The following is a 72,089-nucleotide window of genomic DNA, read 5'->3' on the forward strand; positions in this document are numbered from 1 at the left end:
ACAGTGTCTCTGCCACATTGCATGTGGAAATGTTACACAGTGGGACTGCTTCAGGGTATCACATTCCATAGTCCAATAGGACTAAAATAAAGCGATACCCTCATGCAGACCAATCTAATGGCCCAATAAGATCCATACCAATTCTTTCAAAGGGGGTCTCAATCAGTGAAGAGAGCACAATTGTGCTTTTGGAGTGGCTGCTGGATTCACCAGCTGGCATTCGTAGCATGCTGCACACCACCTACAGACATCTCCTTGATTCCCTGACCATTATTCAAGCTAGTGTCTTATCCTGACCTAGGTGTCTGGCCATACAGTTAAAATGAGCCACATAGTATATGAGTTCCCTATGGCTCTTTGGGATTACCATTTGGGTCACTTTCTCACAGGTTTGTGTGTCATGCATCACTCAGAATATCCTATCTTTAATGATTATGAAGTACGGGTAGGAGAGTGTTGCTTTTGGCAGGAGAGTCTGACCATTGACTACTTGGTCAAAAGCATGATGCAGAGTCTCAGATTGTGTTTGTTCTAAAGGGAAATCCTCAAGGGAATTCCCATGCATACACAATACCTTCACCAATCATGCTCCTTCCAATGTTTTACCTTAAACCAGGCTTTGGTGGATGAAGGTCTGATTACAGCCTGAATCCACCAGTGTATGTATCCCCTTGAATACTCACTGGTATACGATATGCTCCCACTCAGTTGAGAGCAGTCTCTGGCACATCAGGATCTGCACGATGGTCCCCACCTCGATCACATGGCACTGGTCCTGGAAATGCCCAGGCTCCCCACAGTGCCAGCATACTGGCCCAGGCTTCACCTCTGCACTGGTGATTTGGGGATCACTCATCTGAGTGGGAGAAGATACAGACACATAAGGGGAGGGAGGGGGACACCATGGGCTCAGTGAGCAGGCTGCAGGGGGGATTGGCTCCCACTTCCATGGTGCATGGATGGGGCAGGAACAGGAAAAGGGGGCAGTGAGGGAGGGAGGGAGGGAGGGAGAGAGAGAAAAGGCAGGATGTCCACCTGTTATTGGAACTGCCACCAGATGATCCTCCACCAACTTGATCGCATTCTCAAAAGAGAATGGCTGGCCAGCCTCCTCCACAGTCAGCGTGAGGAAGTGCTGATGATGTTATGTTGGCCACACCCTAGAATACTGCATGATGGTTCACTTCAGGTCAGCATAGTTGACTCGGCTGTTGATGGGGAGCTATTGGGTGGTGAGCTGGGCCTCTCTGATCAGGAGTGACAGTAGATGAGTTGCTTGTTGCTTCACCGGCCACCCCCATGCTTGAGAAGTGTGAGGAAGGCCTCTGGGTCATCATGAGGTCCCATCTTCATGAAGGCAATGTGGGGGAGGTCCACAGACACAGCAGTTCAACCCCCCCCCCCCCCCCCCCCCCAGTGTGAGCAGGTGCTGGAACGCCTGTCGAGCTTCCTGCTGAGCCTGCAGCAAGGTCTTGAAGCACAGCTCCTGTTCCTTGCACTGTGTGGAGGAAACCCACACAGACACAGGGAGAACATGCAAATGCCACACAGAAAGGCCCCCCATCGGCCATGAGGTTCAAACCTGGGACCTTCTTGCTGTGAGGTGGCAGTGCTAATCACTGCATCACCATGCTGCCAGAAAAAAGAATTTTTGCTGAAATAAAACCTGGCAATGGCATTACTATGCCTTTATTACTTACAAATTTAATGGAGTTGCACCAGGAGAAAAGTCAAGCAATTTTGAGATCGTGGTGGTCAGGACAAATCATAGACATATCTGAGGGCAAAAAAATAGAATCGGGGCAAAGTGTAGTTTTTAAATAACCACTGCAGTGCATGAAATGTTAGTACATGCCTGTTTCAACCCTGATCAAGATAAAAGTTGAGCAATGTACATTTGGCATCAGCCATATCTTCTGAAGGTCATTGTGGCGGTGGGGTCATGGTTGGGTGTAGGATTTGGACAGAAAGGAAGCAGGAAAAACCAGCAGGTAACATATGATGAGTCTCCCCTCTGTCAGATTACCCAGAATTTATTTAGATATGTATCTTGTGTTCTTGCAGAGAGAAGGTGGTAACCAGAGACAGAGAGAGCTGAACAGCCAGTGCCATGTGTGTCAGCTCATGTGTGCTACAAAGTTGCTAATATATAGAATTAGGCACTGCCTAAAAGTGGAGCTCCCAGCTGTTTCTGGGTTGGATAAGTTTCTTATATCATGGCCAGCCTCTTTTGTTTTATTTCTTTACCAGCTAACACTGGCCACTAGGTGGTGTATATGACTGGTAATTACTAACACTGGCCACTAGGCAGTGTGTATGAATGGAAATTACAAACTCTAGCCACTAGGCGGTGTGTATGACTGGTAATTACTAACATTAGCCACTAGGCAGTGTGTATGACTGGTAATTACTAACACTGGCCACTAGGTGGTGTGTATGACTAGTAATTACAATCACTGGCCACTAGGCAGTGTGTATGACAGGTAATTACAAACACTGGCCACTAGGCAGTGTGTCTCATCTCATCTCATCTCATCTCATCTCATCTCATCTCATCTCATCTCATTATCTCTAGCCGCTTTATCCTGTTCTACAGGGTCGCAGGCAAGCTGGAGCCTATCCCAGCTGACTACGGGCGAAAGGCAGGGTATACCCTGGACAAGTCGCCAGGTCATCACAGTAGGTGGTGTTTTAGGACTAGTAATTATTAACACTGGTACGGTGGCAGGCATGCACAGGACCGAAACCATCAGAAAACAACTCGATGGATTTCTTTCTATATCCACACTCTAAACCTATGGGGCTCCACTCGCGCAGGCTGGAGCTCCGCTAAAAAGTGAAAGTTAGGAAAATAAAATACATCTTGATTTGTCATGAATGTAAGTTCTCCAGCAGCAGCTCTTGCAGATGTTGTAGTCCTTCCTCATGTCACGCTTACCAAGATTGGTCTGCAGGATGACCCCGAAGTGTTTCTGGAGCTGTTTGAGTGCAGTGCCATAGTGTGCTCATGGCAACCTCTCAGTCGGTGTTTCATCTATTGCCACTCCTGTTTCTCACCCCCTACTGTACCGGTATGTCTCACCACCTATCCCCTATCACTGCACGACAGAAATGGGAGCCAATTCCCCCAAAGCCAGCTCTCTGTCCGTAGAACCATGCATGCTCACCAGAACTAGGACAAAGCCCAAGCAGGTCTGCAAGTGCAGTGGGAAAGCCAAACATTTCCAGGATCAGTGTCTTAAGAAGACAGGGTTTCTGATCTGCATTCATGATGCACCTAAGGCCTCCCCTGATTGAGCAGGAATATACAAAGTGGCAAGACAAGGGAGTACACATCAAGCCTTGGTGGACTGGTGGATTTAATATACAGTGGTGCTTGGAAGTTTGGGAACCCTTTAGAATTTTCTATATTTCTGCATAAATATGACCTAAAACATCATCAGATTTTCACATAAGTCTTAAAAGTAGATAAAGAGAACCCAGTTAAACAAATGAGAGAAAAAATATTATACTTGGTCATTTATTTATTGAGGAAAATGATCCAATATTACATATCTGTGAGTGGCAAAAGTATGTGAACCTCTAGGACTAGCAGTTAATTTGAAGGTGAAATTAGAGTCAGGTGTTTTCAATCAATGGGATGACAATCAGGTGGGAGTGGGTACCCAGTTTTATTTAAAGAAGAGGGATCTATCAAAGTCTGATCTTCACAGATCTTTGCGGAAGTGTATCATAGGATGAACAAAAGAGATTTCTGAGGACCTCAGAAGAAGCGTTGTTGATGCTCATCAGGCAGGAAAAGGTTACAAAACCATCTCTAAAGAGTTTGGATTCCACCAATCCACAGTCAGACAGATTGTGTACAAATGGAGGAAATTCAAGACCATTGTTACCCTCCCCAGGAGTGGTTGACCAACAAAGATCACTTCAAAAGCAAGGTGTGGAATAGTTGGCAAGGTTACAAAGGACCCCAGGGTAACTTCTAAGCAACTGAAGGCCTCTCTCATATTGGCTAATGTTAATGTTCATGAGTCCACCATCAGGAGAAAACTGAACAACAATGATGTGCATGGCAGGGTTGCAAGGAGAAAGCTACTGCTCTCCAAAAAGAACATTGTTACTTGTCTGCAGTTTGCTAAAGATCATGTGGACAAGCCAGAAGGCTACTGGGAAAAAAAAATTGTGGATGGATGAGACCACAATAGAACTTTTTGGTTAAAATGAGACGCATTATGTTTGGAGAAAGTAAAACACTGCATTCCAGCATAAGAACCTTATCCCATCTGTGAAACAAGGTGGTGGTAGTATCATGGTTTGGGCCTGTTTTGCTGCATCTAGGCCAGGACAGCTTGCCATCATTGATAGAACAATGAATTCTGAATTATACCAGCAAATTCTAAAGGAAAATGTTAGGACATCTGTCCATGAACTGAATCTCAAGAGAAGGTGGGTCATGCAGCAAGACAACCACCCTAAGCACACAAGTCGTTGTACCAAAGAATGGTTAAAGGATATGGGACATGAAACATAAAAGCACGCTATATCAGTTTCTTTCCATTAAAAATATGAATTAATTGCATCAACAAATACAAAATCGTCTGTTAAATTCAGCAAAATCGTTATATTCGTGATGATTATATGGCATTTCTGCTTGACTTCCGATATGCATTTTTTGCAACCAGAAGAGCCGCTGTCACGTGATCATACGTAACAAAAACTTTTGGGCACAGCACAAGCGGGTAGATGAATGGAGAAGTGGATGACAAGAAAATTGTTTTTATAGTCTTTAAAGTACATTGGACATCATACATTGGACATCATGATGTATTGTGCTGCTTATGGTTGCAATAATTCCAATGGGAAATGCCCTGGAGTAAGTTTTTTTGCTTTCCCCAAGGACCCGAAGCTGAGGAAAGTGTGGGCTCACCTGCGCATGCGCAGTAGGCTTGGCGCATGCGCAGTAGGCTTGGTAGGACAAATCCAAGAGGTAGGATAACTTTACAGAACACCTGTTGAAAAAACTTTGCACCTACTGTTTCCCACAAACTGTGTTCGGACCATTTCACTGAGGATTCTTTCAACATTAATACTCAGGTACTGAGCGATATTAATTCATGAAACATGAAACAGGAAGTATAAGGATGAGAAAAAAAAAACAGTTTAAATCGGGAAGCTGCGCACATTTGCGCCAGGCTGCACAAATGTGCGCAGCTTCCCGATATAAACTGTTTTTTTTCTCATCCTTATACTTCATGTTTCATTAATTAATATCGCTATTTTTTTTTTAAATCGGATCTGCGAGATTCAGCCGTGAAAAAGGCGGCATCCGCCGAAAGGCGCACTGTTTGCATCCCTGCATGGAGGCCAGGGGACAGGGCAGGAATATTTTTGTTGATATGAGTGATTCGGTGTGATTTCGCGACCCCCCTGTTGAAGACCTCTGCGCTAAGCGACTGAAAGCCAAGGTAAGGATTAGTATTATAATTTTGGGTGTATCAATTATTGATTATCATAATTCTGACTCGTTTCGCCATTTTGAATGTTTTCATCTCGGACTCTGGAAGCATTGTATCTCAATCAATCTCGAAAAATATCAGCAAAAAAAACCTAGCTTGCAACGGACTTTAGCTAGATCTATGATGAACTTTCAATGTATGATACAAAAATAATACTTCTTTCAACATATCATTAGCCTTTGAGCAGAATTGTTTTTAACTTACCAGGAAGTGTTATCGAGCCGACCGCTTTCAGTTTCATGAGGGCTGAATGAACTCTCACTCTCAGAATCATCTGACCCGTCAGAGTAAAGACAAGATCTATGTTCATGTGAATTTCCAGCTATCGGTTAGAATTGATAGGGTCTAACTTCACATCTCTGTGAAACATCGGGAATATCACTGTTGATGGTGTCCATTTCGGTAACCTGTTTACATTAGATTCCCAAGCGCTGGCTCCTTGGAAAGTTTTTGTTGCGTCACGGGTCACGTGACCACCTAGCTCATTAACGAATCCTTGTTTTACGCTGATGTATAAAAAAACTTGAATAATGTGATGATTTTCACATTTTTGATGCCCTGCAGTGATTTAGATGGCATTTCTTATGTCCTTTATACATAATTATACCCAGGTAAAAATCCATGTCCCATATCCTTTAAAGAAGAATAAAGTTGATGTTTTGGAATGGTCAAGTCAAAGTCCTGAACTTAATCCAATTGACATGTTGTGGAAGGACCTGAAGCAAGCAGTTCATGTGAGGAAACCCACCAACATCACAGAGTTGAAGGCAAGGCAAGGCAAGTTTATTTATATAGCACATTTCATACACAATGGCAGTTCAATGTGCTTTACAGAAGTAAAAACAAAAACAGTAAACAATAGAGAAATAAAATTACATAAAATAATTATTTTTATTCTAAAACAATTAATTAAAAGAATTAAAAGAAATTAAAAGAAAATAATAAGAAGTATTAACAAAAAAGGTATTTTTACGTAAAATGCAATGATGCCAAAAATGAAATGAAGCTTTCTAAGGGACATAAACAAGTCAATTGAGGAATTAATGGAGTATTGAGCAAAAAAAATGTATTATGATAAAGATATAGAAAATTTTAAACTCTGCCGGGTCTATTTAGACCCATCTTATGCACTAAAGGGTTAAACAATAGTAAAAATAAAATAATAAAATGAAGTAGTAGTTCAAATAAGATGAGAAAGAAAGAAGAAAAAAACCCCAGCAGAATAGAATAAAGAATAAAATAGGATAAAATTAAAGTAAATTTAAAACATGCAGAGAAGTAAAGATTATAAAGAATGTAAAGAAGACAATATTAATTATTTAACAGAAAGCATCTGAAAACAGCTTGGTCTTTAACCTAGTTTTGAAGCTGCCAACAGCAGGAGCATTTTTAATGTTCTCTTGCAGTTGGTTCCATAGCTGTACTGCATAGTAGCTAAAAGCTGCTTCACCACACTTTGTTTTAACAACTGGTTTTAATAGTAAATTTTTCTGTTGCGATCTGGTAGATCTGATTGGGTTAGGCCGCTGCAACATATCAGAGAGGTGATTGGGCCCTGTACCATTTAGAGATTTGTATACCAGCAGCAATACTTTAAAATCAATTCTGTAGCTTACTGGAAGCCAGTGAAGGGACCTTAGAATTGGAGTAATGTGCTCTGTTCTTTTTGTTCATGTGAGAACCCTCGCCGCTGCATTTTGAACCAGCTGAAGTCGTTTGATGGTCTTTTTTAGCAAGCCTGTGAAAAGGCCATTGCAGTAATCAACCCTACTAGAGATGAAGGCATGTATTAGTTTTTCCAGATCATTTTTTGACATAAGTCCTCTTAGTTTGGAAATGTTTTTTAGGTGATAAAATGCCGTTTTAGTGATTGCTTTCATGTGACTGTCAAAGTTTAGCTCGCTGTCAATGAAAACACCAAGATTTTTAACCATTTCTTTAGTTTTAATCCCTTTTGTGTCAAGAATAGTGGTAATTCTGAGTCTTTCATCTTTTTTTTCCAAATAGAATTACTTCTGTTTTATCTGTGTTCAGCTGAAGAAAATTTTGTGACATCCAGCTATTGATTTGATCGATACACTGGTAGAGACATTCAAGGGGGGCATAATCATTAGGTGATAGAGCAAAATAAATTTGGGTATCATCTGCATAGCAGTGATACAAAATTGAATTTTATTGATAATTTGCCCAAGTGGGAGCATATAAAGGTTGAAAAGTAATGGTCCAAGAATCGACCCCTGGGGGACACCACAGGTCAAGGACATTGACGTTGAGGAGCAATTTCCCAGGGTAACAAAGAAGCTTCTATCTTTTAAGTATGATTTTAACCAATTGATAACTTTACCAGTCAATCCAACCCAGTGTTCAAGTCGATATAGCAGTATGTTGTGATCAACAGTATCAAAAGCTGCACTGAGGTCCAGTAATACCAGGACCGATGTTTTGCCTGCATCAGTATTAAGACGTATGTCATTTATAACTTTAATCAGCGCTGTTTCAGTGCTATGATTGGCACAAAATCCTGACTGAAAATTATCAAAATGGCTGTTTGATATCAAAAAGGCAGTTAATTGATTGAAGACAATTTTTTCCAGGATTTTCCCGATGAATGGTAGATTTGATATTGGCCTGTAGTTATTTAACACTGAAGGATCCAGATTATTTTTTTTAAGAAGGGGCTTTACAACAGCTTTTTTTAGGGACACAGGAACAACGCCAGTCTCCAAGTATGTATTTATAATTTGAAGCACATCTGTAATTAAATTATTGAAGCTGTTCTGTGTGGAGGAAATTCCTCCAAGCCGGTGTGCAGGACTGATCAACAGTTACCAGAAACGTTTAGTTGCAGTTATTGCTGCACAAGGGGGTCACACCAGATACTGAAAGCAAAGGTTGACATACTTTTGACACTCACAGATATGTAATATTGGATCATTTTCCTCAATAAATAAATGACCAAATATAATATTTTTGTCTCATTTGTTGAATTGGGTTCTCTGTATCTACTTTTAGGACTTACTTGTGTGAAAATCTGATGATGTTTTAGGTCATATTTATGCAGAAATATAGAAAATTCTAAAGGGTTCACAAACTTTCAAGCCCCACTGTATTGCATTAAATGACGCTCATCCTCCTGGACATAATTATATAGACCAGCCTCGTCTAACTGGTAGAGGAGGAGTCGTCGCGGTTATTTATAATGATTATCTAGGTGTAACACAAAAACCTGGCTATAAATTTAATACATTTGAAGTTCTTCCTACTAATATAATGTATGTAGCCTCGAAAAATAAGTCTACCCAGTTAATTCCATTACTTATTATTTACAGGCTCCTGGGGCCATATTCTGAGTTTCTTTCTGAATTTGCAGATTTCATCTCAGACCTGGGGCGGCACGGTGGTGTAGTGGTTAGCGCTGTTGCCTCACAGCAAGAAGGTCCGGGTTCGAGCCCCGTGGCCAGCGAGGGCCTTTCTGTGTGGAGTTTGCATGTTCTCCCCGTGTCCGCGTGGGTTTCCTCTGGGTGCTCCGGTTTCCCCCACAGTCCAAAGACATGCAGGTTAGGTTAACTGGTGACTCTAAATTGACCGTAGGTGTGAATGTGAGTGTGAATGGTTGTCTGTGTCTATGTGTCAGCCCTGTGATGATCCGGCGACTTGTCCAGGGTGTACCCCGCCTTTTGCCTGTAGTCAGCTGGGATAGGCTCCAGCTTGCCTGTGACCCTGTAGAACAGGATAAAGCGGCTAGAGATAATGAGATGAGATGAGATCTCAGACCTGTTTATTTCCTTAGACAAAGCTTTAGTTGTTGGAGATTTTAATATTCACTTCGATAACCCAGAAGATCCTCTGAAAACAGCATTTGTGTCCAGTTTAGATTCAGTAGGGGTTAATCAGAATGTCATAGGACCTACCAATAATGGTGGTCATACTCTTGATCTGATACTAACATTCAGGTTAAATATAGAACATATTGTCACAATTCCACAGTCTGAAGTTATCGCAGATCATTATCTCACCTTATTCAAAATACGTCTGAGCAATAATATATGTACCTCACCACACTACTGTTTTAAACCTACATTCACATCAACTACTGCACAGAGTTTTATAAATAATCTCCCAGAGTTATCAACTTTGATTGGATCACTGTCAGCCCCCAAAGAACTTGATCAGGCAACAGAATGCTTAGAGTTAACGTTCTGCTATACTTTAGATAATATAGCTCCACTTAAAAAGAAAATGATTAGAGAGAAAAAAATAGCACCCTGGTATAACAATGACACAAGCACTTTAAAACAGACCACTTGAAAATTGGAATGTAAATGGCATCAAACAAAATCAGTAGTGTTCAAATTAGCTTGGAAGGAGAGCTTCCAGAAGTATAGAAAAGCTCTTAGTGCTGCAAGATCAAGATATCTCTCCACCCTAATAGAAGATAACAAAATAATCCTAGATTCCTGTTTAATACTGTAGCAAAATTAACCAGGAATGAGTCCACTATAGACACAGCCACACCTGCAGTATGTAGTAGCAATGACTTCATGAATTTTTTCACTGACAAAATTGAAAATATCCGACAAAAAATTCAAACTACCAATTTAAGGCCAGGGCAGCATGGTGGTGTAGTGGTTAGCGCTGTCGCCTCACAGCAAGAAGGTCTGGGTTCGAGCCCCATGGCCAGCGAGGGCCTTTCTGTGTGGAGTTTGCATGTTCTCCCCGTGTCTGCGTGGGTTTCCTCTGGGTGCTCCGGTTTCCCTCACAGTCCAAAGACATGCAGGTTAGGTTAACTGGTGACTCTAAATTGACCGTAGGTGTGAGTGTGAATGGTTGTCTGTGTCTATGTGTCAGCCCTGTGATGACCTGGCGACTTGTCCAGGGTGTACCCCGCCTTTCACCCGTAGTCAGCTGGGATAGGCTCCAGCTTGCCTGCGACCCTGTAGAACAGGATAAAGCAGCTACAGATAATGAGATGAGATGAGAATTTAAGGCCAGACAATTTAAGTAACCCTCTACTTAACAATATAACTCTGTCAGATCAGCAATTAGAATGTTTTACTCCCCTTAGAGAATTCGAACTAATTTCATTCATCTCCGCATCAAAATCTTCAAATTGTGTACTAGATCCCTTACCTACATGACTATTCAAACAGATAATACCTGTCATAATTGAACCCCTTCTAAAAATAATAAATTCTTCTCTTAGGATTGGCTATGTACCCAAATCCTTTATACTAGCAGTTATCAAACCCCTGATTAAAAAAAACCTGACCTTGATCCCTGTCAGCTGTCTAATGATCAGCCAATATCAAACCTCCCCTTTATCTCCAAGATCCGAGAAAAACCTGTGGCATAGCAGTTATGCTCATATTTACATAGGAATAACATCCACAAAATGTATCAGTCAGGATTTAGACCTCATCATCGCACAGAGACAGCACTGTTTAAAGTAGTAAATGACCTACTGTTGGCATCTGATCAAGGCTGTGTCTGCCTGCTTGTGTTGCTTGACCTTAGTGTAGCATTTGATACCATTGATCATTCCATTCTCCTGGATAGACTAGAAAATGTTGTGAGAGTTAAGGGAATGGCCCTCTTCTGGCTCAGCTCTTATTTAACTGATCGCTATCAGTATGTTGATGTAAATGGTGATTTTTCTAAACATACTGATGTAAAGTTTGGTGTTCTACAAGGTTCTGTATTCGGCCCGCTGCTTTTTTGTTCATATTTGTTACCTCTGGATATTATTTGTAAGCATGGTATTAGTTTCTGCTGTTATGCTGATGACACACAGTTGCATGATTCTGCAAAACCAGATGAGACACACCAGCTTAATAGAATTGAGGAATGTGAAAGGACACTGGATGCTTATTAACTTCCTTCTGCTTAACTCTGACAAGACTGAAGAACTTGTTATAGGACCATATGCAGCTAGAAGTAGGTTTTCTGATTACATTGTAACTCTGGATGGCCTTTCTGTTTCTTCACTTGCGGCAGTAAAAGATCTCGGGGTTATCAAATCAAATCAAGTTTATTTGTACAGCGCTTTTAACAATAAACATTGTCGCAAAGCAGCTTTACAGAATTTGAGCGACTTAAAACATGAGCTAATTTTATCCCTAATCTATCCCCAATGAGCAAGCCTGTGGCGACGGTGGCAAGGAAAAACTCCCTCAGACGACATGAGGAAGAAACCTCGAGAGGAACCAGACTCAAAAGGGAACCCATCCTCATTTGGGCAACAACAGACAGCCTGACTATAATATTAACAGTTTTAACAGGTATAACCCTCAACTGTCCTCATGGGGCCATCCTTCACAGGAGTGGGGCGATAAAACTCCGACCAGACACAGGGCACCAGGATGGATCAAGCAGGTCCGAGGGGCAGAAGAGGCCAGCATCTCAATCCCAGGATCAACATGTAACTCAGAGGGACAGATGGGGGGGGAGAGAGAGAGAGAGAGAGAGAGAGAGAGAGAGAGAAAGAAAACACGTTGTTAGGTATGCCCTAAAAATGACAAGTATTAAATCTGTGTGGTAGGCTCGCAGAGACGAGAGTCTTTACATCAGGCATGACGCACAATGGCATGTTAATATGGTAAAAAATATATCATGACCTGCTCTGGCTGGATGCTTGATTGGGTGATGGGAGCACACTCCTCAGCAATGATGAGATGCAGATGGGACCCTTAGGCCTGGCCAAGACAATTCAGTTACATTTCACCGGGTCTGGGACATGCGACAGAATGTCTGACGGCCGATTCCCTGCAGGCTACGATAGCCAGTCGAGGTCCCCACCGTCTCCACCAAAAGATTTCCTGTTGACTCCATGTAACTCAGAGGGACAGATTTGGGGGGGGGGGGAGAGAAAGAAAACACAGGTGGTTAGGTATGCCCAATGTCACCTGAATAAGTAGGAACAGTATACATATTGCACCGAGTACAAGCAGGGACTCCGGCAACTAACTATGACAGCATAACTAAAAGGAGAGAGCCAGAAGGTAACACAGGCATGAGGGAGCCCCGGGACATAAAGCAGCCAGCCACTGCACCGTCAACAAACTCGAGTGAGCAAGCGAGTGGGGACTGACAGCATCCATACATCCCAGTTTACCAAAACACTCTATGTCTGAGGACCCTCCAGATCTACTCCTTTACCTCATAAACACCATTAACAAAAGGCTTGACTAAACAGATATGTTTTCAGCCTAGACTTAAATGCTGAGACTGTGTCTGATTCCCGAACATTACTTGGAAGGCTGTTCCATAACAGTGGGGCTTTGTAAGAAAAGGCTCTGCCCCCTGATGTAGCCTTCACTATACGAGGTACCAGCAGATAGCCTGCACCTTTTGATCTAAGTAGGCGTGGCGGGTCATAGAGGAGCAGAAGTTCACTCAGGTACTGTGGTGCGAGACCATTTAGTGCTTTAAAGGTCAATAGTAGTATTTTATAATCAATACGAAATTTGATTGGGAGCCAATGCAGTGTGGATAAGACAGGCGTGATGTGGTCATATTTTCTAGTTCTAGTAAGAACTCTTGCTGCAGCATTTTGAACTAACTGGAGCTTGTTTATGCACTTATTGGAACATCCAGACAGTAAGGCATTACAATAATCCAACCTGGAGGTAACGAAAGCATGGACTAGTTTTTCTGCATCATGCAATGACATTAAATTTCTTATCTTTGCAATATTTCTGAGATGAAAGAAAGCTATCCGGGTGATGTTATCAATGTGAGTTTCGAATGAAAGACTGGGGTCAATAATCACTCCGAGGTCTTTTACTGCTGCACGTGAAGAAACAGAAAGGCCATCCAGAGTTACTGTGTAATCAGAAAACTTACTTCTAGCTGTATGTGGTCCTAGCACAAGTACTTCAGTCTTGTCAGAGTTAAGCAGAAGGAAATTTATAAGCATCCAGTGTCTAATGTCCTTAACACATTCCTCAATTTTATTAAGCTGGTGTCTCTCATCAGGTTTTGCAGAGACATACAACTGTGTGTCATCAGCATAACAGTGGAAACTAATACAATGTTTACGAATAATATCGCCCAGAGGTAACATATATAGAGAAAAAAGCAGTGGACCCAAGACAGAACCTTGTGGAACACCAAACTTTACCTCGGTACGTCTAGAAATATCACCATTTATATCGACATACTGATAACGATCAGTTAGATAAGACCTGAGCCAGGAGAGGGCCATTCCCTTAACTCCCACAACATTTTCTAGTCTATCCAGAAGAATGGAATGATCAATGGTATCAAATGCTGCACTAAGGTCAAGCAACACAAGTAGCGAGACACAGCCCTGATCAGACGCCAACAGTAGGTCGTTCACTACTTTAACCAGTGCTGTCTCTGTGCTATGATGAGGTCTAAATCCTGACTGATACATTTCATGGATGTTATTCCTATGTAAATATGAGCATAACTGCTGTGCCACAGCTTTTTCAAGGATCTTGGAGATAAAGGGGAGGTTTGATATTGGCCGATAATTGGACAGCTGACAGGGATCAAGGTCAGGTTTTTTAATCAGGGGTTTGATAACTGCTAGTTTAAAGGATTTGGGTACATAGCCAATCATAAGAGAAGAATTTATTATTTTTAGAAGCGGTTCAATTACTCCAGGCATCATCTGTTTGAATAGATGTGTCGGTAAGGGATCTAGTACGCAAGTTGAGGCTTTTGATGTAGAGATTAATGAGAGTAATTCAGTTTCTTTTAGGGGAGTAAAACATTCTAACTGATGATCTGATACAGTTATATTGTTAACTACAAGGTCACTTTCATTGTCTAACCTTAAATTAGTAGTTTGAATTTTTTGTCGGATATTCTCAATTTTGTCATTAAAAAAATTCATGAAGTCGTTGCTACTACATACTGCAGGTGTGCATGTGTTGATAGTGGACTTATTCCTGGTTAATTTTGCTACAGTATTAAATAGGAATCTAGGATTATTTTTGTTATCTTCTATTAGGGAGGAGAGATATGTTGATCTCGCAGCACTAAGAGCTTTTTTATACTTCAGGAAGCTCTCCTTCCACGCCAATTTGAACACTACCAATTTTGTTTGACGCCATTTACGTTCCAATTTTCGAGTGGTCTGTTTTAATGTGCGAGTGTCATCATTATACCAGGGTGCTAATTTTTTGTCTCTGACCATTTTCCTTTTTAGAGGAGCTACATTATCTAAAGTATGGCGGAATGTTGACTCTAAGCATTCAGTTGCCTGATCGAGTTCTGCAGGGGCTGACAGTGACCCAATCAAAGTTGACAGCTCTGGGAGATCATTTATAAAGCTCTGTGCAGTAGTTGACATGAAAGTACGTTTAATACAGTAGCGTGGTGAGGTGCATATATTATTACTCAGACATATTTTGAATGAGATGAGACAATGATCTGAGATAACTTCAGACTGTGGAAGTATGACTATATTGTCTACGTTTAATCTGAATGTTAGTATTAGATCAAGGGTGTGACCACCATTATGGGTCGGTCCTATGACATTCTGCTTAATCCCGACTGAATCTAAGATGGACACAAACGCTGTTTTTAAAGGGTCTTCTGGGTTATCGAAGTGAATATTAAAATCTCCGACAACTAAAGCTTTGTCTAAGGAAATAACCAAATCTGAGATAAAATCTGCAAATTCAGAAAGAAACTCAGAATATGGCCCCGGGGGCCTGTAAATAATAAGCAATGGAATTAACTGGGTAGACTTATTTTTCGAGGCTACATACATTATATGAGTATGAAGAACTTCAAATGTATTAGATTTATAACCAGGTTTGTGTGTTACACCTAGATAATCGTTATAAATAACCGCGACGCCTCCTCCTCTGCCAGTTAGACGAGGCTGGTGTATATAACTGTATCCAGGAGGACTCGCTTCATTTAATGCTATATATTCATTTGGCTTAATCCATGTTTCTGTTAAACACAGTACATTAAACTCCTGATCAGTAATGAGTTCATTAACCATTAGCGCTTTAGATGTAAGAGATCTAATATTTAATAGCCCCACCTTTAGATCAAAGGTGCTGGCAGCAGCTGTACAGTCAGTCTGATCTAATTTTATATTGATTAGGTTACTGGAACAAACTCTCTGAAAATTTCTACCTTTTTGTTAAGCTCGGGGAACAGACACAGTCTCGATGTAGTGGGCCCTGAGTGACGACTCTGTGCAGCTAGCAGACAGTCGGTTTAGCCTGTTCGTCTGCTCCCTGGCCTTGGCTCTGGATTGTCAGAAATTAACTAGGCCTGTTCTGAGACTATGACCTATGCTGCAGGAAATGAGAGCAGCACCTTCCCGAGTGGGATGGATACCGTCCCGCCCTAACAGGCCAGCAGTGCCCTCAAAATTAGCCCAATTATCTATAAAGCCCACACTGTTTTCAGAGCACCACCTGGACAGCCAGCAGTTCAGCGACCATAACCTGCTGTAAGCTACATCGCCACGCCGCATTGGGATGGGGCCAGAGCATACTACAGCATCGGACATCGCCTTCGCCAATTTAAACACCTCTACAAAGTTACTCTTAGTAACCTCAGACTGACGAAGGCGTATATCATTAGCTCCTGCATGGATAACTATCTTTGAGAACCTGTGCTTGCCTAGGACCCTAAGATTACCTGCTATGTCCGGCGCCCTGGCTCCCGGTATACACCTGACTAAAGCTGCTGGTTATCATTGACTCTCGTCTTTCATATGAAACTCATATTGATAACATTACTTGGATAACTTTCTTTCATCTTAGAACTATTGCTAAGATAAGAAATTAAATCTCATTACACAACACAGTTCATGAGTTCATGCTTTTCTTACCTCTAGGTTGGATTATTGTAATGTCTTACTGTCTGGATGTTCCATTAAGTGCATAAACAAGCCCCAGTTAGTTCAAAATTCAGCAGCAAGAGTCCTTACTAGAACTAGAAAATATGGCCACATCACCCCTGTCTTATCCACACTGCACTGGCTCCCAGTCAAATTTTGTATTGATTATAAAATACTACTGTGGGTGCAATCAGTTAATTATTGAAATTAAGTGATCAATCTCATTAAATCAGTCTCATTAAATTTGAAGGTTAATAATTAAAATGAATCAATCCCATTGAATCGTTTACTTTGACTTGTTTGAATTGAATCATACCATAGAATCACTCATTTGAAGTGAATCATTCAGTGAATCATTTAGTGAATCGTTTGATGAATCATTTAGTGAATCATACAATGAATCATTTAGTGAATCATTTAGTGAATCGTTCAATGAATCATTTAGTGAATCATACCATTAATCCTGGATAAATTACCAAACAGCTAGATTATGGTATATTTCCAAATTATTACAATCACTTACCATATTACATAACTTTTATATGCACCCTTTTGAATTCTTTGAGAAGATTGGGGACTTCAGATATTGCTCACCAACAAGATGAATACACACAGCTTTGATAATAAATGGATTTATTATAACGAAGACAAAAATGGATAATCAATATATACAAATATGAGGTGTGTATACATGTGTGTGTTTATGTGTGGTGTGTATGGCCTAGCTTGTTGCTAGCTAAAACAAAGGAATGTTATCTAAATAGAACAAAGGGTTAGCTCTATTGCTAATGTGTGCTTGTGTGTGTGTGTGTGTGGGAAGGACTTGACCATGTGTTTAGCCTCGTGTAGCTAACTACACGTGGTGGAGGCCTAGATTAGCCTTGTGTTTCTAGTGTGTTTGTGAAAGGCCCTATGGCCTAGCTAAAGTGTGTGTTTGTTAGGCCTGGTGAGGCCTACTGAGCATGTGTTGCTAAAGACAAAGGGAAGCTGTCTAAAGTGTATCAGGCCTGGTCAGGCCTGTTGAGCACGTGTTTTCTCAATAACAAAGATTCCACACTCATAACATTACCAAACTCACTGAAGCCTTGATAAGGTCAAAATGTATGATAAGGAAATTAAAATGTTAGTAAGCAAAGAAAAGCATGCGCAGCCTATCTATTAAACAATTGAGAGAACATAGAACCAAAATAAATCAACACGCTGCGTGTCTAACAGTGTAACAGATAAACCTGGGTTTAAATTCACACTATTTCAAATAAAAGCAAATTCCTAAGACTATCCTAATTATGCCCAAATGCCAAAATCTTACTTAATCCTGCCTTTAGCAAGATATGAAGAACTATTCGCCGGTGTAGTTTCGGGCCTCGCCGTGGGAGCACGTGAGCCGCTCGTGATGGAGGCGTAGAAAACTTTCGGGTCCAGCGGAGCACTTGGGTGGTTCCCGTGGAAAGCAGAGGATTCTTGGTCCGAACCTCAGCGTTCGTGAGGAAAAGTCTCTGATCAGAATAAGATGCACAGCGCTTGTGAGTTAAAAAGGATTCAATCGCTTCTTAACTTTTAACTGCCTGGGCTGCAGTCGTGACATCACTTCTAATACAAGTAAACCGGTTGTAACTCAGGTTGAGTTTAAAGATCGCGCTATTCTGGACTTTTACCTTGGCCAGTGGTTAGGCACAGAACACGCTGGATGGTGAATCTTGCAAGAAAGAAGTGTTTTCAGGTTGGAGAGCATCTCTTTATGCGTCTAGACTCATCGGAATCCGGACGCGAGAGACAAAGAGCGGAGCTTCCGCTTGGACTTATGTGCGCATGGCGGACTGACGTAGATGATCCCGCCCATGCGTGACGTAGGTCACGTGGAAGCGGACTGGGACTTGTAGTCCTTAGACACAGAATGGCGGCATGATACCTACACTACTACTGACCTTTAAAGCACTGAATGGTCTCGCACCACAGTACCTGAGCGAACTTCTGGTCCTTTATGACCCGCCATGCCTACTTAGATCAAAAGGTGCAGGTTATCTGCTGGTACCTTATATAGTGAAGGCTACATTAGGGGGCAGATTCTTTCCTTCAAAGCCCCACAGTTATGGAACAGCCTTCCAAGTAGCTTTCAGGACTCAGACACAGTCTCAGCGTTTAAGTCTAGGCTGAAAACATATCTGTTTAGTCAAGCCTTTTGTTAATTTTATTAGGTAAAGGAGTAGATCTGGAGGGTTCTCAGGCATAGAGTGTTTTGGTAAACTGGGATGTATGGATGCTGTCGGCCCCCCACTCACTTGCTCACCTGAGTTTGTTGATGATGTAGTGGCTGGCTGCTTTATGTCCCAGGGCTCCCTCATATCTGTGTTACCATCTGGTGCTCCCATTTTAGTTATGCTGTCATAGTTAGTTTTGCCGGAGTCCCTGCTTGCACTCAGCACAAAATATATACTGTTTTTACTCGTCAGGTAACATTGGGCATACCTAACAACCTGTGTTTTCTCTCCCTCTCTCTCTTTCTCCCCCCCCCCCCACTTTGTCTGTCTCTCTATGTTACATGTCAATCCTGAGATTGAGTTGCTGACCTCTTCTGCTCCTCGGAACTGCCTGATCCATCCTGATGCCCTATGTCTGGTTGGAGTTTTATCACATTGCTCCTTTGGAGGACAGCCCAATATGGACAGTCAAAAGTTGCACTTGGAAGACGCTCTGGACACTTACAGTAATGCTTTTATGGCTGAGGACTACAGTTGACTTGCTAACTTTAGGACTGCAGTTGTCATGAACAGTTTTGCATTCAAGCTTCCATAAATCAACAGTTTATAACATCAACAAAACAGACTTCATGTTAAAACTGTTAAAAATGTTATAATCACGCTATCTGTTATCGCCCAAATGAGGATGGGTTCCCTTTTGAGTCTGGTTCCTCTCAAGGTTTCTTCCTCATGTCATCTGAGGGAGTTTTTCCTTGCCATCATCACTATAGGCTTACTCATTGGGGACAGACTAGGGATAAAATTAGCTCATGTTTAAAGTCACTAAAATTCTGTAAAGCTGCTTTGCAACAATATCTATTGTTAAAAGCACTAGACAAATAAACTTGAGTTGACGACTTGACTCAGGGTGTAATTAGAGCATAGTTCATCAAAGCCTGATTCAATGTGGAACATTGGGAAATGCACAATTTGTGAAGGGAAGGTGTGTACATGAGGATGTTCACAAGTATCTTCTAGTGGCCATCACTATTCAATTTAGGGGTGAAAAGCATAGAGCAGAGGTGGTGGTTAGTCTACACCTTGCCCATCCACTAATTTTGGGAACCAACTGGCCAGGGCTTCAAGCATTAGTAAAGCAATTATTTGTGGATTGGTCCTGCCACAGTGAAACTCAGGGGAATTCCAGTGCAGCTTTGTACTGGGAAGGTGGTCAGCATCAGCTCCACATTAGGGATACATGAAGGGTGGGGAAGGCTCTGCCCCTCCATCCTCCCCAGTGATTTCCCTTTGGGATCTCCTGTTAAAGCAGTCATGAGACAAAACCCTGACGCACACTTTTGACCAAGTGAGAGTAACTGATGGTCATAACCTTTAGCTTAATGTTGCACTCTCCTGTAGGACATTTAAGACAGGATAAAACACTAAACCAATTCATGGCCCATTTCTATTGGCTGGGCATTCATGGTGATGTTCACAGGTGGTGTACTGCATTTTGCAAATGTCAACTGGGGAATTTGCCAGCAACCCCAAAAGCACCACTGTACCCTTTCATGTGTCAAAAAAGAATTGGCATGGATCTTGTTGGGCTATTAGATTGGAGTGCATGAGGGCATCACTTTGTGTTAGTCGTAGTGCAGGGGTTCTCAAGCTTTATTACTTTCAGGCTCACCTATTCATACTTGTCATGAGTTGGGGCCTAATTACAAAAGATATCCATTTGTTTTTGGCTCAACTATTCTATTAGAATCTAATATTCTATTGTAAAGTGCATTAATGGAATGCAACATCACTCCCTGTTACAGATGGGAGCCCAGGAATTAAATAAATGCAATATAAACAAACTTTTTTTAATTGTAGGTATTGTATTTAAAACTGTATGGATGAGCCAGAAGCCAATATAAAACCATGCATGCAGGGCATTCTCAGTCCAAAGGGATTAATGATCCAAAAGTGGAGTCTGGTCGATTAACACAAGAACTTATTGCCATGTTTGTGTACAGCAAACAAGCAAGTTATTAAAACCAAGAAGTTCACTCAAAAGAAGTGGATATAAAAACCACTCAATGAGACAGATCCTTACATGTTAACAAAGAAGGATTTTTCCTATGATTTGGAAAATTATCCATCTGTTGAGTTCCCTGAAATCTCAAATTACCTTGTGCCGCATACATCATTCTACATGGACAAACAGATGAATACCTGGAAGAGCATGGAGGTGTACATCTTTTTATATGTGGCTGGGTTAAAGATCTGGGGATCAAGACACTACAACATAAATTCTCTATTGTTTATGCTGAGGTAACTAGGCATTTTGGGGCTTTTTGTACGGGTATGTGTCTTTGCTACGATTGCTAGGACACTACAAGTTTTAGTATTGGGTGTAAAAAAACCACAGCCACTCAATTCTCTACCCTCCCTATTCTTCTCTTCCAGGTAAATCATTCACAAAGATCCACAGAAACACCTTTACAGACCTACCGTAGGTATTTACACATATTATATGCATTAGTTTACAATATGGCAACCATGATCAAACAGTAAACAAGAACACATCTGAGGACTTAAGCATCTCCTGAACTTCAAAACATCACGAACTATTGGAAAATGGTGAGAAAAGTGACTCAAAAAATGTGGTTCAATTCACCCTGGTCCCCTGTAGAGACCTCTTTCAATGTCCCAGAGAACACAGATTGCCAGGTTGCAGGAGAAATTTCCTGTATTTTTGCCTCTCCCCAGTCACATTAATCTCATAGAGCACCACATCAAGATGCCTTTAGTGGTGGATGTTTGCAGCTACCCATACTGCTTACCTGAACACAAACATAGTTCAGGATGAACTCGGAGCTATGGTATACTCAACATGGGGATAATCGAGGAGTCACACAGCAATTGGATCAGCCCAGTGGTTTTTGTCCCCAAAACCGATGGGTAGGTCTGGTTCTGTGTGGATATTAGAAAAGCCCACGTGGTGTCTCAATTTGAGATAAGTATTACACAAGGAGGAATGTCTAAAAATGCTGTACATCAAACATAATCTCGGTGTGGGAGAGTAAGTACAGCACAATAGAGAAGGAATGTCTGGCTATCAAGTCAGTGGCCTTCACACTCTGATACTGCCTGCTGGGACAGCCTTTCCCTCTGTGTTCAGATCACATCCTGCTTCAGTGGCTCCACCACATGAAAGATTTCAGCATGTGGTTCACTCATTAGTCTCTGGTGTTTCAGCCATTTAACAATGAGGTGGTCCACAGGCCGGGGTAGCAAGGAGGGAGTCAGCTGCAGGCCAGATGGCTCCCTGCCTGAGTTAGGCAGTGGGGTTATGTTCAGTTCAGTTCAGTTCAGTTCTGTTCAGTTCAGTTCAGTTTTATTTGTCATATGTATGTTAAAACAGGGTTAACATTACAATGAAATGTTTTGGAGGAGAGAAGAAACAGAAACAAGTCTCTCAGCACTGGAGTCCTACAAAACTTTAAACTACAGCAATATAAAAATTAAAGTAACAAATATGAAATAGAAGTAAATGTAAAGTAGAAATGTAAATAAAAGCCATAAATAAGGGAAGTATGTGCATGCATTACCTCAAGGGGTGTGGGCATGGGGGTGTAGCACAAGCGCCATAATTGCACAAGTGGCAGTGGATATCTGTGGATGGAGAGGAGGCAGGTAGAACCAGTAGGTATCATGTGACGAGTTTCACCTGTGTCAGATTACTGACTGTTTATTTCTGTGTGCCTCTTGTGTTCTTGCAGAGAGAAGCCAGTAACCAGAGAGAGAGAGAGAGAGAGTTGAACAGCCAGCACTGTGGTGGGGGGCACACTTGTGCTTAGAGTAAAATTCAGTTGCGGAAAAGTGAAAACAAGTGAAATAAAACACACTGAGTTGTCACAAGCGTGTCTTCCATTCCTTCAATTCCCCAAAACTGTGAAAGTGTCACAGTCATGTTCTCAGTAAGCATATTCCACTGCAAAATTTTATGATTTCTTTGATAGGTCATGTATGTTGTAGCTGTTCTGAGGGAAGTCTGTGAGGTATGGGATGAAAAAGGGAGGGAACTATTTCTCTGAAGTTGGAAGTCCCTCCATCCCACTCTTAACCCCTGCCCAGTCAGTTCAAATTTAAAATCAAATTTCATTTGTCACGCATGAATTATCAGTCAAAAGTTTGGACATGTGTTCTAATGCAATGTTGTTTTTGTTTCTTTATTATTATTATTATTATTATTATTATTATTAATAATAATAATAATAATATGCATCACCTTCATCTAACTTTCAGAGGAGGAGGAGAAGGAGAAGACATTGCAGCTATTTCTAATGATAATCTCAGCGCCACACAAAACTTATCATTAGAAATATATGTACACCAATATATGTACAAAAAGTACAACCTGCATTGAAATGCTTATTATGGCTGACTGTGACATACAGTTGTCGTCAGAAGTTTACATACAGTGATATGAATGTCATCTTGGACATGAATGACATAGCAGTATTTGGGCTTTCAGTAATTTCTTTGAACTGTTCTTTTTCTGTGACAGAATGTACAGCATACAGTACATCTTTAATTAAAAGAAAAACACTAGAAATTGGTGCACAAGTTTTAATTTTCCTTGGGTTTTCTGAAATCAACACAGGATCAAAATTATACATACAGTATCAAAAATATACATAGAGCACACCGAATATTTGGATAAAATGTCTCTTTGCAAGATTCACCTTGAGCAAACATTTTTGTTTACCATGAACAAGCTTCTGACAGAATTCTGGTTGGATATTTCATGACTCTTCATTGTAGAATTGGTAGAGTTCAATTAATTTTTTTTTTTTCTTGGCATGGACTTGACTTATAAGCATGGTCCATATATATTCAAGAGGGTTGAAGTCAGGACGTGTTTTAAGCTTAATGTTAGCATGCTTTATCCTCCACAACCAGCTCTGAGGCATGTTTGGGTTAATTGTCATGTTGTAACTCCCAAGTCGTGTTTAAGTTTCTGATGGTTTATGCTGAAGAATTCTGAGGTAGTCCTCCTTCTTCATTATTCCATCCACTTTGTGCAATGAACCAGTTCCACTGGCAGCAACACAGCCCCAGAGCATGATGATCCTACCACCACCACCAGCTGGTACAGTGTCCCTCTGTACATGGTGGTCATTGTAGCCAAACAAGTCAGTCTTTGTCTCATCTGACCATACAGCTATCCTCCAGAAGGCTTTTTTTTTGTGCACATGGTCAGCTTCAAACTTTAGTTAAGCTTGATGGTGTTGATTTTTGAAGCAGGAGATTATATCTTGGATAGCAGCCTCTTAGTCCATGGTGATGTAAAACTCAGTGAACTGTAGACAGTGATCCATCAGCTTCCAGTTCATAGCAGGGCTGTGCCATGGTGGTTCCCAGGTTGTTCCTAACCATCCAAACCAATTTCCTTTCAGCTGAGGGTGACAGTTTGGGATTTCTTGAAGCAAAGTAGCTTGACAAAGTGACTACACCTCACAATAGCTTGCATACAATTGTTTGAACTCATCTTGGAATTTGCAGTTTAGAAATGGTTCCAAGCGACATTCCGGAGTTGTGTACATCTGTGATCCTCTTTTTCAGATCTGCAATGAGCTCCTTGGACTTTCCCGTTGTATTTTGTGTTGGTCAGTCCAATGAGTGTTGTAAACAAACCCTTTTTATGATGGCACAGAGAAGTTACCAGCTGTAGTCAATCAAGATCACTAAAAGGAAGTTAAGAGACCTCGGCCTTGGCAAGATAAAAGACATTTTGGAAGTTTCAGGACCTCTGAATTAATAATCTAAGTGTGCATGTGTAAATTATTAACCATGTATGTATAGTTTTGACCATGTGTTGATTTCAGAAAACCCAAAGAAAATTGTGCTCTGAATTCTATTTTTTTTAAAAAGATGTATATTGTACAATCATTCTGCCACAGAAAAAGTACAGTTCAGAGAAATCATTTAAGGCCCAAATATTGCCATGACATTCATATCCAAGATAACATTCAGGCAAAATTTTCAGTGTATGTAAAATTTTGACTGTGTTGATTTCAGAAAACCCAAATAAAATTAAAACTTGTGCACCAAATTCTAGGTTTTTTTTTTTAATTAAAGCTGTACAGTGGTGCTTGAAAATTTGTGAACCCTTTCAGAATTTTATATATTCCTGCATAAATATGACCTAAAACATCATCAGATTTTCACACAAGTTCTAAAAGTAGATACAGAGAACCCAGTTAAACATATGAGACCAAAATATTATACTTGGTCATTTTTTTATTGAGGAAAATGATCCAATATTACTGTACATATCTGTGCATGTCAAAAGTATGTGAACCTTTGCTTTCAGTATCTGGTGTGACCCCCTTGTGCAGCAATAACTGCAACTAAATATTTCCAGTTACTGTTGATCAGTCCTGCACACTGGCTTGGAGGAATTTTAGCCCATTCCTCCATACAGAACAGCTTCAACTCTGAGATGTTGGTGGGTTTCCTCACATGAACTGCTCACTTCAGATCCTTCCACAACATTTCGAATGGATTAAGGTCAGGACATGACTTGGCCATTCCAAAACATGAACTTTATTCTTCTTTAACCATTCTTTAGTAGAATGACTTGTGTGCTTAGTAGGGCTGGGTATCACCAGATACCTCATGATACGATACTATGGCGATCTTTTGCCCACGATAACGATAATATCACGGTACAGCGATTCTGCGATAATCGATATATTGCAAGAAATTTCAACCACATCACGATATCTGTGTCACTGAAGAAAATCAGAATTTATTGACCACTGTAAAATTACATTTCACATACATTACACACTCTTGCCAGACATATATTTGTCTCTATTCCACTGCTGGCAAAACCAAGAGTTGCTTCACTGCAACATACAGAAAATTCCCATTTCTGTGCTAGTATTATCAACTTTTCTGTAAGCATGGACACATCAGTGCTGCTTAACAAGCAGAATCAAATTGTTTTATGAAAACTTAAAACTTGCACTGCAGACTGCACATACATTTCAGTGCTAACACTAATATCAATTTGTTCTTTGTAAACTTGAGAACATATACCTGAGAACATTTAACTTGTGCTTATTTTGCAGGAACAACACACTGTCTGAAACACATTGAAAAGTGCAGTGGGCATCTTAGTCTCCCTGAGCACAATTATGAAACAAAGTGCAGTGTGGGTCAGTGTCCACACACTGAAACTGAACTGAAACCTCAGTGAATCATGTTTCTTCTGAACTTAGAGTAAATACTCAAAATAAAATGCAGTGTCTCACACACACTAAAATTGAAAATGCAAGATAAAGTGCAGCTTCTTGCCTTTGGCCTTAAATGACAAAATTAAGTTCACAGTTACAGTAAGTCACACATCACTGAAGTAGATGGGAGGACTTTGGCGCTGTCCAGTGTAGTTTGCTTCGGGTCGAGTTTCGGTGGCTCCGGCTGAGCTAATATGTCGGGGTGGTGTCGTGCTAAGTAAGTTCGCAAGTTTGTTGTGTTACCTGAATATCTAATTGGAGCGAAACAGGTTTTGCAGAGTGCATACTCTTTGTCTGGCTCACTGTTTTTTCTCCCTTCCTTTGGAATCCAAAGTGCCTCCAAACATCTGCCTTAAAGTTCGGCGGCATCTCAGGTTTACGTTAACAGCCATGCTTGCTTGTTTTTTTTCCTCACTGCAACCACCGGGGAAAAAAGAGAAGGTGAAGAGTGCCTTGCAGTGAGGGAGCGGCACAGCGACACCTCGCGGAGCGGAAGTCATACTGGATTTACAACCCATCTGAAACATGATTTATTATTTGAAAAAATATCGATATTCAAATTTTGAGTATCGATATTGAATCGGAAGACAAAGTATTGCGATATATCGCCGTATCGATATTTTTGCACACCCCTAGTGCTTAGGGTGGTTGTCTTGCTGCATGACCCACCTTCTCTTGAGATTCAGTTCATGGACAGATGTCCTGACATTTTCCTTTGGAATTCACTGGTATAATTCAGAATTCATTGTTCTATCAATGATGGCAAGCCGTCCTGGCCCAGTTGCAGCAAAACAGGCCCCAAACATGATACAACCACTGTAAGATTGTGTGTGTTCTCGTGCATAGCTGTCCTGAGCTTTATGACCCTTTCACACCCTGGTAAACGTGCATAATCGCGAGAACATACTCTTTTGTTTTCTCTGTACCTTCTAGTTTCGCTGAAACCACATTCCTGGTTCCTCCTGTTCTAGGGGGTGTATGGTCTGCTCTTTCATGTATAATAAAAACGACTCCTTATCTGGCGAGTTGACCTTGTGCCCCCGAGCCCCTTACTTATCTTGTCACGCAAGCTTCTGATGTATATAAACCCTGCTCTTTCTGTGTATCGTTGAGCAGTGCTTGAATAAACCAGATTGATTTAACTCGTGTGGTTTGTTTTAACCCTGCTCCAGAGCGCTCTTACGTCAACGCATCTGAACTGAGACAGACACAGGTTCTAACAATTTGGTGACCCCGACGTGATACTCTCAATCAGGTAAGACATGTTTGATTGACTACCTGGTTGGCAGTAGTTTCGTAGTGTCCTACGGAGGACAGTTTTCCCTGGTTCGAGTCCAGGAAGAGCGCGCTATACAAATTTGTACTATATTTGTTGTCTGTTCCTCTTCAGATCCGTTTGTTGTCATTGTACGATGGGAAGCTCGTTCCCTAAGCCTGCGCCAGGGGAAACCCCGGCCGAATGGATGACTAGGTGCGGTTTCGCTTATTATGTTTCTCCTTGGCTCGATAATTTGGCAGGTTGGACCGAGGCCAACCCTCAAATTCCTTCATATCCTCGCCGAGGTACTTTCGATCCTGGTTATCTTGCATCAGCCTATCGCATGATTTATGAGGGATTAGGGGACCCCGGATGGGATCGCCCGTATATGCGGGAAGGATATGCCAAATGGTATGATATGAAGAAGATTTGGGATAATTTTAAACAGGCTTATACTCCCCGTTCAGTCCTGAAATCCATCCCGAAGCCTCGGGCTGCACCCGTCACCAAGGAAACGGAGGAGGCGGCGCTAGGAAAATCCAAATCTCATTCTGCTCCTCCAGCCTCGTTAGACAGTAAACCTCCGCCTTATAGTAAGGCTGGAAAAATTACTGGTAAATCGCCGTCAGCTGTAAAAACGATTCCTAAAATATATCCGTCCTTGGCTGCTGTGTCTGCGTGCCCCCCCCCCCACGGTTGACAGAGGGCAGCGTCCCGGAGGGATAAAGGGTGCGCCTGCATCAGCCAAGAACGGCAAAGACGAAGAAAGTAGTGACGATACCGATGATGACACTGATGATGACGATTGGGATAATCCCGATGGTGTGGGTCCAGACGCCGGCTCGCGTCCTTATCCGCCACAAAACGCTGCTTGTGTATGGGTTGCAAAGCGCAGTGGTATTGATATAACTCCCCCGTCCCCGTCGGCTCTTAAGGACATCATCTCGCTTCTTCCGTCACCCGATAAGCCCTTGCTTTTTGTTGATCAGTTAATTAATGTTTCTCGTAATTGTCAGCTTACGGGAGCTGATTACCGGTTTATTCTGCAAAATAAATTAGGAGGCGCATATGATGAGACAGCCCTGTTAGAAAACGTTCAGGTTCTCGCCCCCGTCAATGATCAAGCTGAAAATATTAAGGAAGAGTATGAAGGGGATGACGGTCGCCCGCGTCGGCGCACCGTGACTACCTTCTTTTGGAAGGACACGCCGAACGCACTGCAGCAGCTTCGTGAGCAGTTGACGCGATACCTGCTCGCCTTAAAACAAGCAAATAGAGACCTGTCACAGGTCACTAATTGCAAACAGGAGCGTTCTGAGCTGACGTCGGCTTTCTGGAAGCGCTTTGGGGAAGTTTGGCAACATTTGGGAGGTCTCGAACTCAATTTGGCAAACCCGAACCCAATGTTCTTGTCCACCTTTTTGTCTAATTGTCGCCCCGAAATACAGAGCGTTTTAAAACATCACTGGAGTGACCGGAATAATCTGGTCCTCCGTCAGGCCGGGGAGCGGGTGCGCACGTTGGAGAGCGATGGTCTTTTAGACTGTAAAACGAATAAAGCATGTTTATCCGTCGTGCCGGGCGGACGAGCGGAGGGACGACAGGAGAGGGGTCGCCGAACGGGACCGCGCGGCGGGGGAGGGAGGAGAAATGGAAAGTGCCACTATTGTGGAAAAGAGGGGCACTGGATAAGAGAATGTCATGCGAAACAGCGAGATGAGCAGGAACGCGAGAAACCCGTCATGCGCGCCGGTTCAAGCCCCACAGGGCAGAGAGATCCTGCCCGCCCATAGGGCTGCCCTCAGAGCGATGAAACCCCGACCGTTGCTATGTTAAATCTTTTATTCAGCTCCCCTCTTAACGAAGATCTTCCCACTATTGTTTTATGCCTGGCAGGGACTGAATATCCTTTTTTACTCGACACCGGGGCTACCATGTCCTCAGTGGGGAGGGAATATGCGGGTCCTTTATCTACACGGTCTGTAAGCTCTGTGGGAATAGAAGGGGTTCCTTTCCATTCCAGTTGCACGCCCCCCCTTTCTGTTACTTGTGCCCTTGATCCTTTACTGAAGTTTTCTCACTCCTTTGTTTGCATGCCTGATTGCCCTTTTAACCTGCTTGGACGGGACCTCATGAGCCTCCTAGGGCTCTCTATTTCTTTTAGTGGCTCACACATGGTTGTTGACATACCAGACGACACTTCGTCGGCTGCTCTTGCCCTCACCTCCCTTTCTCTTCCCCATAACCTTCTCAATGCTGCTTGTGCCGTTACCTGCCTCACACCCTCTCTTTCTGATCTCCCAGCTTCTCTTTGGGCGGAACATAAGGACGAGGTGGGCTTTGTTAACTGTACCCCTTACGAGGCGGTCATTAAACACTCTTCGCCAGTATATGTAAAACAGTACCCCCTTTCCCCAGCTAAACTGTCTGGCATTGATGATGTTTTATGTTCTCTCCTAGAGCAAGGTGTGGTCGTCCCCTGTGTTAGCCCTTATAACACTCCAGTGAACCCGGTGCAGAAGCCCAACGGCACGTGGCGTTTCACCCAGGACTTGCGTAAGATTAATGAGTTAATTATCCCAGTCGCCCCATTAGTTCCAGACGTTCCCTCTCTTATGGCCTCGATTCCGTGTGAACATGCGTTTTTCTCTGTGATTGACCTCTGTTCTGCCTTTTTCAGCGTCCCTGTGGGCCACGACACGCAGCCCCTGTTCGCTTTTACGCACAGGGGAAAGCAGTACACATGGACCAGGTTACCCCAAGGATATGTCGATTCCCCCGCGGTTTTTACAGCCGTAGTGAGGGACGCCTTGGCCGGTTTGTGCCTCCCCTCGGGCTCCTCCGTGCTCCAATACGCGGATGATCTTCTGGTAACGGCGGAGGACGAGGACCTTTGCGCTAAAGCCACACTCGCTCTCCTCTCTCTTCTGGCGCAAGAAGGTTTCAAGGTCTCACGAACTAAGCTTCAGTTCTGCCTCCCCACTGTCCGATATCTGGGTCACGATCTCTCCCAGGGCTCCCGCAGGCTCAGCCCCGAGCGTGTGCAGGTCATCCTAGACACTCAGGTGCCTGCCACCAAACACGCCCTCATGGCTTTTCTGGGACTTATCAATTACTGCCGCCAGTGGATTCCTGACTGTTCCACCTATGACAAGTGTCTGCGCTCTGCAATTCTGCACTCGGACCCTTTGACTCAGCCCCTGGTGTGGTCTGATGAGATGCTGACGGCCTTCAGGGCCTTGAAACAGGCTTTATGCTCGGCCCCTGCTCTCGGACTTCCGAATTACCGTTTGCCGTTTCATTTATATGTGTGCAACCAGCAGGGAACTGCGTCTGGGGTTTTGGCGCAGGAGCACGGGGGGGGTATGCGGCCTTGTGCGTTCCTCTCTAAAACTCTTGATTCTGTGGCACAGGGCCTCCCTGCTTGCCTCAGGGCGGTGGCTGCATGTGCTGTCATGGTCACGGACGCTGAACGGCTGGTTTTGTCTCACCCGCTCGTTCTCCACACCTCACATGATGTAGTGCACGTTTTAAAGAACCTCAGTACCCAGCATTTATCTGCGCAGCGTCGCTCTGGATACGAGTCTATTCTTTTGGCCACCGAAAACCTTACTGTTAAGCCCTCCTCCTCTTTTGATTCTCTCGCGCACGCGCTTCAGCGCCTCCTCAATTCACAGGATGATTTTCTTCCTTCTGAAACACACGACTGCATTTCTAGCATTCTTTTCGAGACAAGTATCCGCCCCGACTTACGCTCCACCCCGTTACTTTCAGGTGATTCGCTGTTTGTGGACGGCTCGTGCTCACGCCCCTCTGACGGCGTTTTCGTGTGTGGTTATTCTGTGTGCCGCCTTCCTGATGAAACTGTTGAAGCTTTTTCTCTTCCTTTCTCCTCGGCTCAGGCTGCCGAACTATACGCTCTAACCCGTGCATGTGTTATTGCCCAGGACACAGACGTCACTATCTACACTGATTCACGTTACGCTTTCGGCGTTGCTCACGACTTTGGTCGGATTTGGGCTTCGCGTGGGTTCACCACTGCAGACGGTAAGCCCATTTCTCATTCTTCGCTTGTTACTGATTTAATCACCGCCTGTCTTCTCCCGCGCTCTTTAGCCATTGTTAAGACTCGTGCTCATTGTATTGGGGACTCTTTTGAGATCAGGGGAAACTCTCTCGCCGATCGCATTGCCAAAGCCGCGGCTGCCTCCGGTGTTTTTCCGCCTTCGCTTACTCTCTCCCTGGTCTCATCCAGCCGTATGATTAGTGCCGTTCTTCCGGACATTGACTTGATCTCCCTCCAGGCCTCCGCTTCGGCCTCAGACAACCATTTCTGGGACTCATGCGGCGCGCAGCCGTCTGACGGCGTTCGGATCGATGCTCAGGGCCGCCTTTGTTTACCTAGACATTGCACTCCATTTCTCGTCCGCGAGTTTCATGGTCCCACTCACCGCGGACGAAGGGGGGTAGTGGAGGATTTATCCAAAATATTTTGCATCGACAAAATACACACCGATGTACATCACATTCTAGACAGATGTTTAACGTGCGCCCAGAATAATCCATCTAAACCAGGCGCGGTACATCAGCACCTTCCCATACCTGACACGCCGTTCCAGGAATGGCAGATTGACTTTACTCACATGCCAAAACAGGGCCCCTTTAAGTATCTCTTGGTCATGGTCGACAAATTTTCACGATGGGTGGAGGCTTTCCCTTGCGGGAAAGAAGACGCTCGCACGGCGGTAAACAAATTGACGCAAGAAATCATTCCGCGTTATGGCCTCCCGGTAGGGATAGACTCTGACAAAGGGACGCCGTTCACCTCTAAGGTGACCCAAGAACTATGTAAGGACCTAAAAATCCTTTGGCGATTCCACATCCCGTACCATCCACAATCCTCCGGCATTGTGGAGCGCGCAAATAGAACAATCAAGGGTAAGCTGCGCAAGGCAATGCAAGAAACCGGCACTAAAAACTGGGTACAAATTTTACCCTTAGTCCTCGCTGACATGCGAATGACCGCTCAAGTGGCCCTCGACAACCTGTCTCCGTACGAGCTCGTGATGGGCCGGCCTTTTCCTACACCCTGGCGCAGAGGTATGCAGGCTATAGGAACGAGTGATCTTGATGTACATCTCAGTGAGTACGCCGTGGGTCTCATGCGGGTGTTGGATGAGTACTGGACGAGACTAAATTCCAAAAAGCCTCCCATTCCTGAGGCACCCACTCACCCCTTTGAGGTAGGGGATAAAGTGTTGGTAAAGAAATTTGCGAAATTAGGCGCTCCTTTGGAGGAACCGCCCTACAGTGAACCCACGGATGTGCTCGCTGTAACTCGAACGGCTGTACTAACTGACCTTTTTCCACAGTGGATTCATGCCAGTCGAATAAAGAAGGCTCCAATGTAATAGAAATCTATATTGTTGATGCTTAACAGGTTTTTGTGTTTCAGAAAGTTGCTGTGACAATAGCTGACGGCCTTTTCAGGGATCCCCTTTCCAGCATCCGGAGTGATCCGGTTTCGGCTGATCTACAAAGAGGGGATGGTCGGTGCGTCCCGCAGACTTCTGAACTGAGGAATCTGGAAGACACGTGAGCCTGGGCTACCTTCAACTATCTACATCCTGTGGACACAGAAAGAACAAAGTCAGTGACCAGTATGACTTTCCTTCTGGTATTGGTCTTAGCGCTTGGAGCAGGGAATCCCGCTCAAGCCAGCCACGAGGACAACATTTTTTGGCGATTTGCCAATTGGACTGCTAAACAACATACTAATCAGTCTTGTTATGTCTGTCAATACGTTAGAGTCTAAACTGTAGTTATACTCTGTAAACAAAGTATAAAAGAGGGGATTGTAAGATTGTGTGTGTTCTCGTGCATAGCTGTCCTGAGCTTTATGACCCTTTCACACCCTGGTAAACGTGCATAATCGCGAGAACATACTCTTTTGTTTTCTCTGTACCTTCTAGTTTCGCTGAAACCACATTCCTGGTTCCTCCTGTTCTAGGGGGTGTATGGTCTGCTCTTTCATGTATAATAAAAACGACTCCTTATCTGGCGAGTTGACCTTGTGCCCCCGAGCCCCTTACTTATCTTGTCACGCAAGCTTCTGATGTATATAAACCCTGCTCTTTCTGTGTATCGTTGAGCAGTGCTTGAATAAACCAGATTGATTTAACTCGTGTGGTTTGTTTTAACCCTGCTCCAGAGCGCTCTTACGTCAACGCATCTGAACTGAGACAGACACAGGTTCTAACAACCACCATGTTTCACAGATGGGTTAAGGTTCTTATGCTGGAATGCAGTGTTTTCCTTTCTTCAAACATAACACTTCTTCTTTAAACCAAAAAGTTCTATTTTGGTCTCATCCATCCACAAAACATTTTTCCAATAGCCTTCTGGCTTGTCCACTGCTGCTTGTCTTTAGCAAACTGCAGAAGAGCAGCAATGTTCTTTTTGGAGAGCAGTGGCTTTCTCCTTGCAACCCTGCCATGCACACCATTGTTGTTCATTGTTCTCCTGATTGTGGACTCATGAACATTAACATTAGCCAATGTGAGAGAGGCCTTCAGTTGCTTAGAAGTTACCCTGGGGTCCTTTGTGACCTTGCTGACTATTACACGCCTTGCTCTTGGAGTGATCTTTGTTGGTTGACCACTCCTGGGGAGGGTAACAATGGTCTTGAATTTCCTCCATTTGTACACAATCTGTCTGACTGTGGATTGGTGGAGTCTAAATTCTTTAGAGATGGTTTTGTAACCTTTTCCAGCCTGATGAGCATCAACAATGCTTTTTCTGAGGTCCTCAGTAATCTCCTTTTTTCTTGCCATAATATACTTCCACAAACATGTGTTGTGAAGATCAGACTTTGATAGATCCCCATTCTTTAAATAAAACAGGGTGCCCACTCACACCTGATTGTCATCCCATTGATTGAAAACACCTGACTCTAATTTCACCTTCAAATTAACTGCTAATCCTAGAGGTTCCCATACTTTTGCCACTCACAGATATGTAATATAGGATCATTTTCTTCAATAAATAAATGGCCAAGGATAATATTTTGTCTCATTTGTTTAACTTAGTTCTCTTTATCTACTTTTAGGACTTGTGTGAAAATCTGATGATGTTTTCGGTCATATTTATGCAAAAATATAGAAAATTCTAAAGGGTTCACAAACTTCCAAGCACCGCTGTATGCTGTACAATCATTCTGCCACAGAAAAAGAATAGTTCAAAGAAATTACTGAAAGCCCAAATATTGGCATGACATTCATATACAAGATGACATTCAGGTTACTGTATTTCAACTTCTGACCATAACTATAAGAATGTAATGATTAATTGTTCTGGAATTACAGCCTTTTTTTTTTTTTTTACATGGTCCCTGAATTGGACAATTGACAGTTGACTGGTAAGCAGCTTCATGGCCAGGTGTGGCATGTTTCCTCATTATTTCATGCCAAATTAAGGATATAAATCATCTGGCATTAATTCCAAGTGTTGAATTTGCATTTTGTAGCTGTTCATGGGAACACTCAATAGATCCCTTGCACATGATGTCACACACCACATGATAATTTCACCTGGGGGGCAAACAGACACCGTCTTTCCTGTAAGCAAGGTTTAGTCTGTCTTAAATATGACTCATTTTTTGTGCTGTTTTTGGTTGTTTAAATTGCTTTTCAAAGAGGAATAGTTAAAAGGTGTTTCCATCTCCTCGCTATCAAGAAAAATGGTAACAAAGAGAAGCAAATGCTTCAAGAACAGTTAAGAAATGAGTGGTTAAAGAGAATATGATAAGAAGATTTAACCCTGAAAACTCCAGAGAAATTTGTGAAAACCCATGTTTGTAGTGATCATTTTATTTCAGGCAAGACGTTGTGTATCAAGAAAAATGGTAACAAAGAGAAGCAAATGCTTCAAGAACAGTTAAGAAATGAGTGGTTAAAGAGAATATGATAAGAAGATTTAACCCTGAAAACTCCAGAGAAATTTGTGAAAACCCATGTTTGTAGTGATCATTTTATTTCAGGCAAGACGTTGTGTTTTAAAAAATAGAAAGTTGGAAGTAAGTTTGCATACGAGTTTGCTTCTTTATGAAAGTGTTTGATTTTCTTACAGGTGAACCAGGCTCCTTATTCAGCATGGAAAACACAGATTGGGCACCAAGAAAACAACTTGGACATAACTCAGTAAAAAAACAAAACAAAAAAAACAAGGTGCGACATGCATGATATACCCTGAAAGAACAGAAAAGATTAAGAGCAGAGAGCGCTGAAGCTTTGCTTCTGTTATCAAAGGAACCCAGTCCTGTGCAAAATGTCAACATGGAGCCAGAGTGTAGTAATGAGTCTACAGTTCGAGAGTGTTCTACACAAACAGACTTAACTTTACAACAGCTTCATGCATGCGAAATGGAAATAATTCAACTAAGGCAGGAAAAACTATTTTGGGTGAAATTGTTACTGTCAGTTGCACACTACTCAACATGTGTGACTCAGTTGTGCCTTTCAAATAGAGAATAAATGAAGAGAGAACTGAACATTAACTATTTGTTGAAATTATTATTGCAAGGGTGATTATAGTTACTATATGACTATAGCTACGATTGGAATGTGCTGATTCTATTAGTGTTTGTAATTATTGTACCACCCACTTTTGGGTAAAATTAAAATAAAATCTTACAACCTTGTTTGAAAGTCTAGAGCAAGATATTTTGTTATTTTACAAATAACACTTCAGATGTTGTTTTAACAATAAAAATAAGTATCAATGTGTAAATGATAGCATGCAGATAGCTATGAAACTAGATGTCCTTGGGGTTGCTGAGACATGGAGGGCTGAGAATACCATCTCGCCAACAGTTCAGGTAGGAGTCCTTTGAAAGTAAATGCTTTGGCTTTCGCAGCATTCTGTTCCCAAAAGCTGATGTTGGGAAAAAAAATTCTGTCTATAAAGGTTTTCTTGGTTTTGTAGTTTTTTCACTCTTCTTCTGTGTAGGGACTCTTCAGGAAAAAAAGTACATTCCAACATCTATGTAGCTAACACAAGACCACAAATCTCCAGCATCATGCCAGTTGTTTTGAGGAATGTTGTATTAACCATAACTGCTAATAAACTCTAACTTCTGTATATATCTATCCTTTGCTTCTTTCTGACAAAGATTATCCAAGTAATCTGGTAGTAGAGATTTTTTAGCTTTAGTTTTCTTCAGACAGCAGCAACAGACATCGAACATCTTCTCTTAGCTTCAGTATGTGAACAGTATGTTAACAAAGTTTGCTTGTCCCCCAGGATAAGGGTAGCAAAGGTTGCTAACATAAATGTGACATCAGTGCAAGGGGTCTACAGTGGTGCTTGAAAGTTTGTGAACCCTTTAGAATTTTCTATATTTCTGCATAAATATGACCTAAAACATCATCAGATTTTCACACAAGTCAAGTCACGTTTGTTTTTATAGCGCTTTTAACAATAGACATTGTCCCAAAGCAGCTTTATAGAATCTGAATGACCCAAGACATGAGCCAATTTTATCCCTAATCTATCCCCAATGAGCAAGCCCGTGGCAAGGAAAAACTCCCCCAGATGACACGAGGAAGAAGCCTCGAGAGGAACCAGACCCAAAAGGGAACCAATCCTAACCTGGACAACAACAGACAACATGATGATAACATTAACAGTTTTAACATGAAGTCAGTTTTGTTGATGTTATAACTCTTCATTAATGGAAACTTGAGTGCAAAACTGTTCATGACAACTGCAGTCCCAATGTTAGCAAGCCAACTGTAGTCCTCAGACACAAAAGCATTACTGTAAGTGTACAGAGTTTCTTCCAAGTGTGACTTTCAACTGTCCATATGGGGCCATCCTCCACTGGAGCGATGAGACTCCAACCAGACATAGGGCATCAGGATGGATCAGGCAGGTCTGAGGAGCAGAAGAGGTCACCACCTCAGTCCCAGGATTGACATATAACTCAGAGGGACAGTTTGGGGGGGAGGAAAAAAGAGAGAAAACACAGGTTGTTAGGTATGCCCAATGTCACCTGAATAAGTAGGTACAGTATACATTATGTGCTGAGTACAAGCAGGAACTCTGGCAAAACTAACTATGACAGCATAACTAAAAGGAGAGAGCCAGAAGGTAACACAGGCATGAGGGAGCCCCGGGACATAAAGCAGCCAGCCACTACACCGTCAACAAACTCGAGTGAGCAAGCGAGTGGGGACTGACAGCATCCATACATCCCAGTTTACCAAAACACTCTATGTCTGAGGACCCTCCAGATCTACATCTTTACCTCATAAACACCATTAACAAAAGGCTTGTCGAAACAGTTACGTTTTCAGTCTAGACTTAAATGCTGAGACTGCGTCTGATTCCCGAACACTACTTGGAAGGCTGTTTCATAACTGTGGGGCTTTGTAAGAAAAGGTGTAGCCTTCACTATACGAGGTACCAGCAGATAGCCTGCACCTTTTGATCTAAGTAGGTGTGGTGGGTCATGAAGGACCAGAAGTTCGCTCAGGTACTGTGGTGTGAGACCATTCAGTGCTTTAAAGGTCAATAGTAGTATTTTATAATCAATACAAAATTTGATTGGGAGCCAATGCAGTGTGGATAAGACAGGGGTGATGTGGTCATATTTTCTAGTTCTAGTAAGGACTCTTGCTGCTGCATTTTGAACTAACCGGAACTTGTTTATGCACTTATTGGAACATCCAGACAGTAAGGCATTACAATAATCCAACCTGGAGGTAACGAAAGCATGAACTAGTTTTTCTGTGTTGTGTAGTAGCATTAAGTTTCTTATCTTAGCAATATTTCTGAGATGAAAGACTCAGGTAATGTTATCAATGTGAGTTTCAAATGAAAGACTGGGGTCAATAATCACTCCGAGGTCTTTTACTGCTGCACGTGAAGAAACAGAAAGGCCATCCAGAGTTACTATGTAATCAGAAAACTATTTCTAGCTACATGTGCTCCTAGTACAAATACTTCAGTCTTGTCAGAGTTAAGCAGAAGGAAATTAATAAGCATCCAGTGTCTAACGTCCTTTACACATTCCTCAATTCTATTAAGCTGCTGTGTCTCATCTGGTTTTGCAGAAACATACAACTGTGTGACATCAACAAAACAGTGGAAACTAATACAATGTTTACGAATAATATCACCCAGAGGTAACATATATAAAGAAAAAGCAGTGGACCCAAGACAGCACCTTGGGGAACACCAAACTTTACCTCAGTATGTCTAGAAAAATCACCATTTACATCAACATACTGATAGTGATCAGTTAAATAAGACCTGACCCAGGAGAGGGCTGTTCCCTTAACTCCCACAACATTTTCTAGTCTATCCAGAAGAATGGAATGATCAATGGTATCAAATGCTGCACTAAGGTCAACCAACACATGCAGCAAGACACAGCCCTGATCAGATGCCAACAGTAGGTCGTTTACTACTTTAACCAGAGCTGTCTTTGTGCTATGATGAAGTCTAAATCCTGACTGATACATTTCATGGATGTTATTCCTATGTAAATATGAGCAGAACTGCTGTGCCACAGCTTTTTCAAGGATCTTGGAGATAAAGGGGAGGTTTGATATTGGCTGTTAATTGGACAGCTGACAGGGATCAAGGTCAGTTTTTTTAATCAGGGGTTTGATAACTGCTAGTTTAAAGGATTTGGGTACATAGCCAATCCTAAAAGAAGAATTTATTATTTTTAGAAGCAGTTCATATTATCTGTTTGAATAGACGTGTAGGTAAGGGATCTAGTACACAAGTTGAGGCTTTTGATGCCAAGATTCATCTCATCTCATCTCATCTCATCTCATCTCTCTAGCCGCTTTATCCTGTTCTAGAGGGTCACAGGCAAGCTGGAGCCTATCCCAGCTGACTACGGGCGAAAGGCAGGGTACACCCTGGACAAGTCGCCAGGTCATCACAGGGCTGCATACATCTTTAATTAAAAAAATAATAATTTGCTGCACAAATTTTACTTTTCTTTGGGTTTTCTGAAATCAACACAGTGTCAAAATTTTACATACAGGGTCAAAAATATACATACACCACACCTAATATTTGGGTCAAATGTCTCTTCCCCATACGCACAGGTTTAGACCCCGAAGCCGCCGCCAGGCGCTGCTAAAACCGCCATTTAGAATTTGAGCCGCCGCCAGCCAATAATTTTGTAAGCCAATTTGAGCCGCTATCTAATAAAATTTGGCTGAGCCACTAAGAATTGTGTACATCAAATAATGGGTTTATCCACATCATGAGCTACAAGAAAAGTGACACAAACATGATCAACTGTACACACTAGTAGTAACACAATAGAGACGTATAGGCATACACTGTAGAGATTTAGAACTGATATCACAGCACAGAGAGCCACCACAAGCTTGCCGTTGTGACTACCTGTCTGGCTTCCCGCCCCTCACACCGTTACCACGATACACTGGGGAACCCGGGAACCCACCCAGAGCATCAATCGACTCCGATATCGACGAGATGGCTGCATTCTTTGCCGCTGCTGAGGGAAAGTGTAAAGGTATTTTTTTTGTTTGTTTGTTTGTTTCACATACTTCGAGATTGATAAAAAAAAAGTACTCCACCACTCTACTTTCATCATAGTAAGATAGCTGCCAGTCCTTCACTGGTCATTGCTAGTGAGAGTAGATAGCTAAATGCCTTCCTCGAACAATCCAGATTAGCTTATTATTAGCATTGAACTACAATCTTGCTAGATTTATATTTACAATGAAGTAAGAGACCAGGGGACCTGTGGTAATTTGCTATTTATTCCCCCCATTTGTTTGATCCGTTCGCCCGGATATATGCCACACAGTGACGTCCAGTATCAGCCATTTGTAGCCATAAACATTTTGGTGGCTGCAGCAGCCATTAAGGTTTTGGCTGAGTCAGCTAGCCAGCCAATAATTTCATCAGCCAGCCATTATCCTGAAAACAAACGGCTTCGGGGTCTACACAGGTTACACGGCCGACTGCAATATACGGTAACTGCTCCTGACCATCACAGAAGTGCGAATAGCATGCCTGAGCACTTCTCTGGCAGTTGCACAGCAGTCACTGAGTGCTATTGAGGTTTTTCACCTGACGTCACAGGGTCACGTGACGCCCCGGTGTCCGCCATTTTGAAGGTCAAGCTACATACTAACGCTGCAGACAGAGAGGGAGAACCAGCTTGAAAAAAACATGTTACAGACACCGGATCCAGTGTAAATAGCTGCCAGGGCGCGCGCCGGCTTGCTCCCCCTCAAATTAAGCAGCACGCTCCGGCTTGCTCCCGGAGTGCTCCAGCCGAGGTTCCGGATCGCGCTCCGGCTTGCTCCCCCTCAAATTAAGCAGCGCGCTCCGGCAGCTATTTACACTGGATCCGGTGTAAATAGCTGCCGGATCATAATTACAGTAAACTAGTAAATACAGTAAAGGAAAAACTTGAGACTGAAAGGTTTTAACACTCATCCAAATGACTGAACATAAACATTGCTACAGTAACATACCAGCTACTATGTTGTTGACATTAGGTAGTTCTAACAGCTAGCTGCTAGTACACTGCTACAACACAGACACCGACCCTAATAATACAGTTCTTGGTCATTGCCTGGTAACAGCAAATTTATAACGGGCCATGTCTCAACAGACTAAGAAGTTATTTCAATGACATTTAATAACATTTTGTTTATCCTGAGGACTGAAAGTAAATGAAAATGTGAACAAACCTTAGCTGTAATAAGATGGCGACCACCGGCTCCAGGGACGACCCACTGATGTAGGCATGTTACCCAGCCTGACACAAAATATTTGTAGGCATCCAAACTCTTATATGCTTTCAGATCAATACCTGTGTATGGCGATGGGTTTTTAACGACATAGGTATACAGATCATGTGGGCCAAAGTCAGGTAAAGACGAGGGCTTCGTGTACTTCCGTACGTCAGTGAACAATCCTGGTGGAAGCAGGTAAACGTCGTTCTCTAAGCCTGCTAACCTCAATTTTTGCAAATACCTCTCCCTCTGCTCGCCCTGTAAATACCCTACATCGCTGGATAGTGAAGGTGTTTTCTGCATCTCGCTCCTTTTTCTTTTATGTTTTTCATTTGTCGCCTTCCTCGCATTCAAACTGATTCAAGCCGTGACGTCCAAAATGGCAGCCTAACGATGCATCACATGACTTGGTCACGTGGGTGAAAAACCTCAATACAAGTGTTATGCGAGTAGCACTGGATTGACAGTCAATCACACATCTCATAAATAATGTAGTAAATGACACATTTCCTCAGCCCTGTGATGACCTGGCGACTTGTCCAGGGTGTACCCCGCCTTTCGCCCGTAGTCAGCTGGGATAGGCTCCGGCTTGCCTGCGACCCTGTAGAAGGATAAAGCGGCTAGAGATAATGAGATGAGATGAGATGAGATGACACATTTCCTGATTATTTAGCATTCTTTGCATGAGTTTCAAGCCGTCAACTTATTTTTTTATTATTCCTATTTTTTGCAATTATTCATACATATTAGAATCCTATTTAACTGTTATATTTCTGAATTATGAAAGCGCTTATATCACAGTATTTAAATGTGCCATGAAACTGCTTCTGAAATAACACTTGTCTAGCACTATATCAGACTTTTTTTAACGATTTTATTACATGTACAATTTAAAGACCTAATCATGCATTAATTCTTTTGCAGTGGCGGCTGGTAGTCTTTCAAACAGGGGAGGCTGGTCGGTTATGATATTTCCAGATTTTAAAAGAAAAAACACATCAATTTTGCCCATACTCACTCTTGCCTCTGATCTGGCTGATTGTTGGCAGCGTCACAAACTGTGAAATAACAGGTTATTTTGCCCCATTAGCCTACTGTCCAATATACATGATGGTGGTGTTGGGGGGAGGGGGGTATATTTTCACATGTTATATTTTAAAATTGTGGCATGTTGTTTAAAAATTGATTATTGAAAGCAGCTCTTTGTCAGGAACCTCAGCAGTAGAGCTGGGTGCCACACATTTCATTCAATGACACTTTCCCTATATTTTACTTAATTTGACTGAGAAATGTTTTATTGACAATTTTGATAACCCTTCACTTTTAATCCAGGTCTGTAGTGTGAAATGTTCTCGGCTGTGTTTTTGTTTAAAAATGTTTTCCAATTGTAGCTGTGTTTAATTCATATCCAGAAAAATATATATTCCAATATAATATACTCAGCATAAACATTTTAAATAGATTCTATATGTTTGGTCCATCCATGACATATTACTAAAGTAGCCTATTTACTGTTGTTGATGTGGGTCACTTGCTGTTAGCCAATTCACTTTCTCGTACCAGGAGAGCTGAAAGGAATGAGCATTATTACCTACCTTTTTCACCAAGTCAGTTTGAGGCGTTGGTCTATCCTGCTCTTTAATTTTAATTTTTTCCTCGAAAGGAAGACTGGCAAATGGCTTCGCCAAAATTAAATCAGCAATGCTTGGCATCCGTGCGCAGCTTTCTTGCTAGCTGACTAGCCCCCTCAAGTTCAGTCACTCAAATAAACAAAATTTCTGGAACTAAGATAGCAAACTTGACAACACTATATTTACACTTTATTTACAATGAAAATATATACAAACTAAAAAAGCTGGTAGAAACCGTATGTAATGAATGAAATCGAAATGTAATCTGATCTCTTACAATACAGCACTTGCGAATCCGCATGGGACTGAACTGATGTTGCCAGATACTGCTGACGTTATCCAGACCAAAATATGTTCAAAACCCAACAATATGCACTTAAAACCGCTCAATTGAGCGGGAAACCCCCAATCTGGCAACACTGTACCGCTGCCTGTCTATAGTTGAAACAAGCTGTCAGTCAAAGAAAATATCCAGCCGCTTTCACCAATCACCAGTCTCCTCGCGGAAACTGCCATGTCCCTCCCATGTGAGGCTCGGAGTCCGTGGGCGGGCGTTTTCGCAGTATTTGTCCAATAATCATCTTGCATTTTGAGATTGAAAGCGCAGAGCTCCCAATGCCATTGAAGCCCACTGAGGCTGCGCTACATCGCGCTGTCACGAGGGGGAGAAACTCACGCACACATTAAAGTTATAAGGGCTATTGGTGGGACATGGCGATTCATTTCCGCCAGTTCGTTCATGTCGGTCAGTTCAGTAAAGAAATTCGTTCGTTCAGTTCATTCACTCGTTCATTTTGATGACGTCACACCAAAGCGGCACAACAATGGCTGTCGTCCGAAGTTTAGTTCATCTTGAGTGAACGAGAGGCGGCAGAGGTGCCATCCACAATAGATTTTCATACATTACAATGTGCTTGAGAAAAAGATGGAAGAAAAACATTATCCTTTGCATTATGCATTGCAGACTGTTTCATGCAGTTGTTCAAACCCATTAAGTAACACCCATTTTGCTCATATTCAACAGCAACGCTCATTACAAAGAACAAACCACTTTATTACAAATTGCATTAACATTAAAAAAATGAACACAGTATGCCGCGATCTCCAGAGCCACGTTCTTCATTGTTTATCACAGTCATGGAAACCTTTGCTATGCGCCCAGCCCAGTATGGCAGCAGGCAGGCTGGCTGCTGGCTGTTCGTTCGTTCGCAAACTGCTGAGCTCGTTCGCTGTGAACTGAAATGTATTGCTGAGTGAGAGCTCTAAATTGTAAACTAAAGACCTGGCATGTGTCAACGCTCTGATAATAGGGCTCAGATAGCCCTTAAAGAAGTAAAGTGGCGCTGCTCTGCACAGATCAAAATGCAAGTTGGATGCCCTTCTGCTACTGAACAGATCCTGCTGATTCGCCAATGACCAAGATTCAGCGACCGCCCTGCTGCCAGCGAGCAGAGACTGCTGATTCGCGAATGACCGAGAATGAGAGGCAGCGCGAACTAGTTCTAGTCGTTCACTTCGAAGACTCGTTCAAAAAGAATGGTTCGTTTGTGAACGACACACCACTAATAAGGGCATTTTTAGAGGAGGCTGAGCCTCCCTCGTTGTCTTAGAGCAATCGCCTGTGTTCTTTTGATATTATCCTACAAAATAATTTGATCTCAAGTATACAATTATTGATTTAGAGTGCAAAATTTACATGAAAATAAAGCACTCTCATAGCAATTTATAAAAGCACTATCTTCTATGCCCATGGTATTGACCTCCAACATTTACTTTTCTAACTGTAGCCTATAGGCCTACAAAATACTAATTTACGTGTATGCATGCCTCTACAAATATAACAGGGAGCTTTTATCAGATTCTATAGTTGCTCCTTTATAAATATCCACAGTAGGTATAAAACTGTGTCCATAAAGCACTCAGGAAGCACTTATGCCGGGTGCTAACTTGCTCCTGGATGCGCTATTGTTCTACATTTGCGTAGCACTTTTATAACTATTTTTGGTAAAGGTAACTTGTGGGGGTATTTCCTTAAAACTGGTGCCCTCATGTCACGAAAATATGCTCAACAAATATTCACCCGACTGAAGCGACTCACTATATTGTGTCCCGGGGTGTTCACAATACTTAAGAACCGCCTCCTTGTTTAAAGTCATTCATGCCATAAACGTATGCATGACATGTCAGCAGGCATGTTGAGTCATTCATCGAGCCATGCCACCCACCCCCAGGGGGAAGGGGTTAACCACGGGGGATTAACGATACAGCCGATTACACCCAGCCTCATTCTTGAACTCATCATTCGCATTGGTGTTCTTGCATGGTGCAGCAGTGTTCTTGTAGAGTGGAAAAGTGTGCTTGCATAGTGCAGCAGTGTTCTTGTAGAGCGGAAAAGTGTGCTTGCATAGTGCAGCAGTTAAAGAGCAGAAAAGTGTTCTTTCATTTGGACAGATCGCCACATAGGGCCATGCCTAAGCTGCAAACCATCGTTAGGCCTAGGGCCTACACTTCTTGAGGTAAGTCATCATCATCATCATCAAGTTTCCCCGGAGGCGTCGGAGACAGCCATGGGGTGCTACTGCTGGAATCGTCTATCCAGCAGTAGCTGGAAGTCTGTCCTTTCCATCATTGCTTTCTGTGCTTGCTGTACATCGACAGCAAGCTCCTTCTCTACTCTATACCAAACGGCTTTCGGAGTTGAGCTGTCGAAGAGGACCTGTTTTTGGAGGGCATTGTTGTCAAGCCTACATATATGTGCCAGGTATTTCAGGTACTGCATCACGCAAAAGTCTCGGACCCATTTACATCCATTTTAATTATTGTAAAGCAGATTAAAGTGAAATTCTCATTCTTAGGCCCTTAGAGGAATAGGTCAAGTGTTAATATCAGTTTGAATTAATTAATGATTTTTAAAAATTAATATCACTTTGAGTTACATTGGGGTTATGCCTTTGGCTTTGCTTTGAAGCATTTGCAAAAATGGCTGAAATCAGTGATGACCAAGGACTAACGGAAGAGATAATCGATTTAATGTGCAACAAATCTGGACAAGCTTTTTTTTTCCTTTTCCAGAACACCCTAATACCTATTACTTTATTTTCATTATGGCATAAGTCATATGGTTATGGGCAGAGGTGGAAAGAGTACTAAAATATTATACTCAAGTACAAGTACTGTTACTCTGATGAAATTTTACTTAAGTACAAGTAAAGTTACCAGACAAAAAATCTACCCAAGTAAAAGTAAAAAGTAGATCATTTAAAATGTACTTTGAGTAAAAGTAAAATGTTACTTTTAACAATAGGTGTTTTCTGCCTCCATTGTGTTGTGCAAAAATGAAAAAGAAGAGGAAACAAGGATATATGTACATCTCAACCCAGATGTTTTATTTAAAGGAAGTGTATCAAATTGAATGCTTAGAATAATGCTGCATTAAAACTGAGACAAACAAAAAAGGTCAATACACACAGTCATGTCGTTTACATCGCCCTGACCACACACAAAGCATTGTACACGAAATATGAAAGTGAAATGTTGCACCGAAATCTCGTAGCTTGCCTGTGTGCACTGTGTGTTATTGAACAATTCAATTCAAACATTATTTGTTCTGCTTAGTATTCCTTTCTGGCCTGTTGGATGTAGAATGGTAGGAGGACTGATCACGTCAGGTTGGTGAGCTAACTTGCTTGCATGATTAGCCAACCGAATAACAGACTAGTTACCGTTATGTTACAGTACCAACAGGTTGCTACTTCAACATTAGCAATGCCATCCACTATTTTTGGAATATAACCAGCCTATTGTCGGTTTTACTATGGAAAGGAAACATTATGATCAGGGGCGCAGATACGTTTTTTGAACTGGGGGGGACAAAAAACTGGGGGGGACAAAGCTGCTAGCAAAACAACCCCAACCCCGATATGCCTGTCAAACTTGTTGTGGGTAACCATAGCAACCAAGCTCGAGCTCGCAACCTGTGCAGTCTGCGCAGCTCAACCAACCGAATATCAGTCTTTGTTTTGTTTTATGTGAGTTGTTGCAACTATGTATACACTGCTGTGCACCTCAATAAAATGAATGGTAATTAGTCTTTTGATTTTTCCGTGAGGTTTGCCTTATGCAAAGAAAGACAGCATAGATGTTTTTTCCTCCCTATAAGTGGGGGGGACCGAACGAGGTGAATTTAAATCTGGGTGGGACGAATCCCACCCGTCCCACCCTCTATCTGCGCCCGTGATTATGATGCCAATGACAATACTTACCTCAACACGCTTGCGCAGATTAGACGTCGAATTTTTGTATGCCGCAATGGTTGTCTTCTTGGGCACACATAATCTGCATTGCATAATGAAACTGTCACCCCTTTTCTCTATGAAGCTGAAGTGATCACGTATGTAGGGCCAGGGGTGCACTTCATTACTGGAAGAAATTGCGTTTTCTGCAGGGTCGTCCACCACAGGTTCCTCGGTCTCTTCCATGTCCACAGGGGCGCTTTATCAACACCCGTGGCCCAGGGGCTAGGCCCCTCATAGGCTACCTGTCAACCCTACCCTTACCGTTGACCAGGAAAACACTCTTATTTTATTTGCAATACCGGTACGTGTCAAGCATTTACAGTGTAAGCACGTAATTAGGCTAGAAGCCTACGATAGGTTACGTTTGGCTCAGTGTAGCTGGGCAAGGCCCACGCTCACATCGCTCAACACATCCGACCACAGAGGGAGAGAAGAACGCGTACATTATCATTACAGAGCCGGTTTGATTATTACCACGGACAGGACAGTGATACTGCGTAACTTTCACGCAGGGGCATGGCCAGAGATAACCACACAAGTGCGCATGCGCTAATGTAGACCTATGTGTTGTAAACATAAAACACACACACCTACAGACAAGTCCTTTTAAAAAATAAAATACATAAAAATAGCTCGGCGGCATGAAAACAAACATTCACTGCAAGACAAGGTGCCCTAGAATCGCCATCAGTTTTTAATATCTATATGGACTTTGTTGTCAGGATTGGACAGCATGAGATATCAAAACTGTACCCAGATACAGGCTTCAAGTTCAGATATTGCATTCCAAATGAGGTATCCACAAAAGAAATGCGTATGAAAGCACGAGCATCAGGAGAGGGTTGCATAACAGAGATTCTATACGCAGATGATCAGGCCATACTCGCTGGATTCATCGAGGAGCTTCAGAATATTCTTCAGTTATATGATAAGACCTACACCCGCTTTGGTTTCCAAATATCATATGTCAAAACAGAAACAATGGCTTTTAACGTCAATGAGGATATCAAATGTAAACCAAGTATCATTTCCCTTGGCGGCACTAATATTAAAAACGTCCGCACCTTTAAATATCTTGGTTATAATGTCAGCAACTGTGATGAATCCTCACACTTCCTGCATGCTAGGATAAGTGCTGCATTCATGAAATGGAATGAACTGAAACACGTTCTAACTGACCACCGAATACTACTAAAAACCCGTATAAAGTTCCTAGTGGCATGCGTTCGATCTCGCCTCCTATACAGCACACAGGCATGGCAACTATCATCCAGTGAAATTCACAAAATTGAGGTAGTGTGGCACGGCTTCCTAAGGAAAATGATTAAAGGTGGATATAAACGAAAGAATGCCCCTGACCAAAAGAACACTACAAATGAAGATATAGACTGGAGCTACAAGATGTCCAATGCTGACCTCCGGAAACTGACAGAAACCCAGGATATAAAACTATCCTGCTACGTAAAACAACTAAAATATATTGCTCACGTTTGCCGGATGGGCAATAACCAAGTGTAAAAGCAGCTCCTGTTTGACAAAAATGGTTACAAATGGACGAAATGGGAAAATCTGCTGGGCATAGACACCCAACAGATAAGACGTATGATGATGGACAAATCAAACTTTGAGCAATTGCTGCAACTGCGACAGCAGAAGCACCCCTAGAGAGTTTAACTTTTGACAGGGGAACATGATGATGATGATGATGATGAAGATACTTGCCTCGGCGGCCACATGAAACGTAAACACCATGGACAGCGGCCAAACTCATAACTCTACAGACCGAAATACGCGAAACCAAGTCCTACTAGGGTCTATTTTACCGATCTATGTTCAAGCATCATGCAAGTCTTCCTTCTCCTTGAATAAGACCGTGCATTCAACTGCCTTTTTGACATGACTGCATCGAAATACCACTTGCAACAATATTTCACGCACTCCATCAAGAAAAAAGTTAAACATGATAAACACGGGCATACTGTTTTGAGCATACGATTTTTTAAAAAGAAACTAGCTACATCAAAGTCCTTCAATAAACCCATCCTTTAACGCAAATGAGCTTAACCTAGTTCAAAGCATGACGCTAGCAGTAGCTGCATAAGGCAAAATCATGTGGGGCTTTCGTCAACAACAATCCATGGTGGGCAATCATTAATAATCAAGTGTCCTTATCTTAAAACGTTGTCTTGACCACAGAACTTCTCAAGTATTTCACTTAAATCCACACGGGTTAACAACACACCCAACACAGCTAGCGAGAAATGTGGATCTGTGCTAGCTTTGTATTGCTATTCCCCTCAGTATGCTTACTCTGTCTGCCGCCCGAACTGTGAAAATTATAGGCTACAATCTTTTCATCAATTTCTTCAGTAGATGCCATTTTAGACATTTTATTATCCCCATCGAAATATGCTATTATACTAACATGATTATAACTCAAATCACACGACACGTATTCAAATCACAACTGATTTATTTTACTGTTGGACAGATCATAGCATATCTAGCCTAGCTGCACATAGCCTAGCTGCTGGTACGGCTGATAACTGATAAGTAGCTGATATTCTGAACAGATTGGTGATCCTTACCTTAAAAAGTCTGTGACTTTAGGCAACGATTCTATCATTACCTGCATCTCTCTCTTTTTTTTCCTTTTATGCACCCCGCTAACATGTGAACGCTTCATCTTTCAAAGCCTCTAAATTTGTGTCTCAGTAGTCTGCAGTCTTTGGCGCGCTTTCGTGCGTGATGTTACATTTTGTTACATTTTATTCTGGTACAGTTGTGGGTGTTTGTTTCGCGAACCACATCCACCATGTCTCTTACAGCAGGCTACTGTGCGCTCATTTATTTCTAACCTTATTTCTATCCGTACATTAATGTAGGCCCACGATTCCGACAGTTTATTATTTTATTAATATTACAAGGCCCCTGATTGGCTGTGGCCCAGGGGCTTGAGCCCCCCGAAGCCCCCCCCTTAAAGTGCCAGTGCATGTCCGCCATCGTCTGTGTGAGACTCGTGCGCGCGACAACTGTCCTTCCCATGATTCATTTCCAGAACGCATTTCCCCTTCTCCGTTTTAGCCTTTTTTTATTTTTTTATTTTTTTTACTCAGTAAGTAACGGTTGTGATGTAAAATGTACCGAAGTACACTACTTAAAAGAAAACATGCTTAAGTAAAAGTAAAAGTACACTCTTTAAAAATTACTTGAAAAAGTATAAGTACACAAAAAAGCTACTCAAGTACAGTAACGCGAGTAATGTAATTCGTTACTTTCCACCTCTGGTTATGGGATAGAAACAGCTGAGCCTGTGAGCTGAATTTACTGGCAGTGCTGCCACCTTACAGCATAATATTACGAGAGACCACAGAATGGAGGCATAGGTTCATATTTATTTTATTTAGTTACTATAATCAAATTAAATTTCATGCAAATCTAAGGAAAACCAGATTCATACAAAAGTCAATGTGTTGTAGATTTTGTTCTGCACCCGTTTAAGGCACTAGTGACTCCAGAAATGCATCCAGTCAGAGAGGAGCTTGCTAGCTTGTCTGAATCTAAAACAAAATGGCAACGGCATGCACGTGTAACGTGTTTTATTCTCGGTGGTATTTCAAGGATTTTACATACTTAACAATGAGGCAACGATCGGCAACTAACCAAAATAATGGTAATACAGATCTTAGAATAGTCCTATCATTTGTGATGGGAAAATGTAAGGTTGCATCAGCCTGTTAAATTTTTCGTTTTGGGGTAAATCCATTACCTAATGAAGACTTGGTAATTTAACTTTGATAATACAGGCGGGTGTAAAAAAAAAAGTACCATTCATCAATGTTTAATGTTATCAGACCTTATTTTTCATATTCCTGGAATATGATTTGATGACGTTTTATGTAGGGCGGCACGGTGGTGTAGTGGTTAGCGCTGTCGCCTCACAGCAAGAAGGTCCGGGTTCGAGCCCTGTGGCTGGCGAGGGCTTTTCTGTGTGGACTTTGCATGTTCTCCCCATGTCCCTGTGGGTTTCCTCCGGGTGCTCCAGTTTCCCCCAAAGACATGCAGGTTAGGTTAACTGGTGACTCTAAATTGAATGTGAATGGTTGTCTGTGTCTATGTGTCAGCCCTGTGATGACCTGGCAACTTGTCCAGGGTGTACCCCGCCTTTCGCCCATAGTCAGCTGGGATAGGCTCCAGCTTGCCTGCGACTCTGTAGAACAGGATAAAGCGGCTACAGATAATGAGATGAGATGAGACTTTTTATGTAAGTGTTAAAGATGCATAAGATGGCAATATTATTCACGGGCATTACCTTTCAGAAGCAGTCAAATTGGCCTTCCCGATGGAGAGGGCCAATTTAGATAAAGTCGTCCACATGGCCATAGTGGACACACTATGTTCAGCTGGAGCAAAAGTGAAGAGACTCAAGATGGTGGTTCCTCAGAACACAAATGAAAAGGCTGATGGCCACACAGAGACAATAAATGATGATGATGATGATGATAATGATGATCAATGACACTGAAGTTTCCTTTTCGGCCATACTGCTCACCGTTTGGAGGATACCTGCATACTTGATATTTATTTTGGAAATTGATGCGTTTATCCCAAGATATTCAGCGTAAACCCCCAAAACTGATGATGCGGTTTTATGAATGGAATGAAAGTTTGGTATGTTTTCTGTTATGCTGTTAAGAAATAAGACATTTATAAACGTATTCCATGCCTTTGAGCTCTATTTCATTAAAAGCAGATGCAATGAAGGATGTATAAATACCATATACAACCCCGATTCCAAAAAAGTTGGGACAACGTGCAAATTGTAAATAAAAACGGAATGCAATGATGTGGAAGTTTCAAAATTCCATATTTTATTCAGAATAGAACATAGATGACATATCAAATGTTTAAACTGAGAAAATGTATCATTTAAAGAGAAAAAATTAGGTGATTTTAAATTTCATGACAACAACACATCTCAAAAAAGTTGGGACAAGGCCATGTTTACCACTGTGAGACATTCCCTTTTCTCTTTACAACAGTCTGTAAATGTCTGGGGACTGAGGAGATAAGTTGCTCAAGTTTAGGGATAGGAATGTTAACCCATTCTTGTCGAATGTCGGATTCTAGTTGTTCAACTGTCTTAGATCTTTTTTGTCATATCTTCCATTTTATGATGCACCAAATGTTTTCTATGGGTGAAAGAGCTGGACTGCAGGCTGGCCAGTTCAGTACCCGGACCCTTCTTCTACACAGCCATGATGCTGTAATTGATGCAATATGTGGTTTGGCATTGTCATGTTGGAAAATGCAAGGTCTTCCCTGAAAGAGATGTCATCTGGATGGGAGCATATGTTGCTCTAGAACCTGGATATACCTTTCAGCATTGATGGTGTCTTTCCAGATGTGTAAGCTGCCCATGCCCCACACACTAATGCAACCCCATACCATCAGAGATGCAGGCTTCTGAACTGAGCACTGATAACAACTTGGGTCGTCCTTCTCCTCTTTAGTTGGAATGACACGGCGTCCCTGATTTCCATAAAGAACTTCAAATTTTGATTCGTCTGACCACAGAATAGTTTTCCACTTTGCCACAGTCCATTTTAAATGAGCCTTGGCCCAGAGAAGATGTCTGCGCTTCTGGGTCATGTTTAGATATGGCTTCTTCTTTGAACTATAGAGTTTTAGCTGGCAACGGCGGATGGCACAGTGAATTGTGTTCACAGATAATGTTCTCTGGAAATATTGCTGAGCCCATTTTGTGATTTCCAATACAGAAGCATGCCTGTATGTGATGCAGTGCCGTCTAAGGGCCCGAAGATCACGGGCACCCAGTCTGGTTTTCTGGCCTTGACCCTTATGCACACAGATTCTTCCAGATTCTCTGAATCTTTTGATGATATTATCCACTGCAGATGATGATATGTTCAAACTCTTTGCAATTTTACACTGTCGAACTCCTTTCTGATATTGCTCAACTATTTGTTGGCGCAGAATTAGGGGGATTGGTGATCCTCTTCCCATCTTTACTTCTGAGAACTGCTGCCACTCCAAGATGCTCTTTTTATACCCAGTCATGTTAATGACCTATTGCCAGTTGACCTAATGAGTTGCAGTTTGGTCCTCCAGCTGTTCCTTTTTTTGTACCTTTCACTTTTCCAGCCTCTTCTTGCCCCTGTCCCAACTTTTTTGAGATGTGTTGCTGTCATGAAATTTCAAATGAGCCAATATTTGGCATGAAATTTCAATATGTCTCACTTTCGACATTTGATATGTTGTCTATGTTCTATTGTGAATACAATATCAGTTTTTGAGATTTGTAAATTATTGCATTCTGTTTTTATTTACAATTTGTACTTTGTCCCAACTTTTTTGGAATCGGGGTTGTACAATAGTATCTAAGTCCTACATAAGTGAGATATAAGAGCTATATAAGTGCTATAAAATAGCTATGTAAGCAGAATAGAAATGCTATAGAAGTGCTACAGAAGTGCTATATTTACTGTGATGAAAGCGCTATATCTGACTGCTACAAAAGTGCTACACAAGTGCACCGTTTGAGCGCTGAAAGTGGTTACACCTTTAGCTATTCTATATCGCTATAAAAGCACTCATGAAAAGCGCTTTTATCTTGACTTGTAAGTGCTGTTGTGCACATAGGTTTCACAAGATTCACCTTAAGCAAACATTTTTGTTTACCATGAACAAGCTTCTTGCAGAATTCTGTTTGGATATTTTATGACTCTTCATAGTAGAATTGGTAAAGGTCAATGATTTTTTTTTTCTTTTTCATGGCATGGACTCGACTTACAGTATAAGCATGGTCCATATATTTTCAATAAGGTTGAAGTCAGGACTTGTTTTAAGCTTAATATTTGCCTTCTTTGTCCTCCACAATCAGCTCTGATGTGTGTTTGGGTTCATTGTCATCTTGTAAGTCCCAAGTCATGTTCAAGTTTCTGATGATTTATGCTGAAAAATTCTGAGGTACTCCTCCTTCTTCATTATTCTATCCACTTTGTGCAATGAACCAGTTCCACTGGCAGCAAAACAGCCCCAGACCATGATGATCCTACCACCACCACTAGCTGGTAAAGTGTTCCACTGTACATCATGGTCATTTTGGCCAAACAACTCAATCTTTGTCTCATCTGACCATACAGCTATCCTCTGGAAGGCTTTTTTTCCCTTTGTCTGTGTGGTCAGCTTCAAACTTTAATTTTGCTTGAAGGTGTCAATTTTGGAGCAGAGGGTTATGTCTTGGATAGCAGCCTCTTAGTCCATGGTGATCTGAATTGTAGATAGTGATCCATCAGCTTCCAGTTCATGACAGGGCTGTGCCATGGTAGTTCCCAGGTTGTTCCTAACCATCCAAAGGCTACACCTCACAATAACTTGCATACAGTTGTTTGAACTGATCTTGGAATTTGCAGTTGTTTAGAAATGACTCCAAAAGACATTCTGGAGTTGTGTACATCTACGCTCATCTTTCTCAGATCTGCACTGAGCTCCTTGGACTTTCCCATTTTACTGTGTGTTGGTCAATCCAATGAGTGCTGTAAACAAACCCTTTTTATGAAGGCACAGAGAAGCTACCAGCTGTAGTCAATCATGATCACTAGGAAGTTAAGAGACCTCAGCCTTGGCAAGAGAAAAGACATTTTGGAAGTTTCAGCACCTCTGAATTAATAATCTAAGTGTTCATATGTAAATTTTTGACCTTGTATGTATAATTTTGACCCTGTGTTGATTTCAGAAAACCCAAAGAAAATTAAAACTTGTGCACCAAATTCTAGTGTTTTTTTATGCTGTACAATCATTCTGCCACAGAAAAAGAACAGTTAAAAGAAATTACTGAAAGCCCAAATATTGCCATGACATTTATATTAAAGATGAAATTCATGTCACTGTATGTAAACTTCTGATCACAACTGTATGTGCAGTTGTATGTGATGTGCAAACAATGAACTGTGCAACATTGGGTTGAGGTAGTTTGCAGTGAAGTTTTCCAGGATAAATAATAAATATAGATATTTATAAATATGGGGTTGTATGGGTATGTTACAGGAATGTAGGGGGTGTAGGTGTATTGGTGTTGTGCAAACAAGGTCCAGTCCTAGGTGCTCTCCTGGTTGAGGGACCAAATGGCCTGCAGAAAGAAGTTCCTCCTCATTCTCTCTGTGTTAGCCTTCAGGGAGTGGAATTGCTTCCCTGACTGCAACAGAGAGAAGAGTCCATTGTTTGGATGGCTAAGGTTCTTCATTATCTCCCTGGCCTTAGTCCAGCACCGCTTGCTGTAAATAGACTGCAAGTAACAGAGCCAAGTGTGGATGGTGCACTCATCTAATTACACCACCCTCTGGAGAGCCCACCTGTCCTGCTTGGTGCTGTTCCCAAATGAAGCTGTGATGCTTTCCATCAGGTTGCTCTCAGTGGTGCAGGTGTAAAAGTTCCTTAGCACCTTCAATGACAGTTTAAATTCCTTGAGGCATCTAAGGTGGTAAATATATTGACGGGCCTTCTTCACCAGGTTGTTAATTATGATAACAGATAAACAGTTGCAAAAAAATTGCATTAAGTGTGTATGTTGCCAAGGCCACACAAACTTAACCCCTGAATCAAGACCAACCCAGTCCTAAGTCCACTACTCACTGAATACATTTCCAAAAATGACTGAGTGTGAAAAATGGGGGCTAAGCACCACTTTGTTTTATGCATTTGACCCACATATTCAATTTCAAATGGCACCAAAAGACATAATGTGTCGAACATATCACCACGCTTTCACATCCTAATCCCATTCTCATGCCAATTGTAAATCCAATCTAAATCCCCCAACCCTCCCACACTGCCTAAATTTCCCTTTATATCAAGTATAAAATTGTCTCTCAGATAAACTCTAGAAATGTTTCTTAGGATGTGGGTGTAAATGAAGAATATAGCTCTGTAGAGGAGATGGTTTCCTGCTGGAAATCAATGATATCAAAGAGAAATTTTAACACTACCTCATAATTCCATTTGTATTTCCGCTAGCTAGACTGTCAGGTGTCCAATGTAATTGGGTTAAAAAGGGCACTTTTCTGACCATCACATCCTGTCTGCCTGGTGAAATGTCTTCATCCAAGCTCCTTTATCAATCACTTACGGTATGCTGTCTTCAAAACATCCACTCACCTACTATACAGTCCACTATATAGTGAATAAGCCATTTTGTAGTGCTGTTCAAATTCTCAATTGTAAATTAAATTTACTATATAGTGCACTACAAAATTGTAATGAGGCCACACTAAAATGTAGTGTAAACAAGCTGGACCCTACATCAGTTGAGCAAGACCATCATGCATTGCAGCCTGTAATGTCAGTTTTAGAGTTTTATTAAAAGTGTTTATAAAAATTTTATATTTAATTTTTATAAACCCCATTTCCAGAAAAGTTGGGATATTTTCCAAAATGCAATAAAAATAAAAATCTGTGATTTGTTAATTCACATGAACCATGATTTAATTGACAAAGATACAAAGAAAAGATTTTCAATGGTTGTACTGATCAACTTAAAGGATATGGGACATGAAACATAAAAGCACGCTATATCAGTTTCTTTCCATTAAAAATATGAATTAATTGCATCAACAAATACAAAATCATCTATTAAATTCAGCAAAATCGTTATATTTGTGATGATTATATGGCATTTCTGCTCGACTTCCGATATGCATTTTTTGCAACCGGAAGAGCCGCTGTCACGTGATCATACGTCACAAAAACTTTCGGGAACAGCACAAGCGAGTAGATGAATGGAGAAGTGGATGACAAGAAAATTGTTTTTATAGTCTTTAAAGTACATTGGACATCATACATTGGACATCATGGTGTATTGTGCTGCTTATGGTTGCAATAATTCCAATGGGAAATGCCCTGGAGTAAGTTTTTTTGCATTCCCCAAGGACCCGAAGCTGAGGAAAGTGTGGGCTCACCTGCGCATGCGCAGTAGGATTCGCGCATGCGCAGTAGGCTTGGTAGGACAACTTTACAGAACACATGTTGAAAAAAACTTTGCACCTACTGTTTCCCACAAACTGTATTCGGACCATTTCACTGAGGATGCTTTCAACATTAATACTCAGGTACTGAGCGATATTAATTCATGAAACATGAAACAGGAAGCATAAGGATGAGAAAAAAAACAGTTCAAATCGGGAAGCCGCGCACACCTGCACCAGGCTGCACAAATGTGTGCAGCTTCCCGACCCAAACTGCCTCTCTCTCATCCTTACACTTCATGCCTCATGCTCCATGAACCAACATCGCTATTTTTTTTTTTTTTAAATCGGATCTGCGTGATTCAGACGTGAAAAAGGCGGCATCCGCCGAAAGGCGCGCTGTTTGCACCCCTGCACGGAGGCCAGGGGACAGGGCAGGAATATTTTTGTTGATATGAGTGATCCAGTGCGATTTCGCGACCCCCTTGTTGAAGACCTCTGCGCTAAGCGACTGAAAGCCGAGGTAAGGATTAGTATTATAATTTGGGGTGTATCAATTATTGATTATCATAATTCTGACTCGTTTCGCCATTTTGAATGTTTTCATCTCGGACTCTGGAAGCATTGTATCTCAATCAAACTCGAAAAATATCAGCAAAAAAAAAACTAGCTTGCAACGGACTTTAGCTAGATCTATGATGAACTTTCAATGTATGATACAAAAATAATACTTCTTTCAACAGATCATTAGCCTTTGAGCAGAATTGTTTTTAACTTACCAGGAAGTGTTATCGAGCCGACCGCTTTCAGTTTCATGGGGATTGAATGAACTCTCACTCTCAGAATCATCTGACCCGTCAGAGTAAAGACAAGATCCATGTTCATGTGAATTTCCAGCTATCGGTTCGAATTGATAGGGTCTAACTTCACATCTCTGTGAAACATCGGGAATATCACTGTCGATGGTGTCCATTTCGGTAACCTGTTTACATTAGATTCCCAAGCGCTGGCTCCTTGGAAAGGTTTTGTGATGTCACGGGTCACGTGACCACCTAGCTCATTAACGAATCCTTGTTTTACGCTGATGTATAGAAAAACTTGAATAATGTGATGATTTTCACATTTTTGATGCCCTGCAGTGATTTAGATGGCATTTCTTATGTCCTTTATACATAATTATGCCCAGGTAAAAATCCATGTCCCATATCTTTTAATTGTATTTTGTGCATATAAACAAAGTTCAAATTTAATGCCTGTTACACACTCGAAAAAAGTTGGGACAGAGGCAAAATAAGGCTGGAAAGCTTATAGGATATTCAAATAAGTAAGTTTTGGAAGAGTTCACAACAAGCAGGTTAACTGGTAATTGGTTGATTGGGTATAAAAGGAGCATGCACCAAGGCTCAGTCTGTGCAAGCATGGATGGGTCTTGGCTCACCCCTTTGTGCCAAAATTCATGAGAGAATTGTTAGTCAATTCAAAAAGAACATTTCTCAATGCAAGATTCAGGCACTGCCTGAGAAATCATCATGCAAATATGATAAATATAGCCGCATGGGCTCGGGAGTACTTTGGGAAACCATTGTTACTTAACAGAGTCTGTCACTGCATCCAGAAATGCAACCTGAAACTGTATTATGCAAGCCATTCATCCAATGAAATATATGAAACACCAACACACCTACACCACCTATTGAGGTATCTCACCTGACGTCACAGGGTCACGTGATGCCCCGGTGTCCGCCATTTTGAAGGTCAAGCTAGCTAATGTCAACAACATAGTAGCTAGTATGTCTCTCATCTCATTATCTCTAGCCGCTTTATCCTTCTACAGGGTCGCAGGCAAGCTGGAGCCTATCCCAGCTGACTACGGGCGAAAGGCGGGGTACACCCTGGACAAGTCGCCAGGTCATCACAGGGCGTAGCTAGTATGTTACTGTAGCAATGTTTATGTTCAGTCATTTGGATGACTGTTAAAACCTTTCAGTCTCAAGTTTTTCCTTTACTGTATTTACTAGTTTACTGTAATTATGATCCGGCAGCTATTTACACCAGATCCGGCTTGCTCCCGGAGTGCTCCGGCCGAGGTTCCGGAGCGCGCTCCGGCTTGCTCCCCCTCAAATTAAGCAGCACGCTCCGGCTTGCTCCCGTAGTGCTCCGGCCGAGGTTCCGGAGCGTGCTCCGGCTTGCTCCCCCTCAAATTAAGCAGCGCGCTCCGGCTTGCTCCTGGAGTGCTCCGGCCGAGGTTCCGGAGCACGCTCCGGCTTGTTCCCCCTCAAATTAAGCAGCGTGCTCTGGCTTGCTCCCGGAGTGCGCTGCTTAATTTGAGGGGGAGCAAGCTGGAGCGCACTCCGGCAGCTATTTACACTGGATCCGGTGTAAATAGCTGCTGGATCATAATTACAGTAAACTAGTAAATACAGTAAAGGAAAAACTTGAGACTGAAAGGTTTTAACAGTCATCCAAATGACTGAACGTAAACATTGCTACAGTAACATACTAGCTACTATGTTGTTGACATTAGCTAGTTCTAACAGCTAGCTGCTAGTACACTGCTACAACACAGACACCGACCCTAATAATACAGTTCTTGGTCATTGCCTGGTAACAGCAAATTTATAACGGGCCATGTCTCAACAGACTAAGAAGTTATTTCAATGACATTTAATAACATTTTGTTTATCCTGAGGACCGAAAGTAAATGAAAATGTGAACAAACCTTAGCTGTAATAAGATGGCGACCACCGGCTCCAGGGACGACCCACTGATGTAGGCATGTTACCCAGCCTGACACAAAATATTTGTAGGCATCCAAACTCTTATACGCTTTCAGATCAATACCTGTGTATGGCGATGGGTTTTTAACGACATAGGTATACAGATCATGTGGGCCAAAGTCAGGTAAAGACGAGGGCTTCGTGTACTTCCGTACGTCAGTGAACAATCCTGGTGGAAGCAGGTAAACGTCGTTCTCTAAGCCTGCTAACCTCAATTTTTGAAAATACCTCTCCCTCTGCTCGCCCTGTAAATGCCCTACGTCGCTGGATAGTGAAGGTGTTTTCTGCATCTCGCTCCTTTTTCTTTTATGTTTTTCGTTTGTTGCCTTCCTCGCATTCAAACTGATTCAAGCCGTGACGTCCAAAATGGCAGCTTAACGATGCATCACATGACTTGGTCACGTGGGTGAAAAACCTCAATATTCCTGTAACATACCCATACCACCCCATATTTATAAATATCTATATTTATTATTTATTCTGGAAAACTTCACTGCAAACTACCTCAACCCAATGTTGCACAGTTCATTGTTTGCACATCACATACAACCACACATACAGATGTGGTCAGAAGTTTACATACAGTGACATAATGTCATCTTGGATATGAATGTCTGTGCAGAAACACTGCTGATTTCTCTGGGCCCAAACTCATCTCAGATGAACTGAAAGACAGTGGAAATGCACTGTAAAAAAGAATAGTTGAGAATACTTGAAATTTCAAGGCAACCGTCTGCATTAAGAATTTTATGTTTTGCCAACGATGTGCCCATGATAATCCAAACTATGATAACACTGTTATCTTTATTAAGAATTCTTAATTAAGTCAATTTTCAATTCCTCATTCTGCCAACATAGATTTCTCTTTTTGCTGAACAGTGGCATTCACAGTAGTACAAAAAGGCAATTGATGTTATCACAAATTTTTTTGGGGCTTTTTTCACCTTTATTTGGATAGGACAGTGTAGAGACAGGAAATGAGCAGGAGAGAGAGATCAGGAAATGACCTCAGGTCAGAATCAAACCCAGGCCCCCGGATTTATGGTATGGGGCCTTATCCACCTGAGCCACAACAACATGAACTTCAACCAGAGAGAGAACCACATTCACTGTAAAAAAAGAATAGTTGAGAATACTTGAAATTTCAAGGCAACAGTCTGCATTAAGAATTTTATGTTTTGCCAATGATGTGCCCATGATAATCCAAACTATGATAAAACTGTTATCTTTATTAAGAATTCTTAATTAAGTCAATTTTCAATTCCTCATTCTGCCAACATAGATTTCTCTTTTTGCTGAACAGTGGCATTCACAGTAGTACAAAAAGGCAATTGAGGTTATCAGACTTTTTGGGGGGGCTTTTTTCACCTTTATTTGGATAGGACAGTGTAGAGACAGGAAACGAGCGGGAGAGAGATCGGGAAATGACCTCAGGTCGGAATCGAACCTGGGTCCCCGGGTTTATGGTATGGCGCCTGAGCCACGACGCCATACCCACGATGTGGGTTTTAAAAACTTTATTTCAATATTGAAGTTTTGTAATTGTGTAGAACAATGAAAAAAGGCATGTATAGTTTAATAATAAATTGTCGTGGCTCAGGTGGATAAGGCGCCATACCATAAATCCGGGGACCTGGGTTCGGTTCTGACCTGAGGTCATCTCCTGCTCATTTCCTGTCTCTATGCTGTCCTATCCAAATAGAGGTGAAAAAAGCCCCAAAAAAATCTAAAAAAAAAAAATTGTGATAACCTCAATTGCCTTTTTGCACTACTGTGAATGCCACTGTTCAGCAAAAAGAGAAATCTATGTTGGCAGAATGAGGAATTGAAAATTGACTTAATTAAGAATTCTTAATAAAGATAACAGTTTTATCATAGTTTGGATTATCATGGGCACATCGTTGGCAAAACATAAAATTCTTAATGCAGACTGTTGCCTTGAAATTTCAAGTATTCTCAACTATTTTTTTTTACAGTGTTGCCCAGCCCTTGCATTTGGGAGAGGAAACCACGTGTCTTGGTCATTCAGAGCATGCGCTGAATAAACACCTGTGACAATTATGTATTTTCAATTCAGATTATTCACTATTGTATATTTACACATCATTGAGGTGCACCCTATCAGTTTGATGTGGATTTTTCTTGATGTGGATAATTCTAAAAAATAGAATTATGCTTTGTTCAAGTAATTCCATATTCACAATTGAATGGACAAGAAAATATGAATAATTATTAACGAACAGAAAAATCCACATCAAACTGATAGGGTGCACCTCAATGATGTGTAAATATGCAATACTGAATAATCTGAATTGAAAATACATAATTGCCACAGGTGTTTATTCAGCGCATGCTCTTAATGACCAAGACACGGGGTTTCCTCTCCCAAATGCAAGGGCTGGGCAATGCGGTTCTCTCTCCGATTCAAGTTCATGTTGTCGTGTCTCAGGTGGATAAGGCGCCATACAGTACCATAAATCCGGGGACCCGGGTTCGATTCTGACCTGAGGTCATGTCCCGATCCCTCCCCCTCTCTCTCGTGCTCATTTCCTGTCTCTACACTGTCCTATCCAAATAAAGGTAAAAAAAAAATTGTGATAACCTCAATTGCCTTTTTGTACTACTGTGAATGCCACTGTTCAGCAAAAAGAGAAATCTATGTTGGCAGAATGAGGAACTGAAAATTGACTTAATTAAGAATTCTTAATAAAGATAACAGTGTTATCATAGTTTGGATTATCATGGGCATACATCGTTGGCAAAACATAAAATTCTTAATGCAGACGGTTGCCTTGAAATTTCAAGTATTCTCGACTATTCTTTTTTTACAGTGTGTGTGCTGTGGTCAGATAAGTCTAAATCTCAGCTTGTTTTCAGGAAAACTGGATGTCAAGTTTTTCATGCCAAAGGTGAACACGATCATCCAGTTTTTTATCAGAAAAAGGTGCAAAAGCCAACATCTGTGATGGTATGGGGGTATTTCAGTGCCCACGGCATGGGTAAGTTGCATGTGTGTGAAGGTACCATTGACATAGAGGCATATATTGGGATTTTAGAGAGTCATATGCTGCCACCAAGGCAACATATCTTCCTGGGAAGTCCATGCTTATTTCAGCAGGACAATGACAGGCCTCATTTTTCACGGGCTACAACAGTGTGTCTTTGTAGACACAGAGTGCATGTGCTTGATTGGCCTGCTGCTGGTCCAGATCTGTCTCCTATTGAGAATGTATGGTGCATCATGAAGAGGAGAATCAGAAAATGGTGATCACAGACTGGTGAGCAACTGAAGTCTTGTATCAAGCACAAATGAACAAAAATTCCAATTGTAAAACTGCAGGAATTAGTATCCTCAGTTCCTATATGATTAAAAACTGTTATTAAAAGGAAGGGTGATGTAACACAATGGTAATAATGCCTCTGTCTCACCTTTTTTGTGTGTGTTGCAGGCATCAAATTCTAACTTCATTTATATATACAAAATACAATTAAGTTGGTCAATAAAACTATTGAAAATCTTTTCTTTCAACTTTTGTCAGTAAAATAAAGGTTCACATATACTAATGAATCCCAAATTTTTGTTTTTATTGCTTTTTTGGAAAATACCCCGACTTTTCTGGAAGTGGGGTTTGTATTTCAAGACTGTGACAAGATCTTCCAAGTAAAATGTGTTGGGGAGAGCGTGGAGACTTGGGACAAGTTTTCAGCTTTTGTAGATTGTATGAAATTCTTTGCAGGTAGCAGTCAGATTCATATTGCATTAGAGATTATTTACTATTTCCTCTTGCCACAACATTAGTTTCTCAGCTTGTCATATACAGTTGTGGTCAGAAGTTTACATACAGTGATATGAATGTCATCTTGGATATGAATGTCATGGCAATATTTGGGCTTTCAATGATTTCTCTGAACTATTCTTTTTCTGTGGTAGTCTATACAGCAAGCAGTGCTGGACTAAGACCAGGGAGACAATGAAGAACCTTAGCCATCTGAACAATGGGCAGATGTTGCAGTCAGGGAAGCAATTCCACTCCCTGAAGGCTAACACAGAGAGAATGAAGAGGAACTTCTTTCTGCAGAACATTTGGTCCCTCAACCAGGAGAGCACCTACTGGACCTTGTTTGCACAACACCAATACACCTACACCCCCTACATTCCTGTAACATACCCATACCACCCCGTATTTATAAATAGCTATATTTATTATTTATTCTGGAAAACTTCACAACAAACTACCTCAACCCAATGTTGCACAGTTCATTGCTTGCACATCACATACAAGTGCACATACAGTTGTGATCAGAAGTTTACATACAGTAACATGAATGTCATCTTGGATATGAATGTCATGGCAATATTTGGGCTTTCAGTAATTTCTTTGAACTGTTCTTTTTCTGTGGCAGAATGATTTTACAGCATACATCTTTAATAAAAAAAAAAAACACTAGAATTTGGTGCACAAGTTTTAATTTTCTTTGGGTTTTCTGAAATCAACACAGGGTCAAAGTTATACATACAGGGTCAAAAATTTACATACGCACACTTACGGTAGATTATTAATTCAGAGGTGCTGAGACTTCCAAAATGTCTCTTATCTTGCCAAGACCAAGGCCTCTTAACTTCCTCTTAGTGATTATGATTGACTACAGCTGGTAGCTTCTCTGTGCCTTCATAAAAAGGGTTTGTTTACAACACTCATTGGATTGACCAACACACAGTAAAATGGGAAAGTCCAAGGAGCTCAGTGCAGATCTGAGAAAGAGGATTGTAGATGTACACAACTCAGGAATGTCTCTTAGAGCCATTTCTAAATAACTGCAGATCTTAAAGGTCAACTAAGTTAAAAAAAATTAACTTTCATAATATGTTTGTTCTTACCTAAAAACACAAAACCGAATTATTCGAATTATTATATGGGCATAAGCCGCATGGCATCCTAGATGTACTGTGGGAAAATTAGGAGGAGGAACCTTCATCAAGCAAAAATGAAATCCAATATGTTATCGACCTGTGCACAAAACTCCACACACTCACACATCTAACCCAGGAGAATTTGTGGCAGGCCCAAGAACGTCAAATCCACCTGTACAACAGGGGTAGACGCCTTAGGGAGTTCGCACCAGGAGATAAAGTACTCGTACTGTTGCCTACGTCGAGCTCCAAATTGATCGCCAAGTGGCAAGGACCCTTTGAGGTCACACGGTGAGTCAGGGACATTGACTATGAGGTGAGGCGGATGGACAGGGGCGGGGTGCTACAGATTTACCACCTCAATCTGCTGAAACTCTGGAATGAGGAGGTCCCCATGGCGTTGGTGTCGGTGGTTCCGGAGAAGGCAGAGCTGGGGCCGGAAGTTCAAAAGGGAACATTGATATCGCGTACCTCTCCGGTCCCCTGTGGAGACCACCTCTCCCTGACCCAACTCATGGAGGTTGCCCAGTTGCAGACCGAATTTTCGGACGTGTTCTCGCCCCTGCCCAGCTGCACCTGCCTCATAGAACACCACATTGAGACACCCCTGGGGGTGGTAGTGCGTAGCCACCCTTACAGGCTGCCTGAACACAAGAAAAAGGTGGTTCGGGAAGAACGCAAGGCCATGCTCGAAATGGGCATCGTTGAGGAGTCCCACAGTGACTGGAGCAGATTCTTCTTCTTCTTCCGGTGGTCTTGGTTCCCAAGGCTGACGGGTCGGTCTGGTAGACTATAGAAAAGTCAACGCGGTGTCTAAATTCGATGCATACCCAATGCCTCATATTGACAAGTTGCTGGATTGACTAGGCACAGCTTGTTTTTATTCGACACTGGATTTGACAAAGGGTTATTGGCAGATCCCTTGACTCCACTATCCCGAGAAAAAACACCCTTTTCCACACCGTTTGGCTTACACCAATTTGTCACACTTCCTTTTGGGTTGTTTGGGGCGCCCACTACATTCCAGCGGCTTATGGAGAGGGTCCTCCGCCCCCATGCCACCTATGCGGCCGCATACTTAGACGACATCATAATCTATAGTAACGACTGGCCACAGCACCTCCAACACCTGAGGGCCGTCCTTGGGTTGCTGAGGTGAGCGGGTCTCACAGCCAACCCAAAGAAGTGTGCAATTGGGCGGGTGGAAGTACGGTATCTGGGTTTCCACTTGGGCAATGGGCAGATGTGTCCCCAAATTAATAAGACAGCAGCAATTGTGGCCTGCCCAAGGCCCAAGACCAAAAAGGGGGTGAGACAGTTCCTGGGGCTGGCTGGCTACTATCGTAGGTTTATACCTAATTATTCGGACGTCACCAGCCCACTGACTGATCTCACTAAAAAGGGGCACCAGATCCGGTCCAGTGGACAGAGCAATGCCAGCAGGCTTTCTCTGAGGTGAAGGCTGCACTGTGTGGGGGGGCCACTGTTACACTCCCCTGACTTTTCTCTCCCCTTTATGTTGCAGACGGATGCCTCAGACAGAGGCCTGGGGGCTGTTCTGTCCCAGGAGGTGGAGGGGGAGGACCGCCCCTTGCTCTACATCAGCAGGAAGCTGTCAGTGCGTGAGGGGCACTACAGCACCATAGAGAAAGAGTGCCTGGCGATCAAGTGGGCGGTCCCCTCCCTCCGCTACTACCTCTTGAGGCACCCTTTCACCCACTGTTCGGACCACACACCCCTCCAGTGGCTGCACCACATGAAGGATGCCAACACGCGGATCACCCGTTAGTATCTGGCACTCCAGCCCTTTAATTTCAAGGTGATCCACAGGCCGGGGACGCAGATGGTCGTGGCGGACTTCCTCTCCCGTCAAGGGGTGGTGGTGGGGGGAGTCGGCTGCAGGCCAGATGGCTGCCCAGCCTGAGTTGGGCAGTGGGGGTATGTGGCAGCGGGGGCATGGTCAAGCATTGGTCTGTGACCGGAGGGTGGAGTCAGGGAAGGTAAGTGGCAGAATCACTGCAGCTGATGTCTGTTCATCTGTGTTTGTGTGTCTTCCCCAGTGACCGCACCCTATATTAGGAGAGAGAGAGCAGAGGAAGGGAGCTCTCTCCCCAACCAGGCGACTTGTATGTGTGCGTGCGTGCGTGGCTAGGAGAATAATGTTACACTGAAAAGTGGAAAATAAGGAGTTTTTTTGGAACTCAGTTCTGGCCTGCCGTACTTCTGTGCTCCACCCACCCGCTCGCATACTACAGTTTTCCCCCTACAATTTAAGTTTAATAAATAATACTATATATGGTAACTCTTGGCCACATGCTTTAATTCCTAACAAATCCCAAATTCACCAGCACACATTACACCATTGAATGGAGGTGGATTGTGAAGTAGAAAATACAAGAGTTGCTTGACAAAAATCTTTGACTGCACATACCTTGCTGCAGTGTCCAGCTTTGTGGCTACAAAGGAACTAGGTTACTCTAAGGGGCAACATCTAACTTCTGATCTAATCTAAAACCTAACTAGTTGAAATTAATTCATGGGAATATAAACTGTCCTAAGTTTCCCCTGTCCCAAGTCTTGCCACCCTCCCCTACTTATGCAAAAATGCAATGTTGGTGTCCATGGCATTTGTTTATGTGACAGAGATAATAATCACAAGCATTCAATGCATAATTATATAGCAGCGTAACATGCCACTAGTGTTCAAAATGTATCAACAGCTGTCTGCCCTTATCCGCTAGTGAGTCTTCTATGTAGTGAACACTATATAGTGAGAGAGTGAGTGAATTAGTGAGTGGACAACAGGACAATCCAAACACAGCATTAGAGTTTGCTTAGTTTCACTGCTGAAATCTCACCATTTCTTTGAGACATGCTAGAGTTCATTTCTTTCTTACCCAATGTCCATTAATACTTAGCAAAGGATAATTGCTTTTAGAATGTCCAACACAGACCTAGGCTGTATAGAGCCAGAAACAACCCACGCTAGCCATGGCTCATCAAACATGGAACACTGTCTGTGTATGGTGGTGGTGTGAGAGAGTATTGATATAAAGAGAGAAACAAATAGAGAGTGAGAGAAAGTGGTGTGGGGGCATAACTGAAATTGTGTTGGAGTTAAAGCATGTCCAATGCTGCTACAGTGCAGTCTCAGATACTGGCACAGAGAACTTGATGAAACCCAACAGACAGATGGTATAATTAGGTCTGAACTGGGAAGGAACCAGAGTCCAGCAGAGGTAACACAGACTGGGAGGAGACAGACTGCTAGATCAGAGCCACCAAAAAATCGAGAAGGAGAAAATCAGGGGCAAACTAGTCTCTGATCAACTCATCACATATTTGGAAAACAAAAACAATTCCTTAACAAATGCCAAATATCTCAGTGGGATACTCCATTTAAGTAATAAATGTAAGCACTAGGAGTTAGGGGAAAGTGTGGATTGCATGTTCTTTTGATTTATGATTATGCATCTCATATTTGGGATGAATGTTTTATTCCAGTCTCATAAACATTAATCAGAATGCAAAACTATAGCAGATACATGAACTAGTCAACAAGCAGTACTTGACCTTTAAAACACACACACACACACACACACACAGTGGTGGGGTTAGATGTTCTGATTGTTGAAAATGCCCTTAACAAAAGAAAAAGACTAATTCAGTTTGAAACAGTCTTCAGTAAATACGTGATTTGCATTTCAAGAAGATCAGACTTAATCCAATATGATCATTTTTAATGTCATATCTGATTGGTACACACACACACACACACACACACACACTTGTAAATTAAACTAGAGGAATGCTTTCTCAAATGTTTGACTGATACGATCAAGGGATTATAATGTATACGCCAAATCTTCTGTGCAAAATAGAGTTTTCACTTTGGTGAACACTTTCATGCACAGAAGTATGCACACAAACAAGGTAGATTTAAACAAGTTTAAGTCACAAGCTCTCTTCCATGCAGAGCCAAGCAAAAAACAGAATTAGTGAGACAGAAGGGAAATTCTGCTGGAGTAAGCCTTTGGGCTAATATCAAAATGGAAAGGAGTTTACCTTTGCTGCAGAAATGTGTTGGTTAAAGTTATAAGCTCCACATATATATTATGACAGCTTAAAATATTTCAAAAGGAAAGATTTTCTTTTTCCCAGCAACACTATCCTTATCTCTTACCACAACCCCACCCTCCTCACAATATTCAGAGCATAGATTTTATGGTTATAACAATCTTGTGAATATTTTTCAGCTGAAGCCTTGACAAAGTTACCACAGTTTGGTCATTTTCATGGCTCGAAAATATCTCGTTCAATAATTTAATTATTATGAAATTATTAGGGTGGCACAGTGCAGTGGTTAGCACTGTCACCTCAAAACAAGAAGGTTCTGGGTTTGAACCACATGACCACCTGGGGCCTTTCTGTGCAGAGTTTGCATGTTCTCCCTGTGCCTGCATGGTTTTCCTCCCATTGCTTCAGTTTCCTCCGACATTCCAAAGATATGCAGATTACTGGCTACTCTAAATTGCCCATAGGTGTGAATGCTGTTTGTCTCTGTGTTAGCTGATAGATTGGTGACCTGCCCAGGATGTACCCGGCTTTGTGCCTGAAATCAGCTAGGATTGACTCCAGCTTCCAGTACAACCCTGACACATAAGCAGTATATAAAATGGATGGATGATAAATTTATTAAACTCAGCTATGTGGCATTCCTTATCTGTATTCACTGCAAGCCCTTATTTCAGCATGTGTGTAACACATTTAATTCATGTGCATGTGCATGTGCCGTTTAGCTGAACCCAAGATTTTAAACATGCCAGAAATATTCCCAAAAGCTGGATAATTTGATTAAAATGGGACAGTGGAGACTTATTCTCAGTGAAAGCATTTGTCTTATCTATGCTGTCAGGGGCTTCATGGATAATAAAGTATACTTTTGAAATTAGGACACTTTACTTGATTAGCCCCCCCCAGTGCCACTCATAGTTGGCAGACAATTAGCTTTAAGAAGTAGTTGCCATAATGGGTATTAATCTAAGCCACTAAGAGACAGAAAGCAAGGATCTAATGATAGTAATCAACAATAATTAAAGTAAAATGATCAGTCACTCATTGAGACAAGTTATTAAGATGAGTGTTGTAGCCTCCTGGGCGACCTTTAACAACTAGCCTAATAGACAGAGAGATATAATTAAATCTGCAGTAGCTGAGAAACTGTCTAAGGTGTAACTGAGTACATATGCATTGAAAAAAAGCCACATATCACTTAACCTGCATTAAAGTAAAGAAGAAAAATCAATACAAGCTGTACAACCACATCTACAGTACGACAGAGCCTGCAATCTGATTTTTATGAAGCTGTATTTTGAAGTACTGTAAAAACATACTCATCAAGCTCATAGACAGTGGCCCAAGTGCACCATAATACATGTAACCTGAAATATGTTTTAGATATTTAGCTTTATGGGTGGTACAGTGGTGTAGTGGTTAGCACTGTCACCTCACAGCAAGAAGGTTCTGGGTTTGAGCCCAGTGGTCAACAGGGGCCTTTCTGTGTGGAGTTTGCATGTTCTCCCTGTGTCTGCGTGGGTTTCCTCCAGGTGCTCCGATTTCTCCCACAGGCCAAATACATGCAGGTTAGGTTAATTGATGGCTCTAAATTGACCGTAGGTGTGAATGTGAGTGTGAATGGTTGTTTGTTCAATGTGTCAGCTCTGCGATGATCTGGTGACTTGTCCAGGGTGTACCCCACCTCTCGCCCAGAGTTAGCTGGGATAGGCTTCAGATTGCCTGTGACCCCGCACAGGATAAGCAGTTATGGATAATGGATAGATATTTAGCTTTACTAATGTTTAGTCAAACTGATCAGATTAACCTTTGATTTTAAAAATAAAACAATGTTGCAAGTAAGAAGAAGTCATGTTTGAGTATCCTAAAATAAATTATAATCCATACTTGAATGGAATGGAATTTCTCAGTGAAATGGCTGTTTTTTATGCCTGCCAACTCCTATTATTCACTGCCTAGAGCAGTTTGTACTAAAGACAGTTTATGTCTGAATATAATATTTTGTTTCAGATGTAATTGAACCTGTTATGTATACTATGAAGTATGCATTGTGAGCAAAGTCTGCATAATTGTCCTCAAAATACAAGTCTTTCCTTCTTTTTCTCATATCTAATACTTACTGTGCTTTAAAAACCAAGCCACCATATAATAACGTGACACTGTCAAAGGTGACAGGCATGCATATTAAATACTTAGCAGATAATACTTTGTAAATAACACAAGTCCTTCACTTTTCTTTTTAATGTAATTGAAGCAGTGAAAATAATCCTCATAGTAATGCTCTCATAGTTCAATGAATAATAAAATCCTTTCATTTATGCTGAGAGAAAATATCTAGTAACTTTCAGAATAATAAAATAATTCATGATTATTCAAGAACCAGGAAAGCTAGATTAATTATTTTAAAGAAACAGTTCAAGCAAGAAAGCCATAGAAATGCAGAAAATACAATGCAAGTAACAGAGCAAATTAAATATTCTCAGTTGGATTCTTAAAAGAACAACAACAAAAATACAGAATCCAAAGCATGCTCCAACCTCCTGGAGGACCTGGGCCTGATGCTCTTTGATGCTCCTCAACTACTGTGTGGAGAGCGAGTTACTGGATGAGCAGTAGGGGATGACAATGGAAAAGTAGTCATTATTGGACTTAGCAAAAAAGGAAGGAGCACAAATAGCAGAGATCCTCATGCTCACAGCAGCCCTGGAGGTAAAACAGTCATATCGGTCATAACAGGCTCACAATAAATTCACTTCAAAGCTAGTGAAAGGAAACATGAAAATAAATCAAGTGTTGGTGGTGGAAGACTGCTGTGTTTTCAAGCTTGCAGGAAAAGAACTGAGGTGTGAAAGGTGCTCGTTTGAGAAAATGTAACAGCCAGAATGTGAGGGTAGGAGGAGGATGGAGGGGCTGGCAAGAAGGCCAAGAAGCAAAGGTCCACTGACCCCAGAAGAGGCAGGGAAGTGTTCCAGAGTGGATGATGCCAGTCCATCCAGTGGAGGAAGTGACTCTGAGATTGAAGATGATCAAAAATACCTCCACCCATACCCTGATGCAACTACCTAAATTTAGCAAACCTACCCATGGGAAGAATCAAATATGACCCTCAGTAAGTGTGGCCCTTACACATGAAGAGCAGTCATGCCATAAGATCCTTATATTAATATGTTTAAGGTCAACCATTAGAAGAATTCACCAAGATGTCTGGGGATATCCAAGGCTAGTGCCTGGCTACTCTAACAAAGTGTGACTGAAGAAAAAAAAAACAGAATGGAGAATGGAGAATTTGGTGGTTCAGGCAAATCATGATTTGTCTCTTAGTTCAACCATTTCTGGAGGTCTGTTTCAGATCCTGAAACTTTATGTTAATTATCCCTAGCCACAAGGATCAAAACATGGTCAGTTATGGTTTAACCAAAAATGTGGTATGTGAAAGGTTCCTGATAGCAGAACTAACTGGATAAAGGAAGAACTGAAGGCTCAAGCTGCAACTTGAACAAACACAAACTCACCCTCATTTATCAGTCTAACATAGAAA

This window comes from Neoarius graeffei, chromosome 1 (genome assembly GCF_027579695.1).
Source record: "Neoarius graeffei isolate fNeoGra1 chromosome 1, fNeoGra1.pri, whole genome shotgun sequence".
Lineage (NCBI taxonomy): Eukaryota > Metazoa > Chordata > Actinopteri > Siluriformes > Ariidae > Neoarius > Neoarius graeffei.